Source organism: Pleurodeles waltl, chromosome 4_2 (assembly GCF_031143425.1).
Source record: "Pleurodeles waltl isolate 20211129_DDA chromosome 4_2, aPleWal1.hap1.20221129, whole genome shotgun sequence".
Classification (NCBI taxonomy): domain Eukaryota; kingdom Metazoa; phylum Chordata; class Amphibia; order Caudata; family Salamandridae; genus Pleurodeles; species Pleurodeles waltl.
Window position 1 is genome coordinate 656,704,490 of NC_090443.1, and position 72,089 is coordinate 656,776,578.

Genomic DNA, 72,089 nt, shown 5'->3' on the forward strand with positions numbered 1-72,089 from the left:
GAGTCCTTCCATCAGAGTCAGAGGCCAGCAGGGCAGCAGGGCAACAGCAAGGAAGGAGTCCTTCTCAGCAAATCAGTCCAGATGTGTCCTTTAGGCAGCCAGGCAGCTCCTCTGACAGGGTGCAGGTTTAGGTCCAGAAGAATATGATTTGGTGGGGCCAGAGACATAGTTTATATACCCAAAAATGCCTTGGAAATGGAGGAGACTTCAAAGAGTGATTTTGAAATGCACGTGTTCCCCTTTCAGTCCAGTCCTATCTGCCAGGATCCCTGTGGGGGGCTATCAGTCCTTTGTGTGAGGACAGGCTACTGGCCTTTGAAATGTAAGTGTCATGCGATCCACCCTTCCAGCCCAGAAAGACCTATTCAGTATGCAGATGAACGCATATGTGACTGAGTGTCCTGTGTTTGTGGTTGCCTGGGTGAAATGCACAAGGGAGCTGTCGACCAGCACAGCCCAGATGTTGATTAGAGAGAGGCTGTAAAGCACAGTTGGTTTTAAGTGCAGAGAAATGCTCACTTTCTAAAAGAGGCATTTCTCAAATAGTAATATTAAATCCAACCTCACCAATAAGCAGGATTTTCTATCACCATTCTGACTATACTATATATGACCTAGTTCTCCCTTTCAGATCTGAATCTGTCACTCAAAAAGTATATGAGGGCAGTCCTAATGCTAGTCTATTAAAGGAGCAGGCCTCACAGCAATGGAAAATGAATTTAGGGGTTTTTCACTACCAGGACATATAAAACACATATGTACATTTCTTGCCTTTTCCTAACATAGCACCTTGCCCAATGGGTTACCTAGGGCTTACCTTAGGGGTGACCGATATGTAGAAAAAGGGGAGTTTAAGGCGTGTCAAGTAGATTTAAATACCAAGTCGAAGTGGCAGTAAAACTACACACACGGGACTTGCAGTGGCAGGCCTGAGACATGGTTAATATGCTACTTATGGGGGTGGCACAATCAGTGCTGCAGGCCAACTAGTAGCATTTAATTTACAGGCCCTGGGCACGTGTAGTACACTTTATTAGGGACTTATAAGTAAATCAAATATGCCAATTGAGGGTAAACCAATGTTACCATGTTTAAGGGAGAGAGCATATGCACTTTAGCACTGGTTATCAGTGGAAAGTGCGCAGAGTCCTAAAACCAGCAGAAACAGTGTCAGAAAATGGAGGGAGGCCGGCAAAAAGTTGGGGGATGGCCATCCTAAGGCTGTCAGGTCTAACAATCAGCTTCAGGCTTCAGGCAAGATATGTCATCTGCAAAGTGTAATGTGCGCTGGCAGTATGTGAGATCATCTGTAGGAATCTCAGGTGATAATTTGGGTGAAGGACCTCTCTACCAAGTGAGGAATTGACAAGCCTTAGATCCTAAATCCTATCAGAGACTGGAATGTCTGACCTAGGTTATGAACATCAAAATATGCATTTCTAAGGTTGTCTTTATGGACATACAGGGGAGAAAGACCTCGATTCAGACTACACTGCTTTGATTAAACATCTATATTGGTTGTTATTTATCCTTGACATAATGGAGAATAAACATTTGGTCCACACAAATGTTGCCTTAGATGTTTTCTCTATGTCATTGATCAAAGAAGTGGACAATATCACATTTCTTAGAAAGATAAGGTCAGGTGCCACTGGTGTAAGCATACAGACATGACATGTTTCTGCAAAAACAGGGAATATGACATGTCCAGTGCCCAGGACGGAGAAGATGGCGACATCCATGAGCTAAGATGGAATTGGACCTAAGCTAAGATGGAAACAGACCTTACGGGCTTTACGTCAACTGTGTTTTATGACACTCCATTGTAACACACCACAGAGGACAACACTGTCCTCTACTGTGCTCTATAACATTCCACTCAACAACACTCCATTTGACGACACTACACTCTACGATTTGAAACACATTTTTATTAAAAAATACAAACCTCTGCAATTCAATTAAAAAAACAAAAGTTAAAAACTAAGTTATAATTAGGAAAACTTTATTTATTCCTTCTGTACAAAAGAAAAATAAAATCTACAAACATTAGAAATTCTAAAGATAGAGTTATACCTTAAATTTATAATTTATGCACCACCTTCAAATTACTAAAACTCGCTCACCTCCAAACAGTTTTGTCAACTTACTTATCACAATACATTAACTATAACGCACAACTCTACCATGCATAGTGTTCTCACAAATGATCTCAATTGATGTCATAAGTGTTGTCTTGAAAGCTATGATTTTACATAATACAAGTGATATAACATAAAGGAGTATAAGCATTGCATCATAAACACACAAGGAATAGTTTATGTAGTGTGGCTAATGAGTTGCCAATACTGTGTTAGGGGGTGTGCAAGTTAGAGTAATTTGAAGATGGTTCATAAATTATAAATTTAAGGTATAACTAAAATTTCCATATTTTTCTATAGTTGTTTGGTGTGTATGGAAAGGATAAATAAAGCTTTATTTACTATATCTAAGTTAACCATTGTTTTTTCCACTGAATATTACATGTATGTGTGGGTGTGTTTGTGTGTATATACATATATATATAGGCTAGTGGCGGTCACCACTCAGTAATTATAGTTAGGAGGACCATGTTTCCATAGAAAAAACATTTTTTGAGTTCTTACATCTTTAGCATCTTTTGACAAATTTTCATGAAATGTTTAAAAAAAAAGTGCCCCGGTGATTCTTTGTTTGCATGGAAAGTTTTGGGGTGATACATCAAGCTGGGGCCGAGGAAAAGGGGGGAGGGTCAAATAAAGTTGTGTTTCCAATGTTAATTTCAATAGGACCTTTAGACACGACTACAGCCTGAACCACTGGACCGAAGTACACCACATTTTTCAGAAAGCTAGCTTTCAGTACACAGGTTACACTTCTACTTATTTGGTATCAATCCGTCCGGTAGTTTAGGAGATATTAAAGGGAAAACTCAGTTGCGTATCGGTGATCGTGAAGGCAAAGTAAACAATAACGAGCTTGTGCAGGGTAATGCACAGCTCTAATTGGCTGCCAACACTTCAAACCAGAAACTATGGCAGACATCTTGGGACTCGGCTAGAGCCTAGTCCCAGACAAAATGTGGAAAAAAAGACAAGAGGTGAAGGTACAGTCACCCTGACCCCTTAGCTCTGGTGCTGGGGTCCCAGAGGGACTCCTCCAGGGAAATAAAGCTTTTTTTGTAAAAACAATTGAACATAACATTTTGGCAACATCTTGTTTTTTAGTGAGCCCCGGGTAGTCCAGAGGGACTCCGCCAGGGAAATAAAGCAGTTTTTGTAAAAACAATTTACCACAAAATTTTGGCAATATCTTGTTTTTTTGTGACCCCCCGGGTAGTCCAGGTCCTGGGGGCATTTTTTATTTTTTTTTAATGGGGGACATCCAACCCCCACCCCCACAGCCCTAGTGACCACCATCGACCCGGTACATTTGCTAAATTTAATGCCGGAGGGCCACACGCCGCCCCCCCCCACTTCTGACCCCACCATCTCTCTAGGGCAAAATGATTTTTTATGTAGGGGAGACCGATGCCCTCCCCCACAGCCCTGGAGACTACCACCTCCCCAGGTCATTTAACTAATAAGTTGTGGGGGCAGCATGGCCCCCACAGCCCCAGAGATCATCACCTCCCCGGGCATTTTCTAAATTGTGTGGGGGGCCGCGGGCCCCCGCACCTCAGGGACCACTACCTCCCTGGGGCAAAATGATTTTTTTATTTAGGGGAGGCCCAATGGCATCCCATACAGCCCCGGGGACCACCAGCTCCCCGGGGCATTAAAATAATAAGGTGCAGGGGGACCACCACATCCCTGGGGCAGATAGTAAAAAAATGTAAAGCGAGTCTGTTTTGGATCCCCAATCCCTGGGCACCACCACCTCCTATGGGACTATGAATGTTGGGGGGGACCATCACCCCCAGGAGTTGCTTCTGCTATGTCCTGGGGTGATCACCCCCTAGACATAGCGGTTTGCTGTGGCTTGGCTGCAGCTTTGACAGCTGCAGAGAAGTCACAGCAAACATAACTCCGCTTCCTCACAGTGGAACCTCGTACCCTAAGGTAACTATAACTCGCGCCCATACCATGCACTGCTAATTACCCCACAAATTATGGCACTCATAACATCTTTGATAACATCATTCACAATATCAATGTAATATTTGCAGTAACATTTTTGGCGAAAAAAATGTCTAGGCAAATTAAAGTTACCTTAGAGCAGGAGTTATAGTTATTTGAGATAACTCTAACTACAACAGATGAATTTCTATGGTTTTGTATGTTTAAAATGTGAGCCTAACTAAAAGGTCCCTGTTAGACTTGGCATAATTGGCATGGTCTCCCCTAACTTTTTGCTCTACTTCCCAGGTTGTTTCTGTGTGCTGGACTCTGTTTTTGCCCGTTTTGTCTGCTTTCTGGACACTTTTACCACTGCTGACCAGTGCTAAAGTGTAAGTGCTCCCTGTATAAATTGTATGTGTACATTGGCTATCCATGATTGGCATATTTAATTAACCAGTCATTCCCTAGTACAGTGCACTAGAGGTGCCCAGGGCCTGGAAATCAAATGTTGCAGTGGGCCTGCAGCACTGATTGTGCCCCCCACTTTAGTAGCTCTGTAAACATGGCTCAGAGCTGCCACTGCAGTGTCTGTGAATTCAGTTTTAAACTGCCAATTCGACTTGGCAAGTGTACTCACTGGCCAGGCCTAAACCGTCCCTTTTTATACATGTAAGACACCCCTAAGGTAGGCCCTAGGTAGCCCCATGGGCAGGGTGCAGTGTAAGTTAAAGGTGGGACATGTATTTATGTGTTTTAAATGTCCTGACAGTGGGTCACTGTTCGGCCTATCTCTCTGATAGGTTAACATGGGGCTGACTTTATATATTATTAGAACGCAGATTCCCTTTGGGAACAGATAGACATGTGGAGTTTGGGATCTCTGAAGTCACAATTTTGAAAAAATACATCTTTTAGTGAAGTTGGTTTTTAGATTGTGTGTTTTAAAATGCCACTTTTAAAAAGTAGGCATTTTCTTTCTTAAACCATTCTGTGACTCTCCTTGTTTTTGGATTCCCTCTCTGGGTCAGTTTGAAAGTTGGGCGGTTTGCACCTCTCCTTTAGACAGTGACCCAAAGCAGCTCGGGTGTAGCCTTCATATCCTGATGGGCCCTCTGGGCTGAGGGGAGGGAAAGAAAGGGAGATGCATCCTCCAACACCCTGGTGTGTGTCTGGGACTGGCCTGTGCATGGCAGGATCTTGAAAACAACAGAGACTTTCCTTTGAAGTAGGCCACTTCAAAGGCACAAAGGGGTATAGGAAGAGCACCCAAAACCCCTGAAAATCAGATTACTTATGGAACCAAGAGGAACCTCTGCCAAGGAGAAGAGCTAGAGAAGCTGGAGGAGGAGTACTGCCCCTTTGCCTGTGACTGTGCTTTGCTGGGTTAGCCTGCAGTAGCTACTTCTGCCTGAGAGAAGACAAAGACTGACTTTTGTGTAACTTCCCCCTGGTGAAGAATCTCCAAGGGCTTAAATTGAGCTTGCCTCCTGTTGTTGAAGTCTCAGAGACAACAAATACTTCTCTCTGCCAGCACTTGGGCTTTCTGCTGAGAGTCCTGCCTGCCAAGTGGTGTCCTAACCTGTCTCTGGGCCCTTGAAAGCAGCAGCTGGTGGAAAAGGACAGACATCCATGCAAATACTGCTGTGTGAGGAAACTTTCGATGCACCACTCGCTTTGCTGCTGAACAAACAACACGCCGCCGGCCTCGTGGCTGGGAGATCGATGCAATGTGGCTAGAGAAATGACATGCAACACCCACAGTGGCTGCTGTTAACGACGCAAGCCCCCACGCAGCACGGTTACTTGACACCACACAACTGGATTTTGATGCAACATTCTCACTGTTTTCTAGAGGATTTAGGATTCTTTTGCTTTTTAAATTCATAACTTGACTTGTGTATGTTGGATTTTTGTTGTGTTGGTCTTGTTTTGTTTAGATAAATATTATTTATGTTTCTAAACCTGTGTTGTGTCATTTTGTAGTGTTTTCACTGAGTTACTGTGTGTGTTGGTACAAATACTTTACACCTTGCTCCTGAAGTTAAGCCTGCCTGCTCATGCCAAGCTACCAAAGGGGTGAACCGGGGTTAACTGAGGGTGATTCTCCTTTACCCTGACTAGAGTGAGGGTCCTTGCTTGAACAGGGGGTAACCTGACTGGCAACCAAAGACCCAATTTCTAACAGTCCCTGTAAATTTTGTTTTTTCAGTGAATATATATATGCATATATATTCACTGAAAAAAACAAAGGTTACATGGACCTTATAGTTAGGTTAAGGTTTTACAAGCACAAAACCATAGAAATTCAGCATTTATAATTATACTTATCTCAAGAAACTATAACCCATGCCCTAACATTACTATAACTCACACCCCTGCCATGGACAGTTTTCTCATCAATAATTTTACTGCAAAATTTGCAGTGATATTATTAATTATTTCATAGGAAATGTCAACAGTGATATAATATGTGGTTTAATTACCAGTACATGGTGAGGGTTACCTTAGGGCAGGAGTTATAGTTTCCTGAGATTAGTATAACTGCTGAATTTCCATGATTCTGTGCATGTAAAATCAGAACCTATCTATAACGTCCTTCTAACCTTTGTTTTTTTTCAGTGAATTTCTAAGTTTTTTTTTTTATTCTAGTTCCTAACTGTAATGTCCCTGCAACCTTTGTTTTTTCAGTGAATTCCTAAATTTTCTTAACATTGATATTTAATTAATTAATATTAATCGAACCCCCTCTGGGTGTGCACAATGGGGGGTCAGGTGAAGCCCTGTGGCCAACCACCTGCAGGCAGCCAACCCTACGCCACACATGGCCTTTGTCCATGTTTGGTGGGGGGTTTGCCGGTAGGCCAGGACCTGTAGCCAGTCCCTCACATGCAGCCAACCTGGGTGGTGTAAGCAGACCCCCTCCCTATGCCCATTTCAGCCCTGAGGAATCCATTCCCCGAGATCCTCCATATTTTTGTGAAGGAAGGAGTATGTAGCCCCCCTCCATGGTCATAATTGGCCTCGGGGACCCCATCCCATGGGGCCCATTGCTTAATTAATGGGGGAGGGGTTATTTTGACACCATGGACCACAGCTCCTGGGGCCCAGCTCCTCCTTGGGCTAATTTCTGGCCCCAGTGTTGTAATTTAGTAGCGATTAGATTAAGCACTAGCAGAAGACATCTTGTATTTAGAAACTATTGTGACCATTTCACGGAATCCATTTGTATTCATGGAAGCCATTTTCTCTGCCACATGCTGCCATGTGCTCACCATGTGCTCTGTCCTACCTTCCTGTTAACTACTCTTGAAAATCTGCCTAGTGACAAGTTATATTTAGCATCTCCCACTTTGCACATGCCCAGTAAGGTCTGCAGCTGTTAGTAATTAGTGACCAACAGTAATTTGTCTACTAGTCCTTGAAAACTGTTAGCCCCTCCTACCTGTCGACTGTGCATTTCCATATGACCTTATATGTATATAAGTCTTGCTTCTATAATTGTACCATCTTCTTTTAGCCCCTGTGTGGGTATAAAAGGACCATGCTCTCTTAGTTCAGTGTGCTACTTCAAACATTACCGAAGGGTGCTGTTTGAACTGTAGTACCACCTCATGAGGTTTAATAAACTTTGTCTTTTATTTCAGTTTCTGTGCCAACTTCTTCCTATATGGTCTGAGGACTTTGTGCAGAGAAGGGCGAACCTCTTGCACTATTAGGCCTTGCTGAGGCTTACTTCGACAAATTGGTGCCCGAACAGGGACTCATCGGCGACTCGGACGCCCGATGGATTGGTCGCGACGAAGGATTGGGATCTCGCTGCAAGCGATCAATGCCTGAGGAGAACCGAGTATTGGCAACCACGGTATTTTTCCCTTCTTTCTGATTTGACCATCCAGGTGGCGCCGGTCCTCGACTGAGATCTTTTTTGTTCATTCGTCGTGCAGTGACCATTTAGTCGATTTTAGAACTTGGCAGTTGGAACCTGGACGCCCTGTGATTGGTAAGAGACGTTTTATAGCACTTGCTGTGGGTTTTGATGCCTTTGTTTCACCACTTACTGTGGCTCTCGTGTTTTGGGTGACTAGTCAATTTGTGTCCTTTGAATTGATATATAAATTGCAATTTATATAGGCAGGTAATGAGGAGAATTGATTTGAACGGCACATCGTACTAGAGGTACTTTAAGTGCTACTTTGATTATTATACTGCATATTCGACACTATTTTTGGCATGCCTGTTTTTAGCGCACTTTGTAGGATGTGTTTCTTTTGTAATGGTACCAATTTGAGACTGGAAGAATCGCAACCGGCACCCCCAGAGGGGACGCCCAATAGAGATATATATGTTAAACATGGTCTTTCTTCTATAATGTACAGCACATTTTGGAAAAAATAGACTCGAGTGGATCCTGAGTTACGTTGGCCTATGCATGGGTCATTTGATTTGCGAAAGATTGAGTATGTGGAACAATGTATGTGTAAGCGAAGGTCTAGGCAAGATATGTTTGACTGTGTACGATTGTGGGAGAAAGAAGTGTGTGGACGAGTGAAGCGTGAGCAACCCTTGCTTGAGAAAGAGCAGCGGAAGAATGTATATGTGAAAGCATTGGAAATGAGAAAGAAAGAAATAAACGATTTAAAGGAGAAAGAAGAGAAAGAACGTAAATTACAGGTAACTGGCCAATACACTGTTCGGCAACCTCTCTATCCTATCCTTAATAAATCGCACAATGAGTTTTTGTTACTAGATCGCCCTCCACCTCCTTATGTCGTTCCTTCTGCCCCTCATGAGTTAGCTGAGGTCTCCGGTTCGGAGCAACAGAAGATACGAGACAGTCGCTCTATGTAGCCTGCTGACCGTGCGTCTGAGCATAGATCTATTGCTCGTAAAGCAATTCGTAGTGTTGTCTCTGCTTCTGAACTTTTAGACAACATGAAAGGGTGGACGGAAAAGGAGCAGCTATATTTTACTGAGGCATTTGGCACAGAAGTTATTGAACTATTTCGGAAATATTCTGATGAGTTAGAGCCCGATGATGTAGCAGCTGATCATAAACAAATGCGTGATAGTCTTTTTTTTTCTCCCAAGTGGCTGATGCAATCAGGCGTTTGGTGAAATTATGTGTTGCGGCAGTCCATTTGCAAGAGGAGAAAAGGGCCGTGGACGTAGTTGCACGGACATCTCAGACCAGCGGGGTTCAAGCTTCCATCTTTGGAACAGATAAGACTATGATAGTTCACGCGAAACCAATGCGGGAGGCCGGGCCTTTGTATGTTCCTCCTAAAGGATCGGGTACAAGTGATGATAAAACTTCTGTTGATGCTAAGGGTTATTTTATTTATAATTGGGTGTATACTTCTTGGAATAGGGCAGAGCAAATGACACTTAAAACAGCATTACCTGACCCGTGGAAAAATCCAGCCGCCTTTTATGAGGAAGTTGAGGGAGCAATTAGTTCTTGTACTATGACTTTGGCTGACATTGATTTATTTTTCAGATTGATATTACCGCCAGATATGTGTAGAACTGTTCGTAAACTTGATGATCGTGTAGTTTTTGGGGTGTCATGGAAAGAATTAGAAAAGATGGACGGGGATAGGGAACCTGCGAAAAAGCTGTATCAGTTGATTCTAGATCTTCCCGCAGCCATATTAATTAAGTTAAAAAACGATTATTCCCCCTAAAAAGATAGATTGGACTGTTTTAGCGTCTTGTAAGCAAAAGGCAGATGAATCGCTCTCTGATTTCTTTACACGCTTTGAAGACGCATTACATGATTTTAGTGGCCAGTTATTGTAAGATGATATGGGCAGACATTTAGTCGTCGATAAATATGTTGCAAATCTGTTACCAAGAATAGCTGGTCGTCTAAAAGCTAGTGAAAGTTCATGGACTACCTCTACTCCGGTTTCTCTTTTGACTATGGCTCAGTATTATGAACGTCAGGAATTAGAAGCAAAAGGTAGCAAGGATAAAAAGATTAAAGAATTAAAGACGAAGGTTATGTTGGCTCAAGCTTATGGTCTGCATTTTAGAGGTAGTGATAGAGGTGGACGTGGATCTTATGGTTCTTCTTACAATCGTTCGAATTTGTCTGTTGATCAGTGTGCGTATTGTGAGAAATTTGGGCATTGGGCTGCCGATTGTCCAGCACTACGTGTTCAGCAGTGTTCAAGTGGTCGGGGACAAATAAGAAATAGCTCAGGATATTCAGGGCCTAGAAGAAGCACGAATGATCATGCTAGGGTTGATGCTAATGTACGAGGGCAGCATGGGTTTAACACTTTTGATAGATGGAACCAATACCAGATGTCTAACTATGTGCAGCCTGATTTCCAAGATTCTGCTTATGCATAGGATTGCCTAGGATGGGGTAAGGAATCAGTTGAAGTTCCAGTAGATCAGAGGGGTCCCTATGTTACAGCACATGTTTTGGGTTCTACTGATCAGTTTCTGGTTGATACAGGAGCTACTCGTAGCGCCTTGTCTAAACAATTGGTTCCAAGGGCTCCCCTGTCTGGCTTAACCATTACATCGATAGGTTTCGATGGAACACCTTCCCCTAGCCCTTTGTCACAACCACTTGCATTCCATTTTGATAAATTTACTGCTCCATGTCCGTTTTTGCTTTCTCCAAATACACCAGACAATATTGTGGGTCTTGATATGCTAAAGTATTTCAGGGCTACAATACGATGCTCTCCTGAAGGGGTGCGTGTTATTTTGAATGATAATCATCCTGTGATGGAAAGAGTTTGCCTTGTTAAAGAGGATATTGCATTAGCTTCACTCCCTAGTACTTTTTTGGGCTACTTCAGATACTGATGTGGCACAAATGATTATTCCACCGGTACATATTAGTGTCAAGGAGGGATTTGTATTGCCACGTTTGCCTCAATACAAAATTTCACAGGAAGGCGAAGAAGCACTCACACGAATTGTGCATGATCTTATTGCAGTTGGAGTTGTTGAGGAAGTTCCGTATAATGTTTGTAACAGTCTGATTCTTCCTATTCTGAAAAAGGATACTGATACTAGGTTTTACCGATTCATTATTGATTTACAAGAAGTGAATAAGATTGTGGTACCACAATATCCCGTAGTATCTGACATCACGACACTTTTTACTTTGGTTCCCCCGACAGCAACTACATTCTCAGTGATAGACTTGAAGAATGCTTTTTTTTCGATTCCTATTCATCCTGACAGCCGATATTTGTTTAGTTTTAATTTGAATAGATGATGATTTTGATTTTGCAGAGTTCCTCAAGGCTATACTGAGAGTCCTAGTATTTATAGTCAAGCGTTAAAATGACAACTTGATTCTTTTGTTTTGCCTGAAGGTGTGGCTGTCATATAATATGTCGATGATATTTTGTTAGCAGCTGATACCCCAGAGCAATGTGAAAAGTGCACTTTGTCCTTACTTTCTTTTCTTGCTTCACACCATCATAAAGTGTCATGAAAGAAATTGCAATATTGTAGACCAAAGGTAACCTATGTAGGTCACCTTTTGTCTAAGGAGGGCCGTGCACTTACATCAGATCGTATTCAAGCAATTTTAGACAAACCAGTACCCTCTACGCAGAAAGATAATCGTGCATTCCTTGGTCTTACTTCTTTTTGTAGGCAATGGATATTAGGGTTTTCACACATTGTCAAACCTTTGCTAGCACTTTTGACTAAAGATACTCCAATGCCCCTCCCATGGACAGATGAATGTAAGACTGCCTTCCGGCAGCTACAACAAGCCGTTTGTTCAGCACCAGTATTAGGTACTCCAGATTACACGATGCCTTTTGCACTTTACGGACATGAGAAAGATGGATGTGCATTGTCAGTTTTAGTACAGACACATGGCGATAAGCAGCGTCCCTGTGCATATTTTTCAGCAGTACTTGATCCTGTCACTCGAGCGTTGCCTGGGTGTTTTCGTTCAGTTGCGGCAACAGCTGTGTCAATACGTCAGAGTGAAGGGATAGTTTTGTCACATAAGCTGTTGGTGTTAGTACCCCATGCGGTTGATGCTCTTTTAAATCAAACAAAGATGCAACATTTAACTAGCGCTCGCCTGACAGGATATGAATTGACACTGCTGGCTCCTCACATTACACTGAAGAGATGTGCAACACTAAATCCAGCCACTTTGTTGCCATATCCTGTGACTCAGCCTCAGTCACAAGAAACACATGATTGTATATTCCTTACCGAAGAACAGACAAAGGGTCGTATTGATTTGCAAGATACGCCCCTTCCAGATGTAGACGGGGAATTGTGGGTTGATGGGCCTTGTTTGAAGTTGCCAGACGGTACGACCTCAGCTGCATATGCAATCACCACAATACACACCGTAGTGGAGACAGCTCTATACCACAGAAGTCAGCTCAAGCAGCTGAACTAATAGCTTTGACACGAGCATGTGAGCTTAATACTGACTTATGTGTGAACATTTATACAGACAGCCGCTATGCTTTTAGAGTGGCTCATGATTTTGGTTTGCTTTGGAAGCAGAGAGGCTTTCTCACATCCCACGGGATGCAGATAATGCACGGAGAATTAGTGCATAACCTCTTGACTGCATTGACATATCCAAAGAAAATAGCTATTGTGAAATGCAGTGCACACAAGAGAGTGACCGATAAGATAGGGCAAGTTAATGCCCTGGTGGACCGCGTACCACGTGAGACTGCGATGCAGCGAAGTACTACTTCTATGTATGTAGTGAAGTCACAAGCTGAACGTTGGCATAATGCTAGACAAGAAGTATTAGATATACAGAAATCTGCTTCTGTGAAAGAACATGAGCAATGGTCTGAAGAAGGAGAATTGGATGATGAGGGCTGTTGGTGGAATGAGCAGATGGATAAATGAAAATTGCCTATAGCTTTCTTACAACCTATGGTTCAGATGGCACATGTGCTGGCACATGTTGGAGCTTCAACAATAACGAAGTTGCTTACGCAAGTTTGGGAGCATCCAGAAATTTCCAGTACAGCTAAGAGAGTAGTACAGTCTTGTTTGATCTGTTTACAATACAATCCTGGAAAAGGTACACGAACTCCTGCGGGAGGGTTGGCTACACCAACTGCACCTTCCAAAGTTCTACAAATGGATTATATTCAGCTTGAACGCTGCAACAATTTAAAGTATGTCTTGGTGGTGGTATGTGCCTTTAGTAAATGGATAGAGGCGTACCCCACAAAGGATAATACTGCTATTACCACAGCAAAGGTGCTTTTGAAATAATTTTTCCCTAGGTTTGGTGTTTGCAGACTTTTATGGAATGATAAGGGACCTCATTTTGTTGGGGAAGTTATTAAGTATGTCCTGAAAGGATTAGGGATCAAACAGAAGTTCCATGCGGTTTTCCACCCACAATCAGCAAGGTTGGTGGAAAGGTATAGTGCTACTTTGAAGCTGAAGTTAGCGAAGATACAGGCTTCCACATCTTTAACTTGCCCGGATGCATTACCGTTGACATTATTGTCTATTAGGTCAGTGCCACACTCTCGAACAGGCCTTACCCCCTATGAAATATTATTTGTAAGGCCAATGAACATTTGGGGAGTTCCTAAGCCAAATTCTGTATATGATGTACCTTGTGTCCTGATGAATGATCATTTTGCACAGTTAACCGACAATTTGGTTTCTATTAATCAACAGGATCGAGAAGCACTTCCCGACAGATCTACAGGTGAAGGCCATGAACTCCGACCTGGTGACCAGGTGATGATTAAGTCCTTTGAAAGATCAAGCAGCTTGGAACCAAGGTGGCAAGGCCCATTGCAGGTGCTCCTTGCGACAAGGACAGCATTTCGAGTGATGAACCAAAAGAATTCCACACCTCTCTAAAACAGTACCCACCCCACCCAACGTGGACATAGCACTAAACTGATGGTGCCCCCGCCCCAAGCCTCAAAACCATCCCCTCACCCTAAAACCTAAACCCCCTCCCTAAAACAGTATCCACCCCATCCCACCTCCCGTGGACATTGCACTAATTTGATGGTGCCCCCTGCTCTAAGCCCGAAAACCGTCCACCAGCCCTAAAACCTAAACCCCGCCCCCTCCCTGAAACAGCACCCAACCCACTCCCCACAGACACAGCACTACACTGATGGTGCCCCTGGCCCTCAGCCAGAAAACCGCACCCGCCCTAAGCTTAACCCCCCTCCCTAAAACAGTATCCACCCCACCCCACGTGGATATAGCTCTAAACTGATAGTGCCCCCAATCTAAGCACAAAAATTGTCCCCCACCCTAAAACCTAACGCCCACCATTAAACCCCCTCCCAAAAACAGTACCTACCTCACCCCCTGCAGACATAGCACTAAACTGATGGTGCCTCTACCCTAAGCCCAAAAACGGTCCGCCCGCCCTAAAACCTAACCTTCCAAACCACTCCCCCTAATACAGTACCCATCCCACTCCACCCCCTGCTGATATAGCACTAAACTGATGGTGCCCCTGCCCTAAGCCAGAAAACCATCCCCTGCCCTAAAACCTAATCCCCCACCCCCTCACTAAAACAGTACCCACTCCATCCCACTCCCTGCGGACAGAGCACTAAACTGATGGCGCCCCCCACCCCAAGCCCGAAAACCGTCCCCTCACCCTAAAACCCAAACCCCACCCCTCCCTGAAACTGTGCCTCTTCACCCCTGTTAGCGCATCAGACCTTCATAAGTAAACTTACAAGGGGACGAGTATAGGTCGATGAACCTTTTGACTCATATTAAGAAGTTCTTACCATAGCTCGATTACATAATCAATATTCAATACACGCTAATCAACAATCATTAGTAATCAATAAAATCAATAATCAATGGAGTCAGTAAATGTCACCCACCATGAGCTCTCAGCCACCTTTAGTAAAAGTTTATTAAGTTAATTTCCCTTATACTAACAATACTAAAGTCATGTAGATTAATCTCAAAATCAAATGAAATACATATATGGACAATACTGGTTGTCCAAAGCATCGAAAGAAATGCAATCTAATTAAAGCTTGAACCATCACACATTCTAGAGCGACAGTGCAAATCAATAATAGAGTAATTTGCGACAAAGTTATAACATAAATGGAATTCAGCAAGGTAACTCATCAATCATTAGTCCCTGTAATTGTCAGTCAATTGTGAGTGCCCTTAACTAACGTCAGATTAGCATCTGCATGTTGGGCTTCATGCAAAACAATTTAGAACACAAATTTGCGACAAACATCTAACTATAGAGCTGTCAAAACAGCACAGTTGGTACCTAGAAAGAAAAGGCATAAAAAGCATAACAGTCATGTATCATCATATCTACCTATCCTCGGTATGGGTCAGCAAAGCAGAATCAGTCTTCGTCCTCAGGTCATCAGTTGATCAGCAAAGCATCAGGCTCTCAGTCAGAGAGTATGAGCCCAATGACAGAATGAATCTCAAATCTATTCTGAATAATTCTCCTCTATTGCGTTGTTATATCAAAGTCACCTAAACTATCCCTTAATTCTCTATTGGTCAGTTAATCGTACGTTTATACTTTACCCAATAATATTTCAAAACTAAATCTATGAATTCTAATATTTCACGCTTCACATGAAGTTCATTGGTTCACTTTACGATGTCCTCATCATCTGGCTCGTCAGGTATCTTCAGCTCCAGTCAGGGTCTTCATTGTTCTCGACCTGGGAAAGTACATCTCACACACAATACACATAAGTTGCTACACTAGCAGGAACATCATCTCATTCCATTCGGTTCTCACGAAAAGCATCTGTTAAGCAGTCTTAACAAGACAATGGACATTTCACAGTTTTAATTCACTCTGTCGGCATTTTTATTAACCTCTGAGAAATACAGCTTCTGCATAAGGCCTGGCAAGACTAGGCCAAAACATTTGCTAGGTTAAAGCCTACAGTTAATAAAGCTAGAGTACACTTCATAACCCTTAATATGACATATTACTACATTAGTCTAATATGTTTTCAATATTTCATAAGTATTAACCATCAATTAGTAAATTTCGTGAACCCTGGTGGCCATTCTTCGAGGTCACATTTTCAAACGTCTGCATTATTTTTCAACGTTATTTATTTTCTACATAAACTCATTATTCAAAATACATAACACTCAATAAAAAATTTCTAATTAAAGCACCTGCGCTAGTACCCCCAGGCCCAGTCCACTTTACCTCACTCCAAAGCAACAGCGCAGCTCGTTCTGAGGAAACGGAAGGATCCTCTCACAAAGCTGATAGTCTTCACCAGCATTACCACACAGAGGGGGTCATTATGACCCCGGCGGTCGGCGTTAATATGGAGGAAAGTACTGCCAAGAGGCTGGCGGTACTTTTCTCCAAATTATGACATCGACCGCCACAGCAATAACGACCACCTGGCTGGAGACTTCACTCTCCAGCCCGGCGGCTGTCACTTGCCCGCCTGTGGGATTATGACCCCGCCTACCGCCATGGTTTTCATGGAAAACTTACTGCCACAAAAACCATGGTGGTAGGCACTATCAGTGACAGGGAATCCCTTGTCACTGTCACTGATAGGGGTCTCCCCCGCCCCTTCCCCAGGTTTCCCCCACCCCGTTCCTCTCCAGAACCCCCCATACAAGCCCCTCCCTTCACACACGCATACACACCCATTCCAACATTCATACATGCATGCATACATCCATTCACACACACACTTACATATATACATGCACACACGCATTCACACCACTCAACATACACGCACTCACACATCAATACATGCACACACACACAACACACAACACACACCCGCATACACGCACACACAGACATACACACACACACAACATCCCGCAACCCCCTTACCTGTTGGAGCACCCACTTACCTGTGTTAAGGGGGTCCTCCGGCAGGAGACAGGATGGGACGCTGCTGCCAGCAGCAGCATCCACCAGCAGAACACCGCCAGGCCATATTATTCTTATGATACGGCCGGCGGCGGTCTACTGGTGTGGCGCTGCTGCTGCCAGCAGTGCCACCTTACTGCCATCCGCCGGAATGGCAACAGTCGGATTTCCGCCATCCTTCTGGCGGAAATCTGGCTGTGGTCATAATCTGACGACTGGCTGGTAGCCGTGGCGACGGTCTTTTGGCGGCCATCGCCACGGCGGTAGGCATTTTTTACCACCAGGGTCTTATTGACCCCCATAGCCCTTACCATGCAAACCATTACAAGATAATTTGTTGTAATGGTATGCATGGTAAAGGCTATTTGTGGTAATGATGCCTGTGTTGTAATGTATGTATAGTAACGGCTCGTCAGGGAAACAGCTGCGTTGTAAGGGCTGTTTCCCTATCCAGAAACTGTACTAGGAAAATGTATCTGTAGAGTACACAAACACAAAAAAGGAAACAAGAAAGGATTCTCTTTTGCGTTGGTGACACCTGAGGCTATTGAAGAATCAAACAATCCTCATTGCAAGAAGCAAAGGATAATGAAAGTTATTTAAAGCTAAAGCATTCACAGCCCCGTTATTTCCTTTGATGGACTCTGGATAATTGCTAGTAGCTTTCTGGCAGTTGTCGAAATGATAGCAGGAAAGTTGTATATTGAACTGAAATCTTCTCACATGACATGCAATCCCCACTTAGCGCTGCAGTGATGTAGATGGAATGCCCTTCACCTGAAGGTCACTGGAAAATGCTTGTTAGGTTTGTTTTCACTTAAAGGAAAACGAGAGGAAAACATTCTGTGGATAAGAAACGAATGCGCATTCTCACATCAATCCTTAGTTGGCAGTTGTTTACAGGCAAATAAAGCAGTGAGTGTATTCGAGTGTGAAAAGATGCTGGAAAAAACTAAAGATCAGATGATCATTAAAACTAAACAACATGTAGCTGCATGTAGAGGCTCTTCCTCGAAGCACCACGGTTGACCAATTTGATTTGCTTTGAACGGAATGTGGAAATTCTGTTGAGCGTGTTATATGTAAGCTTGCTATTTTGTATTATAATTGAGGGCCTCCTGCTTTCCGTAGTAATAACTAGTGCCTAGATTCCAGATTATAGAAGGACAAGGAACACTCTCCTTACGTTTTCGATTTCATTGCTGCGAACGTGTGAGTCTTGCGAGATTGGGAATGGAAATTATGTTCAGCGAACTATGATGGTGATTTGGTTAACTTTACTCCTAGACATAAATAATTCGTTCTCCATCGCCAGAGTGTTAAACTGTATCTGTGTCCGTGGCTAGTACGCATTCTGTGGACTGCTTCAGAGCTGACCTTGAACATGGGAGAGTTTGTAGTTTTAGCATCCCTATTATGGTGCTTCCTATTATGGTGCTCAGAGTTTTGGGGAACTGCCGCGGGAACTGGACGATTCCTGCACACTCTGAAAATACAGACTAGATTATAGTTTTTTCATATGACATAGGGCAAATTATCATCTGTATGGACACGATTATAAAATGTCCAGGGCGGGAATCCACAGAGGGATACATCTCCTTGTTAACTACGAGTGTTCCAGTGCTTCTGCACATGAAATTACAGACACCTGGAACACCGGATGTGGATCTACTGCGTGTAAATCCACACACCCTGTGAAACACAGGTGGAGCAGGACTTCAAGCAGAGGCATAGCTCTGTTCCTGCCTGTCCCAACTACACCATGTCAGGGAGTAAACAATACTTCAATAGAAGAAACCAGAGCCTTCTCACTCGGAGAGGTCCCTGCTTTACGTTGTTCAACAAGGCCTGATGCAGCAAAAACGTACGATTACTTAGACCTCCCTATAATAGGAAAGAATCCGTGTTAAGGGGCCATGGCCCACATTTATACTTTTTTAGCGCTGCACTTGCGTTATTTTTTTTACGCAAAAGTGTTGCAAACTTCTAAAATACAATTATATTTTGTAAGTTTGCACAGCTTTTGTGTAAAAAAATAACAAAAATGCGGCGCAATTTTTTTTATAAATAAGGGCCAATTATACTTTGCAAGTCTGCGCAGCTTTTGCGTCAAAAAATGACGAAAATGCTGCTTAAAAAAGTATAAATTTAGGCCCAAGTATTTCCGGGTTTAACAGGTTGTTTCTAATTCCAATGAGTGTAATGCATGTCTCCCATTAGCCCATCAAGAAATGATTAATTCTGGCCCCACTATTCCCCGAGTTATCGGAGAACTCAGAAACTGTGCTTTTGTATCTACATGTTCACTCATAACTGGGATATGAATTTTGGGGATTTTAGAAAATAATTATGCTTCACAATCCCCAGGTAACCAACAGAGTCCTAGAAAAAAAAAGACGAGGATTCATAACATCCATGGCCTATTTATAGAGTGTACATTCACCCCAGGGATCTTTTGACATTATTGATGGATAAATGTTACTAAAAACCGCCTGATTCATTTTATTAAGATGAAATATAATAACATGTGCACAAAGGATCAAATCAGCAGAGGCTTTTTCTAAAATGTAATTTATTAGAAGGTCACTTGGCACGCATTTTTCATAATACTAGCCTACAGAATATTGAACTAAAAGTCCCGTTTTGTACCATGTTAAAAAAGATGAAGTATCTCTTTTGACTCTAAAGCCCTTATTACAATTGCCCTGGAATTATGTAGCAGTAATATTACACATCGTGATCACAAGTTGATCCTGGATAGGTCCATATGGAGTGGGGAATAACGTGGCAAAATTAGTATTACCGCATCGTTTCTGCAAGTGCGCCCACAATTAAGGCCAAGTTTCAATCACTTACATTCCACCTTACCATTTAAATATGTGTCTGGATTTTCATGCACTATTATTGCATCCCAGAAAACCTAATGTTGTAAAACGCACAGTTTATAATCCATGTTTGGACTCTCTCAGGCAAATCGAGTACCGAGGAGGAAAGGCATTTCACACACCCTTTTCAACATCGTTTATTTTGAAAAATTTAAGCAATTAAAGAGTTCGTTTCGATTGCATAGTACAATAGGTTATCAGTGGTTGCTGAGATTCCTGTTTCATGAGTAACTATTGACAAGTATCATTCATTCCTAAGGCCTCTTGCGCCCTACTTCACAAAGTCCCTTAAATATTAGTCTATTTCTCAACATATTATTTCTGTTGTGTGTGTGATGTCAATAGATAAGTTTGTTAAGTACTTTGGTCCATGAAAATTGATAAAAAACATATTTTAATAACCTTACTGGAGGAGGGTGTAAAAATGAATATTTGTGGAAATCATATTGGAGTGATTAATTTAAAATGAAAGAGCAAACTAACGCTATGAAAATCTAGATGGAATTAGGATATAATCGTTTGTAGGAAGGCCAGGAGTTTGATGGTCTGTCAGAAAGAAACTGATGCTAGAATAAGTTATACAGGTTGTCACCCAGAAAAAAACTTGAAAAGATTCAACTCCACCCTACATTTAGGCTCAACATACATTCAGGTCTGTGTTTTCTCCTGTAAGAACTATAGCCGACCAGTAACATTTGTCAAAACATAAGAGGATATGAAGGCAAATTTAAATTGTTGGGTGGTATTGTGCTCTTTTCTTTTCGTGTGTGCGTATGAGAGAGAGAGGGAGAGAGAGAGAGAGAGCTTACGTGCATTTTATTTTCTATAAATTACGAAATTATTTTTATCACCGTGCACCTAGACAAAGTGATTACTAAATTAAAGTGTTGTGCCATTCTGTGGGCCATTAACCCTACATCCTACATCCATTTCACCCGTGCGCCACAATAAGATATTACTTTCCCTGCATGACCTTTCTGTGACTCTTTCTGGGTAGTGTTTTCTTTTAAATTTCGCCTCCCCTTTTTGTTTGTCCTCTGATGGGCTTGGGATAAGAAAAAGGAGGTAAAAAGATAAAAGGGGTTATTATGGATTAATTATTTCAATATTCTTTTGTGCGAGACAGAATCAGTCCAATATATGGGGTCAGGTATTCCCTGCTGTACATTATAAGGATATTACAAGACACAGAGGAGGTCCATGACCATATAGAAGAACTATGCCAAAGTCTCAGTTCCTTTATAACTTTATGGCACTCCAAGGTGACTTGCAATATCCTTTTCATGTACGGCAGGGGTTATTTTATCCCTTGTAATACATCATACTATCACCTTTCCCACAAGCCACTGAAAATGTTGGCACATAGCTCTCTCACATAAAAGAGATAGCATGTTTGCAAACATAAAAAATACAAGTATAATCCTTCATGCAAAATTTAACATATAAAAGAAATGTGAGATATGTGTTGCTCAAAAATATTAGAAACTGTTTAATGCACGCCATTTAAAAAAAAAATAAGAATAGTTCATAATGTAAAGGTTCTTGCCTGGTGGCCCACAACTAAAGGCCAGAAGCAGTTGCACTTGTGAGGAATGCAAGAACTATCGTGCATAAGAAATAGTGCTGGCCAGAAACCCAGTGATTTTCCAGGCTATATGTCACAAGTAAATGTTTGGATTGCCCTTCTCTGGGAACGTGTGCTTGACCCAAACATTGGCAATTTAATTCCCTCAGTTTTAAACCAAGCATGTTAAGTTGCTTGCTTTATGGGGCCTGTTAGAAATGGGGTTTTTGGTTGGCAGTCAGGTTACCCTCTGTCCAAGCAAGAACCCTCACTCTAGTCAGGGTAAGTCACACACAATCCAAAATTATCCTGTGCCCACCCTCTGGTAGCTTGGCACGAGCAGTCAGGCTTAACTGAGAAGGCAATGTGTAAAGCATTTGTGCAATAAATCATACAATAACATAATATAAAAAATACACCACACAGTGTTTAGAAAAATATATAATATTTATCTGGGTATTTGCAGGTCAAAATGATCAAAGATGCAATATGAATTTGTAAAGATATCACTAAAAAGTGATATAAAGTGTCTTCAGTCTTTAAAAAGCAAACAAATTCTCTTTCAAGCACAAATTACCTGGTTTAAGGTGGAAAATCTCTGCAAAGGGCCGCAGAAGAAGAGATACGTGGAAAAATGGTGTGTGCGTTGATTTCTCCTCTGCACACACGGACTTGCGTCGTTATTTTTCACGCGGGGGAGTCGGGCGTCGTTTTCCTGCGCGCGGACAGTCTCTTTCTGTGGGTCGCGGGATTAACAGATGTCCTGGGGTCTGTACGTGGATTCTTCTGCTTGTTTTCCAGCTGCTCGTTGTTCCGCGAGGCTGTGCGTCGAAGTTTCGTTCTCACGGCAGGCGTCGCGTCGATTTCCCCTCTGGAAGTCGGGCGGCGTTGTCCTTGCGAGGCCATGCGTCGAAGTTCCGGTCGCCCCGAAGGCATTGCGTCGATCAGCGTCGGTGTGCGGCGATTTTCGACGCACGAAGCGTCCAAATGAAAAAGAGAAGTCTTTTTGGTCCTGAGACTTCAGGGAACAGGAGGCAAGCTCTATCCAAGCCCTTGGAGAGCACTTTTACAGCCAGACAAGAGTTCAGCAAGGCAGCAGGCCAACAGCAAGGCAGCAGTCCTTTGTAGAAAGCAGACAGGTGAGTCCTTTGAGCAGCCAGGCAGTTCTTCTTGGCAGGATGTAGTTTCTGGTTCAGGTTTCTTCTCCAGCAAGTGTCTGATGAGGTAGGGCAGAGGCCCTGTTTTATACTAAATTGTGCCTTTGAAGCGGGGGTGACTTCAAAGAGTGTCTAAGAAATGCACCAGGTCCCCCTTTCAGTTCAATCCTGTCTGCCAGGGTCCCGGTAGGGGGTGTGGCAGTCCTTTGTGTGAGGGCAGGCCCTCCACCTTCCCAGCCCAGGAAGACCCATTCAAAATGCAGAAGTATGCAAGTGAGGCTGAGTACCCTGTGTTTGGGGTGTGTCTGAGTGAATGCACAAGGAGCTGTCAACTAAACCTAGCCAGACGTGGATTGTAAGGCACAGAAAGATTTAAGTGCAAAGAAATGCTCACTTTCTAAAAGTGGCATTTCTAGAATAGTAATATTGAATCCGACCTCACCAGTCAGCAGGATTTTGTATTACCATTCTGACCATACTAAATATGACCTTCCTGCTCCTTTCAGATCAGCAGATGCCACTTCAACAATGTATGAGGGCAACCCCAATGTTAGCCTATGAAGGGAGCAGGCCTCACAGTAGTGTAAAATAAATGTAGGAGTTTTACACTACCAGGACATATAAACTACACAGGTACATGTCCTGCCTTTTACCCACACAGCATCCTGCTCTAGTGGTTACCTAGGGCACACATTAGGGGTGACTTATATGTAGAAAAAGGGGAGTTCTAGGCTTGGCAAGTACTTTTAAATGCCAAGTCGAAGTGACAGTGAAACTGCACACAGGCCTTGCAATGGCAGGCCTGAGACAAGGTTAAGGGGCTACTGAAGTGGGTGGCACAACCAGTGCTGCAGGCCCACTAGTAGCATTTAATATGCAGGCCCTAGGCACATATAGTGCACTCTACTAGGGACTTACAAGTAAATTAAATAGCCAATCATGGATAAATCAATCAATAGTACAATTTACACAGAGAGCAAATGCACTTTAGCACTGGTTAGCAGTGGTAAAGTGCCCAGAGTTCAAAAACCAACAACAACAGGTCAGAAAAAATAGGAGGAAGGAGGCAAAAAAGTTTGGGGATGACCCTGTAAAAAAGCCAGGTCCAACAGGGCCCAATAGATCGTCCTCCCAAGGCTCAAAACATACTAGAAATCTCCAGTGCATACTCAAAATGCATGGCAGGCAGAGATCATGAAAGGATCCAAGCAACCACCATCGCTTACTTGTCACCAGTGTTTAGTCTGTAAATAAAAACGTTCTGGTGGCCAAAGCGCTCCTCTTAAACAGGAGGCTTCTTTAATTAAATGTGCAACCACGGAATACTGAGGTAGCGTAATCCTGAAGTAATCTTGGGCCTCTTTAATCCATTTACAGCTGCACCCTGTCCCTTCAGCTCACTCTTGTAGCTTTCTGCTTTCTCCCTTTGTGATGTTTGTTAGAAATTAGATCTTTGGTTGGCAGTCAGGTTACCCCCTGTCCAAGCAAGGACCCTCACTCTAGTCAGGGTAAGTCACACACAATCCAAATGATCCTTTGCCGACCCTCTGGTAGTTTGGCACTGAGCAGTCAGACTTAACTTAGAAGGCAATGTGTAAAGTATTTGTGCAATAAAACATGCAATAAAACCGTATAGCACCACAAAAATACACCACACAGTGTTTAAAAAAATATATAATATATATCTGGTAAGATGCAGGTCAAAACGATTAAGATGCAATAAGTATATTTTGAAATATCACTGTAAAAATGAAATAAAGTGTCTTTAGTCTCTTTTAAAACAACATGTGTCTCTTGCCAGCACAAAGTCCATGGTTTGCATACAAAATCCCACAAGTAACTGCAAAGGAGGAGATGTGTGGAAAACAGGGAGGTGTGTGTCGATTTCTCGGGCCGCACATGGTGATGCGTCATTTATTTTCCACACAGGGAAGGCTTTGTGTCAATTTACGGTGCTTGGATTTTGATCCTCTTCGGGTTGCCGGGTTTTCAGACGCCCCAGGGACTATGCGTCGAAATCTGGTGCTCTTAGGACGATGTCACAGGGGCTGCTGTAATCTGATGGGCGTTGCGTGGAAATTTCTACTGCACCACAGGCGCTGTGTCGCTTCCTCTCAGGAAGTAAGGCTGCTTCATTCCGGCTCAGATTTGCGTTGATCGAGTGGGCCGCTCGTTGAATTTCCGGTTGCTACACTTGCGCTGCTTCAATCTTCTCGATGCGAATTAGGGCTGGTCATTCCAGTTCAGCGTGCAGTGACTTTCTCACTGTGATACAGGCTGTGCATCATTTCCTGCACGCTGTGCATCGATTTTCACTGCACAGGGAGTTCTTCTTGCCAGAATGAAGCCTTTTTGGTCCTGAGACTTCAGGGAACAGGAAGCAAGCTCTATCCAAGCCCTTGGAGGGCACTTCTTCAGCACAGCCAGAGATCAGCAAGGCAGCAGGGCAACAGCAAGGCAGCAGTCCTTCTCAGAAAGCAGTCAGTTGAGTCCTTTGGGCATCCAGGAAGTTCTTCTTGGCAGGTTGAAGGTTCTGGTTCAGGTTCTTCTCCAGGAAGTGTTTGATTTGGTAGGGGCAGAGTCCCTGTTTAAATATCCAAATGTGCCTTTGAACTGGGGGAGACTTCAAAGAGTGACTTAGAAGTGCACAAGGTCCCCTTTCAGTTCCATCCTGTATGCCAGGGTCCCAGTAGGGGGTGTGGTAGTCCTTTGAGTCAGGGCAGACTACTGTCCTTTGACTTGTAAGTGTCAGGCCCTCCACCCTCCCAGCCCAGGAAGACCCATTCAAAATGCACATGTATGCAAGTGTGGCTGAGCATCCTGTGTTTGAGGTTGTCTAAGTGAATGCACAAGGCAGCTGTCAACTGAACCTAGCCAGATGTGGATTGTAAAGCACAGAAGGATTTAAGTGCAGAGAAAAGCTCACTTTCTAAAAATGTCATTTCTAAAATAGTAATATTAAATCTAGCTTCACCAGTCAGCAGGATTTTGTATTACCATTCTGGCCATACTAAATATGATGTTGTTACTCCTCTCAGATCAGGAGCTACCACTCGAACAGTATATGAGGATAGGCCTAATGCCTATGAAAGGAGCAGGCCTCACAGCAGTGTAAAACAAATTTAGGAGTTTTATTCTACCAGGACATGTAAACTACACAGGTACATGTCCTGCCTTTTGTCTACACCGCACCCTGCCATATGGTTTACCTAGGGCCTACCTTAGGGGTGACATATGTAGAAAAAGGGGAGTTTTAGGCTTGGCAAGTATTATTAAGTGCCAAGTCGAATTGGCAGTGAAACTGCACACACAGGCCTTGCAATGGCAGGCCTGAGACCTGGTTAAGGGGCTACTTAAGTCGGTGGCACAATCAGTGCTGCAGGCCCACTAGTAGCATTTAATCTACAGGCCCTGGGCACATATAGTGCACTTTATAAGAGTCTTATAAGTAAATCAAATAAGCCAAATGGATATGATCCAATGTCATAATGTTTTAAGGAAGAGAGCATATACACGTTAGCAATGGTTAGCAGTGGTAAAGTGTGCAGAGTCCTAAAACCAGCAAAAACAGTGTCCAAAAATTGAAGGGAGGCAGGCAAAAAGTTAGGTGTGACCACCCTAAGGCTGTCAGGTCTAACAATGTTTTTTCAATTTTCTCTTCCTCCCTCTTTCCCATGTTTTTTTTCCTCCAGCAAATGCTTGAGACAGAAAAATAAGTGCTGTGCCAGCTCTAAAAAATGTGTTGGTGCCCGCACTGGAAACCACAGACTCAAATTAAGCACTGCTGGTCTCCTACCACCTAATCAGACGAGCAGTTTTGTATGTGGTCCTGCCTTGAAATGGGTTCGGAGTCCATCATAACGATTGGCAGAATATCCTATCCTTTTTTAACTCTTAAAGGCAGTGGGGACCACTGCATATGTCAAGGAGGGGGGTGGGGGCGGGGGGCGACGAACAATGGGGGAAACAGTTTTAAAAAAAAGAAAGAAATCACTTACCTTGCGCTGCCTGTCTCCCATCGCCATCTCCTGCCACCTTGCGCTCTTCTTGTGGTGTCCCAGCATTCGCTGGGACATGAGCATGGGCTCCCCAACAATCCTAGCACTGCTTACATGCTAAACCTAGCATGTAAGCAGCATCAGGATTGGTCTGAGCGGCAGTGACTGGTGCTCAGACACAAGCCTGAAGTCTGTGCTGTTTCTCCAGCCTGGCTGTGTCAACAGCTGGGTTGGAGAAACCTAAGTGCTCATGTGTGTTTTTCTTGCCTGAAACAGCCGGCCAAACACACTTGTGCACTTAGTGCACTCTCCCACCTCTCCCCTCCAACCTCCCCATGGCCCAGTCCAGCCCATTCCTGCAAATGAAAAATAAAATGATCGCAAGCTATTGTTTTATTTTTCATCTGCTGGCTCATCGGGGGGGCGATGCCCCTTCACCACTGCGGAGGAGCCACCCCGGCTTAAAGAGGAATCCCAATGTAAATGAGACATTTGTGGCAAAGGGATCAGAAGAAAAACTTTGCCTTTGATTAGGCCCGAGGGGAATGGGGTTTATTTTTCCACTGGTCCTGTTACTTTTCATACTTATTTACAGATTTTTTTAAAAAAACGTTGCTGTTTATATTAATACCAATGCAGCTGACATGGCTACTTCCACTAGATGGCATTTGATTCTAATCTGTGTCGTTTTTATGGTTCCCTACGGAGCATATTTAAAAAAAAAAAATTGTAATCTGATTCTACTCCTGTGAAGGGCCCTGCTTCAGAATAAATGGCCCCAGGCCTCACAAACATATATGACATGCCCGGCTTCCATGTGTGTTAAAGATTATCAAAAGAGTATAGGCGGCTCATCAAAAAGTAAATGTCATTGCAACATAGTATATGCATCCAAATCTAATTATTGGATATAAAAGAAATGACTCATCTGACTTTTCTTAACACTGCATACCTTAAATTGGGCGACATTTTTTTATATCGTTATTCCTAACCACCTACTTCCCCAGAAACTACAATGTCATTGGCAAAAGGATGAGCAGTACTTGTGGCCTACGACTTGAACTTTGGACCGCAGAACTAGGGTAGAAAACTAGCGTCTGGCGCACTTGCAACATAATCTGTTTTTTGGCAAATCACTTAATTCCCCCTGTAACTTAAAAAAATAAAAAATATAACCTTCTGTAACGAAATCTGGTGCACATGTAAAGCACCCGAATGCTCTTGTACCAAGTTCGCGCTGTATCAAACTGCAAAAATAATTTTAAAAAGCTGACCCGGGCAGAAGGCACTCTTTCAACGATCAGGACGTTCTGACCTGCCCTCGCTTTAGCTTTTCATAGCAGCCAGCAACTGCTGTTTGCCATCTTTCGCTGTATTGAAAGCGACAGCTGAGAAGAACGTGTTTGTCTTTTTCAACAACCTATCTCTTATGGCTGTTTAAAAACCTGTTGAAGGTGAACAGGGACAGCACATAGTCTGCTAGCTGAATAAAATGACAGTTGAAATGAATATGTGCGGAAACATATGGATATTTAACTGCTTTAGAGCCTCAGGACACAGCTATTCATTGTGGAAGCCCACACAAGCGGCTATTTCTGTGCCTTCTGTATCACTGGCACCTTGTTGCTATGCATGTAGATTAGAAAATATAATTGGCCTGCCTTCAAAAGCTTGACTGTCGTTTGAAAGCTTGTTTCTTCTCAAGGAAAAGAGCTCAGAAAACCCATCACAGCCCTCTTCTTCCATTATAAAAAGGCATGACTCAATGTGGATTTTTCCCACAGGCAAATAGCATCAAACCCTTACTGAATATATTCCAAAGTATATTCTTGCGGGGAATCGATAGACATTAATGTATGATAGCACAAATCCATGTGTACTTTTAATCTGAGATGTGGAACATAGACATCCATCTAAAACATAACACAGAGGAATATTGATGAATGCATTCGTGTATATCCCGAGCATTTGGGAACTATGACTTTTTACAATCAACAAACCGTAATTAGCATATGATTATTTCTCAATTTAACCCTCCAATTTAATTTAGTCATCCTCAGGTCTCAGTGGAAGAAACTTGTATTGAAAAAGCAAAGTTGTGTACATTGGTTTCTGCTGCTCTTGCAATGAGTGAGAGAGAGAATAGATGGATGAAAATAGAGAGATTGCACAAGGATAAAAAGGGAGCAGGGCAGATCTGAACATTTTGGCCAGGGCTCTGCTCTTAGTTTCTCCTAGTCCAGCCCTGTCTACTCTTATATGCAGCTGCAGAAAGATATGATCAGCATATTGTAGAGAAATGTGTGTGCATTACGTCAGTAGGTTTAGCTGCACTTTGGTTGATGTACTCATTTGTTCCATTGATTTTTATGACAATAACTTCCATTATCAATTTATTATGTCTTGGATGTCTTAGTACTACTGTAGGTAAGGTTGTAGGGCAATATTCCTAATTCACAATAATAAGCAGAAATATGTGATTCAGAAATTACACCAGTTCGCTGCCTTAACCCCTTCGCTGCCAGGGCATTTCCCCTCCTGTGCCAAGCCTTTTTTTGCCTATTTGGGGCAGTTCGCGCTTAGTTCCTCATAACTTTTTCTCCACATAAGCTACCCATGCCAAAATTGCGTCCTTTTTACCAACATCCTAGGGATTCTAGAGGTACCCCGACTTTGTGGGTTCCCCTGAAGGAGACCAAACAATTAGCCAAAATACAGCAAACATTTCATTTTTTTCAAAAAAATTGAAAAAAAAGAGCTGCAGAAGAAGGCTCATGTTTTTTTCCCTGAAAATGGCATCAACAAAGGGTTTGCGGTGGTAAAATCACCATCTTCTCAGCTTTCAGGAAAAGGCAGACTTGAATTAGAAAACCCAGTTTTTCAACACAATTTTGATATTTTACTAGGATATACCCCATTTGTACTATTTTTTATGCTTTCAGTCTCCTTCCGGTTAGTGACAGAAATGGGTGAGAAACTAATATTGGATCCCAGAGAGCTAAACATTTCTGAAAAATAGACACAATTCTGAATTCAGCAAGGGGTCATTTGTGTAGATCTTACAAGTGCTTCCTACAGAAAATAACAGCTGAACTAAAAGGATATTGAAATTGAGGTGAAAAAAACAGCCATATTTCTCCACGTTTTACTTGGTAACTTTTTCCTGCGATGTCAGATTTTTTAAAGCAATATACTGTTATGTCAGCTGGACTCCTGGTTGATCAAGAACCTTAGGTACCCAGAGCCAATAAATGAGCTGCACCTTGCAATGGGTTTTTATTCTATACCTGGTATACAGCAATTCATTTGCTGAATTATAATAAGTGACAAATAGGTATCAAGAAAACCTTTGTATTTCCAAAATGGCCACAAGATAAGGTGTTTAGTTGCAGTGGTTATTTGAACATCTCTGAATTCCGTGGGGCCCATACTGGCATGTGAATTACAGGGCATTTCTCAAATAGATGTCTTTTTTACACACTGTGTTACATTTGGAAGGAAAAGTGTAGAGAATGACAAGGGAAATAACACTTGTTTTGCTATTCTGTGTTCCCCCAAGTCTCCTGATAAAAATAGTACCTCACTTGCGTGGGTAGGCCTAGCGCCCGCAACAGGAACTGCCCCAAAACACAACATGGGCACCTCACATTTTCACAAAGAAAATAGCTGTTTTTTGCAAAGTGCCTAGCTGTGGATTTTGGCCGCTAGCTAAGCCGGCACCTAGGGGCATTTTTGAAAACTAGACACCTAGGGAAATCCAATGTGGGGTGACTTGTGGGGCTCTGACCAGGTTCTGTTACCCAGAATCCTTTGCAAACCTCAAAATTGGGCCAAAAAACACTTTTTCCTCTCATTTCGGAGACAGAAAGTTCTGGAATCAGAGAGGAGCCACAAATTTCCTTCCACTCACCATTTCCCCAAGTCTCCCAATAAAAATGGTACCTCACTTGTGGGGGTAGGCCTAGCAGCCGTGACAGGAAATGCCCCAAAACACAACGTGGACACGTCACATTTTCACAAAGAAAACAGAGCTGTTTTTTGCAAAGTGCCTAGATGTAGATTTTGGCCTCTACTTCAGCCGGCAACTAGGGAAAAATAGCAAACTTGCACAGTTATGAAAACTAGACACCTAGGGGATTCCAAGATGGGGTGACTTGTAGGGCTCTGACCAGGTTCTGTTACCCAGAATCCTTTGCAAACCTCAAAATGTGGCCAACAAAACACTTTTGTCCTCTCATTTCGGTGACAGAAAGTTCTGAAATCAGAGAGGAGCCACAAATTTCCTTCCACCCACCATTTCCCCAAGTCTCCCAATAAAAATGGTACCTCACTTGTGTGGGTAGGCCTAGTGCCCGTGACAGGAAATGCCCCAAAACACAACGTGAACACATCACATTTTCACAAAGAAACCAGAGCTGTTTTTTGCAAAGTGTCTAGCTGTGGATTTTGGCCTCTAGCTCAGCTGCCACCTAGGAAAACCTAGCAAACCTGTGCATTTTTTTAAACTAGACACCTAGGGAAATCCAATATGGCGTGACTTGTGGGGCTCGGACCAGGTTCTGTTACCCAGAATCCTTTGCAAACCTCAAAATTTAGCCAAAAAAAACACTTTTTCCTCACATTTTGGTGACAGAAAGTTTTGGAATCAGAGAGGAGCCACAAATCTCCTTCCACCCAGCATTCCCCCAAGTCTCCTGATAAAAATGGTACCTCACTGTTGTGGGTTGGCCTACTGCCCGTGAAAGGAAATGCCCCAAAACCCTATCTGGACACATCAAAAATATCAAATACAAAACTACCTGTTTTTGCGTGGGCACCTACGTTTTTGGTCCTGGCCTTAGCAGCCATCTAGGGAAACCTACCAAACCCAGACATTTCTGAAAACTAGACACCCAAGGGAGTCCAGGGAGGTGTGACTTGCGTGGATCCCCCAATGTTTCCTTACCCAGAATCCTCAGCAAACCACAAATTTAGCTAAAAAAATCTAATTTTTCCCACATTTCTGTGTGGGATCATCGCATCGGGACATATTTCATACCACCCAACATCCCCCTCAGTCTCCCGGTAAAAATTATACCTCATTTGTGTAGGTGAGCCAGGTGCTTGTGACAGGTAAGAGCCAAAAACATGTCAAAATTGATGGGGAACCAAAGCAGGTCCAAAAGGGAAGTTTGAAAAAAAACATTTTTAGGCTGACAAGTGCAGCAGAATTTTCATCAGTATAGATGAGATAATGCTGGGTGGTAGGACTTTTGTGGATTCCTGCAGATTCCAGATGGTTCCATCATAAAAACGTGGGAAAAATGTGTGATTTCCAGCAAAGTTGGAGGTTTGCAGGGCATTGTGGGTAAGAAAATGGTGCGGGGTGCATGTGAAATCACCCAGATGTTTAGTTTTCAGATGTGTCTAGGTCTTGTGGAGTCTATAAAGTGCAGCCCTCACCATTCCAAGTGGGACGAATTTGAGAGTTAGCCATGCTCTCATGGCCCAAATGTAAAACCAAAATAATCAAATGTCTTCTTGCTTGCTGTGGGATAAGATGTTTTAGAGTGTGGGGGAGAGCTGAAAGACTGTTACCCCCTTCAGTCGAGGTGGGGGCATGACCAGGCCCATACTGGTTGGTAGCCACCACCCCACTATTTTTTTTTAAATTCCCTGGCATCTAGTAGACTTTCTGCCCCCCTGGGGTGTGGATCAAGGGTAATTGCCCCATCTGCCCACTGGTGGGCAGAACAACATTGGCCCCATTTATTTGGGGTGGGGGCATGACCATACCCCCACCCTCTTATTTAGGAGAAAAAAACTTCCCTGCTCTCTGGTGGGCTTTCTGCTCCCCCTTGGGGGCAGATGGGCCTTCCAAAAATAGGCCAATCTGCCCCCAAGGGGGGCGGATATGGTCAACAGTAATGTGCCCCCATGGGGAGCGAACCTTACCCAAGGGGCTGCCCCCTAAAGAAAACACACACATACACACCAATCCCTGGTGCCTAAGTGGTTTCTGCCCCCCCCCCCCAGGGCAGATCGGCCTAATAGAAACACACCGATCTCCCCCAAGGGGGGCAGAAACGGTCTAAATACAATTTGCCCTCCCCCCTGGGAATGAACCTTGTCTAAGGGGTCACTCCCCTTGTATGAAATTGGCGCAAGAAAAAATCCCTGGTGCCTGGTGGTTTCTGCCCCCCTAGGGAGAAGATTGGCCTAACAAAAATCAGCCGATCTGCCCCTAAGGGGGGCAGAAATGGTCTAAATACAATTAGCCCCCCCCAGGGGAGCGGCCCTTGCCTAAGGGGTCGCTCCCCACCTCTAAAAAAACAAAACAAAACAAAAAAAAGAATCCCTGGCACCTAGCGGTTTCTGCCCCCGGAGGGGCAGAAATGGCCTAAAATAAATTTGCCCCCTCCCCTGGGGAGCGACCCTTGCCTAAGGGGTCGCTCCCCTTCTGTGAATTTGCCACAAAAAAACAAACTCCCTGGTGTAGTGGTTTCTGACCCCAGTTCTGCCTTGGGGGCAGACTGGCCTAATAAAAATAGGTCCCCTTGTGTGAAATTGGCACAAACAAAACAAATCCCCAGTGCCTAGTGGTTTCTGGCCTAACAAAAATTGCCCGATCTGCCCCCAAGGGGGGCAGAAATCACCTAAATATAATTTGCCTCCTAGGGGAGCGACCCGTGCCTAAGGGGTCGCTCCCCAACACTAAAAAACTAAAAAAATTATCCCTGGCGCCTAGTGGTTTTTGCCCTCTCCGGGTACAGATTGGCCTAACTATAATAGGCCCATCTGCCCCCAGGGGGGGCAGAAAAGGCCTTGAAAATTATTGCCCCCCTGGGGAGCGACCCTTGCCCAAGGGGTCGCTTCCCTCATGCCAATTTCCGTTTAAAAAATAAATCCCTGGTGTCTAGTGGGCACTTCAGAAGCCAGATTGCTTTACCATCTGGCTTCTGAAATGCTCTGAGAGACTTCAAAGTGAAGGAAATTCCTTTCCTTCCCTTTGAAGCCTCTCAGGCCCCCATCACATGATCTGAAGAGAAATGCAGAGCTGTTAAAGTGATGTCTGTGAGGGAGGTTGTCTGGTCTGAGGAGGCAGGTAGTGAGTGAGCCTAGCAAAAGAGAGAGAGAGAGTGACCTTGAGAGAAGGGAGGTGAGCAAAACAAAGTGAGTTGCTGCACGGAGGGGCAGTGGCATGAAGGCCCCAGTCACACCTAGCTTGCCCCTTCTCTCTACAATAATCCCAGAAACCGTGCCTGTTCTCCAGCTCGTTGTTATACTTTGACACAGCTCTCACTTTCCTGTTCTAGCGTCAGACAAGGGCTGACCTCGGAAAGGCACAAGAACAGGCCAATAAATTGAAAGCTGCAGCCTATGTTAGAAACATGCTTTCTTTTCTTCCTCTTCAGTTATGAGGGAGGGAAGAGTGCCTTCTCTTTTGCCACCTTCTACTTGCTGGCCCAGTCTGTTTATCTCTTACCAGCCTCATCAGCACAGTGTTCCAAGTCGGTTTTAACATTAGAAGTGAGAGAGATGGGTGAATGGCAACAGGGGCCAGACTTGTGTGCAGTTCACAAGTTTCTGTGTAAGGTGCTATATCTGTGTAGAGGGACCAGACCCTGTGTTTAGTGTTACCAGACCATTGCTATAGGTGGACTAGACCTGGTGTGTAGAGCTACCAGGCTGGCATATATGATATGGTGACCAGGCCCTTCATATAGAGAGATCCCAGGCCATGACATGTAGAGAGACCAAGGGCCTCATTCTAACATTGGAGGACGGTGTTAAACCGTCCCAAAAGTGGCGGATATACCACCTACCGTATTACGAGTCCATTATATCCTATGGAACTCGTAATACGGTAGGTGGTATATCCGCCACTTTTGGGACGGTTTAACACCGTCCTCCAAAGTTAGAATCAGGCCCCAAGTTCTTTCACATAGGAGACCTGGGCACTCAATGCATAGCTCTCACATCCCCTGTCATAAGGGTGATTTTCAGACAGTACATACGTTTTACTAACACCACTGATCATGCTGGCACCTTAACTCTAACCTTTGGACGTATGAGCCTGCAAGTCCTGGCATGCTTAGTTTTATTGTGTGAAACATGAGGACTTGCTCAGTATCACACGCATGACATAGGGTCAGTTGGAATTGTTATGCCATTAATTGTGTTTAACCAATGACTTTGTGTTTCACCACTGCGCATATTAGTTGTTCAATGTTCATCAGTAGCACATTACATCCTGTATTCAGTTCAGCTGCCTATTGGCTTTAACGTGGCATTAGACATAACATTTGGTATTTAGGTTAGCTGCCTATTGGCTTTAACATGGCATTAGACATTACATTTTGTATTCATTTTAGCTGCCTATTGGCTTTATCATGGAGTTCGACATTGCAGTTGAGACATTGCAGATGAGCTGTAGTTTTCCACATGATAGACCAAGCTGTGTTTTTTGTATTGTGTTTACACCGAACCCTAGCGTGATAAGACAGTGCATATTTTGTGTTTTCCTCTTTATCCAGCCTGGGAACGAGCAAGGTTTGGAGACATGGCCACTCTCAAACTCTTGTTCTGTTCCCAGTATGTACAGTAGCCAGCATGTTTTGGCTAAGGGGCCTGTTAGCAGGCTTTTTGCATTATAAGACGATGTCCCTGGGCAGCAGCAAGGGGGAATTTTCCAGGACTTCAGTCAGGACCGGACGTCAGCTGCCTGACCTCCCGTTTGGGTGGAAAATCTCTTTCTTGTAGTTGAACAGGAGTCATCAACTTGCAGGCATGAGAAAGATGGCGAGCAGTGAAAGGCCCTACGGTGATTAATTTGGACTTTTATTCTTTGCTTTGAAGTTATGCTATAATATAATCACATGTATTTCCTGTGTACATTGCAATTGAGAAGTACTTTGATATATTTTGCTTTCTTTGCTGTGACTACTTTTAAACGTGTGCTTCCAACCTACTAATCTCGTCTTTCAGGAACCTTGTGGTGAAGTAATAATAATAAATGTCTTCTTTGAACTAAGAAGTGCATTCCAGAGAAGTTTTGTCAGCTCGGTCATAAGATAAGGAAAGCAAAACAGGTTGCTGTGTGGATTATGAGCAGTAAACAGTGGCCGACTGCCAGTTAGGTGCTTGAGTTAAGAGGCAAGACACTGGGCAGTAGATACTGACTGTTGTAAAGCAGAACACTGAAGGGTGAGAGGTGGAGATGGGTGCAGCATGGTGGGACCTGGGCTCTGAATGAACAGAGGTGGTTACTTGATTACTGGAAGAAATATATGGATGTCAAAATAAGGGCATTTAGGGGAAGAGACCCTTCATTCTCGTGGATCGGCCCGGGATGCTGCAGGTGAAGCATTGTCTGGTGAGAGGTTCTGTTTTTGGAATTCCTATTGTGAGAGGTGAATGAATAGTATAATAACGTAATTGATTACTGCATATGACTGAAGGATGCTATTCAATGCAGTGAAAAGGGAGCACCCCCTCCCAAACTTTCAACAGTGTATCTTGGAAACTTCATTAAGGACAATCACACTTTTCAGGATTGTGCATTATAGACCTGACAGCCTTAGGTGGTCACCCTGTGGTTCTAAAAATTCTGGACCCATGTAATTTACTTTGCCACAGCAGTACTATTTTAGTATCAAAAGACCGATAATGACTAGTACACTAAGCATGAGCATTTTCGCTCAATTCCAGCAGCGTTTTCACCTCGAAATCGTCATTTTCGTCCTGCACTCGTGGCTCCCATTTTATACACGGCAGCCATTTTTAAAAGTTGCCCTCACAGAGGCTTATAATACAGTCAGATTTGATTCCAAGGACACGTACACCTTGATTGACTTTTCTCTGACCTGGGCAAGCTGGAACCATTGCCTCAGGCCAAACCTGTTTGGTCAGTCCCTCTCCCAGTGGCCGAATCAGATAGCATCAAGGCACACCATGCCATAAAACCCTTATTATCGCTCACACACCCTGCCTAATCTTGCTCACACCTGCACCTGCTCTTTTCTTCTTCTTACTTTACGAGGGGGAGGTGCCCGTTTTTATTGGGGGTCCACACTTATCTGATGTAAAATGCAAGGCCTTGCCGGGTAATTTATTATGGGTTGGATGACATGAAATATGAGGTTTCATCATGACACTGTTTTTTCCTTTGTATTGAAAACATGTGAATGACCAACCAAAATGTCAAGAATGTTTGCCTGAAGCTTAAAAAACTGTATATAAGGAAACCTGACTTTGCATTGACACACAGTCTCCTGAGAACATACAAACCGTGCTGTTGTACTTCTAGGACACTTGTTACTTGGTTGCAGCCAATAAATTCGATCTTTGACTTCACCTAGAAGACTCTGAGTTTCTGTCGTCTGAATCAGGAAAGTACCCGAGGTCTTTGGGTGTACCCTGGCACCACTGGGTTACCGGATCAGTACCGGTTCTGAAACACCCAGTACCTCAACCCCTAACTTTTTGCCTGCCTCCCTTCACTTTTCAGATACTGTATTTACTGGTTTTAAGAATCTGCACACTTTACCACTGCTAACCAGTGCTAAAGTGCATATGCTCTCTCCCTTTAAACATGGTAACATTGGATCATACCCAATTGGATTATTTAATTTACTTATAAATCCCTAGTAAAGTGCACTATATGTGTCCAGGGCCTGTAGATTAAAAGCTACTAGTGGACCTGCAGCACTGATTGTGCCACCCACTTAAGTAGCCCCTTATCCTTGTCTCAGGCCTTCCATTCCAAGGCCTGTGTGTGCAGTTTCACTGCCAAATTCGACTTGGCATCTACAAGTTCTTGCCAAGCCTAAATACCACCTTTTCCTACATATAAGTCACCCCTAAAGTATGCCCTAGGTAACCGGTAGGGCAGGGTTCTGAGTAGGCAAAAGGCAGGACATGTAGTTTACATGTCCTGGTAGTGTAAACAACACACAGCCTGCACCTCAGTGAAACTTTCACTGCACACCGATCTGGAACGACGAAGCCCGACTAAGCAACAAGAAGATTGACGCAGTGCCAGAGTAGCAACCGGAAATTCGACGTACGCCCCACTGGAGCGATGCACAGCCGGGCCAGAATGATGCAGCCCGACTTCCAGAGAGGAATCGACACAGCACCTGCCATTCGCCAGAAATTTCTACGCAACACCCACTGGATCGACGCAGCCCCTGTGACTTCATCCCGTCAGCGTCAGAAATCCATGCATTGTCCCCAGGTGTACGAAAACCCCGCAACCCAAAGAGGATCCATGCCTGTGTGTTGGAAATGGACGCACAGCCATCCTTGTGTGAAAACGAAACAACGCATCACTGTGTGCGGCCCAAGAAATTGATGCACACCCCATTGTTTTCCACACATCTCCTCCTCTGTGGTTCTTTGTGGAGATTTTGCACGCGAACCGGGTACTTTGTGCTTGAAAGAGACATTTATTGCTTTCAAAAGACTTAAGACACTTTGGGGGTCATTACGACCCTGGCGGTTGACAGAGAAGTGGCGTTTTTACCGCCAACAGGCTTGCAGTAAAAAAATTGGAATTATGACCATGGCGGTTACCGCCATGGTCATCCGCCACTTCTCCGATCAGACCGCCATGGCGGAGACGACCGCTGGGTTGGAGACTTGTGTCTCCAGCCTGGCGGCCGTCACAAGACTGCCGGCGGTATCATGACCCGGCTTACTGCCATGGATTTCATGAGGTTTGGAACCGCCATGAAATCCATGGCGGTAAGCACTATCAGTGCCAATTCCCTGGCACTGATAGGGGTCTCCGCCACCCCCCACCCCCTCCCCCGAGTCCGTCCCCGACACCCCCACCCGCTCCCCCGAGTCCATCCCGACACCCCCATCCCCCTGCCACCCCCCAAAGGTGGCAGGACCCCCCTACCCCCGACATCACAACACAGACACACACCCGACACGCATGCAGGCACCACCAACACACATTCCCACACACACACGAACAAACATGCCAACAGACACACACACATAAACGCACACCCTCATTCAGGCATACACGCACACATCTATACAGACATATATACAGACAGACACGCACACATTTCCTTTCACACTACACGCCTGCATGCATACACGCACTCACACACCCCCTCTACATACTCACACGCACACCCCCATGCACCCACACATCATACAACACCCCCCAACCCCCCTCCCCTAACGGACGATCAACTTACCTTGTCCGTTGATCTCCTGGGAGGGTACGGGATCCATGGGGGCTGCTCCGCCACCACCACACCGTCAACAGAACACTGCCACGCCGAATCACAGAACGTGATTCGGTGGGCGGTGTTCTGGTGACGTGGCAGTGGAGGTGGAGCAACCTACACTTCCCCGCCGCCCGCCAGTATGGCTGCTGGCGGCTCTCCTTCCGGAAAAGGACAGAGGGCTGCCAGCAGTCATAATACACCGAGCAGAAAACCGCCACCACTGGCGGTCTTCAGCACGGTGGTCCCTCGGAGTCTTCTCAAAAGATCGCCGAGGTCGAAATGACCCCCTTTATATATCTTTCACAGTGATTTCGCAACATATACTTATTGTATTTTAATTCATTTGACCTGCATTTATGCAGATAAATATTATTTATTTTTCTACACACTGTGTGGTGTATTTTTGTGGTGCTATACTGTGTTATTTCATGATTTATAGCACAAATACTTTACACATTGCCTTCTAAGATAAGCCTGACTGCTCAGTGCCAAGCTACCAGAGGATGGGCACAGGATAATTTGGATTGTGTGTGACTTACCCTGACTAGAATGAGGGTCCGTGCTTGGACAGGGGGTAACCTGACTGCTAAGCAAAGACCACATTTCAGTGTACAATACAAAATGTACCCGTGGTGGAAGTACTCACAGCAACGCTGTAGAAACCTGATGAAGAAAGAAACTAAGGCCCATATTTATACTTTTTCACACAAAACTGTGCTAACGCAGTACGGCATGAGAAAGTATACCGCCGGCTAGCACCATCCAAAGACGCCGGCCGGGGGTCATATTTATGGTATGACGGTAGCCAGCGGTAAGGACCAGCTAGCGTCATCGAAAGGCACACTAGCTGGGTGGGGGATGCATTGGGGGAGCAGGAGTTTTGTGTCAATGGATCACGCTAGTACAGGCAGAGGCATAAAAAATGCCTCTAACCAGACTAGCATTATTTTCTGATGTCAAAACCGCATGGACATGACTCAGAGTCATGCCCACCATCCCAATGGCCATGGCCAGGGGACATATGTCCCCTGGGCATGGCCACTGGGCCCAGTGCCATGTCGGGGGGCCCAAGTTAGGCCCCCTCCAAGGCACTTCAAAAAATAAAAACAAATACTTATCTCTACTTACCTATACTTACCTATGATAGGGTCCCCTTCCTCCGCTGTCCCTCTGGTGTGGGTGGGGGGGTCCCCTGGGGCTAGGGAAGGGCACCGATGGGCTCTTTCCATGGTCTCTGACCATGGAAAAAGTCCCTCAGGTCCCCTAACGTCTGCCCTGACCCAGGCATTAAATAATGGTGCTAAGCTTAAGGCCCCCACCCTGTGTGCTTGATTTTAGCATGGGGGTATAAATATGGTGCTAAGGCCATATCATCTGTTTTTGCCCAGGAACTATTGCATTGATGCAAGGTAGTTTTCCGCAGGCAAAAAAAATGACTTCAACTCCAAAACTTTGGCGCTAGCCCGGTCTAGCACCAAAGTATAAATATGGACTTAGGTTTGCACCAAATTAGTATAAAAAAATGAAGCTAATTCATGGCAAACAGAGTATAAATATGCCCTACAATGCCTAAGCAGAAGTACTGTAATAAAATGTCCATCTGGTTTCCCTGTGGCATGAAGGAGACTTCCAGTTTAGACCAGATGATTCCTTCAGTTGCACAGATGTTGAGGGTGCTGCGTCCCTTCCTAGACCTTTCCTGAGAGATAGCAACTTTAGTGATGGAACAGCCTACAAAATGATTATGGTACACTCGTTATTTTTTGTCACTGCACACCTGGTGGGCAGCCTAGCTTCCACATGGATTGGGATTACTCTTTCCAATCCACATTCATCATGGATTCAGAAGTCTCTCCTGGTACTAAGGGGTCTCTCCATGCTCAGAGTATGCTTCCTTTCTCTGCATTTACCACTTCTTATATAGGCCTCAACAAGGCTTTTTCTTGAGGCAATCCACTGTCCGTGGGCCCCATGATTTTAGTTGTCAAATGTCGCCCACCTAAATGGTCTGTTGCACCACGAGGCATGTGAGCTAAAATTAGTTTGGTGTATTTATAAGGATCGGTAGCATCAGGAAGTGACACATCCCTAGAAGCCCTAACAATAGATAAAATGTGTGATTCTTAATGGTTTACAGTTGGAGAGGTGGGAATAAGACTAATGTTCTTATTAGTCGGATGATGGTCTTGCGATAATTCTTGTGAGTGGCATGATGTGCCACAGTAGGTTAGTTGGCTGAATGCTTCCCAACAGGACTGCATTTTGATTCCAGTGGATTTTTGTGGGAGTTTGTATTAATATGGGCATATGACTTTGTACTTTGGGACATGAAAGTTGTTCTTCATCAAAGAAGATGATCACTTATTATCAACAGGCTTGACAACACCTCCATTAATTGTATCTTTGGCCTGTGAGTAATTGTAACAGTGCGAGTGATTCATATGGTGGTGGCATGTGACTCAGTGGTTCTTAGTGCAGAGTTCCAGTCTCTACCACACTGGCTGTGGGTGAAGAGGTGGATGAAGCTGAACTTCACATATGAGTCTGCTTCAGAGATCTATTAGTAATGAACGCTTGAGATGGTTCCTCTAAGAATTCCTTCTGACGAATTATTAAGGCCATTGGGACTGATCTTTGCATTTAACTAAGTCAGCCATGCTGGAGGTGCCTTTCTTGTAAGGTGTGATGTTCCAAGTGTCCCTTCACCATCAGACCCTTAGGAATTCACTAGGGCTTTTCTAAACACCCGAATGTCTGGAAAATATGTAAACTTTATAAAGAGCTAGGTTTCTCTGTGCCCTGCTAACCTTTAGAGCTGTAGGAAGCAGGGTGTTCATGTGTTTTGTCCTTATGTTGAGAGACTGGATGCTTTGACACCAAAACCACACAACCATTCAATCCGATTGGTGACTGAGAGTGGAATTCCATATCCTTTTTGACAGGCATGATGCCAGGAAGCAGACACCCAACACCTACCTACAGTTCTCCAAACCTGAAGTCTTCCATAATTATTCTTTGCTGAAAACTCTCCAGTTTCTAGAAGTGGTACATTTTTCTAAATGTTTATTCCAACTCCATGGTATAGTGGTAAAAATGAATTCTGGGACGTTTTCCATGTGATTTTTATCCTCGAAATTAAAGACATTGCTGCAAGTCTTTTTGCACAATGCTGATTATTGCTCCCTTCTGAAATGTTTCAAACTCATACGCACTATTTGGTCCATGGAACTTTATTACAGATATTTTGAAAACAAGATTGTGTTTTCTATAACTTTAAAAGGAGCTTAGGCAAGTCATGATTTCCCTATAGAACTGCTGTGCACCCAAGAGGTAATGCACAATTCTGCTGCTAGTGTGTGTAAAATTGCACTCACATTTTTTACATGAAACAAGGATACATTTTTCAATCCATATGTGTCATAGTTACATGCCTTTTTTCCAGATTTAATAACAGCAAGGATAGCTAGCGAACTACCTACCAGAGAAAGGCCTAAGTGAAAGTGTTCCGTCAGCGAGGAGATGCAAAGGTCTTTCCCATTTTTGAGAAAGTTCGGGAACAGTGATGCCAACGTGTTCTGCAAGATGTGCAAATCTACATTTTCCATCAGTCATGAAATACATTGCCTGTATATCTATGTGTATTGATGCTTCCAATAAGAAAGAAATTAGATTAGTACCAGTTGTCATTAGGCATTTCAAATACTTTGAGGGTGTTAAAGTGAACATTTTAGAGTATACCTCCATTCCTTGTGAAACATTTGCAATACTCTGTGAACAAGCCCTTGAGAAGTGTAATCTCCTTGCAAACGTAGTTGGGTGTTTTGCAGATAGGTTTAGGGGAAAACAATGTGTTCTGCAAGCTTCAGGAAGCTATTCCTAATAATAAAGTACTTGGAATAGGGTGTGCAGCACACATTCTCCATAATGCTGTGCAAACCGCTGCTGATGGGCTGCTATGGACCTCAAATCTTTTGTGTTAAAATTTTACAAATATTTTCACATCTACACTGTCCGAACTGAACAACTGAAAATTATTTGTGAGTTTATTGAAATAGATTATCAACAACTAAATATTATCAACACTTGCTGCCTTTCCCTATTTCCTGCAGTTGACAGGGTGCTAAAACTCTTCCCAGCCCCTTGTTCCTATTGTTTGCCCCAAGCAAATCCCCCAACAGCAATCATGTTTTTTGAAAACCCACTTGCTGAAGTCTGGCTCTGGTTTTTGCACAACCAATTGTCTCTTTTAAGTGACACAATAAAGGAGATGGAAAAGCAGAATGCAAATCCTATAGCTATTGCAAGACAAATGACACAACTGATAGAAAAACTGAAGGAAAGGAGAGATGCCTGCTTCACGGGCAGTAAGGTAAAGGAGCTTCTTAAATCCCTGAAAGAACAAGGACTCTCACCACAAACAACAATCTTTAACTCTGTGCGTGCTTTCTCCAACAGCAGGATTGATTACTAAGCAGTGTAGGGGGCATATATTTCTGACTTAAACCCTTTTTAACGCAGAGAAACTGAAAACTAGGAAATCATATGGGAACTTTAATAGTTCCCAGAAGATATAGACAACTGGGTGTTATATAACACATTGAAGCCCAGTTCCTAAAAAATGAAGATCCTTATCTGTGTAGACTGGTAAAACTATGATCATGTGATCATTTGTCCTAGAGAAATTTGACCTGTACCAAACACCTCAATGGAAATAAAAAAACAGGTCTTGGTCAAGAGATCAAAACTTTCACTGCAAACTCAAATTAGCCAAATGACCAAAGAGGCTCTTTTAAGTAGCAAGCACACTAAGGTTCCATCGTCTTCACTTGGGATTCCCTATCACTTGGGATTCCCCACAGGCTGCAGGCTTCACGAGTTCAACATGCTGTGAATACTGCTCCTGAGACTAATTCTGAAAACTACAATAAAGGCAGAATGCCAGCTTACACAAGTTCTTAGCCTGTGCTGACACAACTAGATTTTACCTGCATTGAAGGCCCAGCGTTGGCTAACTGTCTAAGAAGGATCGCTGGCAAAGCTTTCTACATCACCTACTTGGTGAACCATAAAACATGAACTATTCTCTAACGATCCAAGCTCTACTTTCAATGGAGGAACCTTATGTTTAGAATGTCTCTACACTAAAATCCATTCTAAGGACCCCCTTCTCTGTGATGACATGCAAATTCTGGAAAACCCATCAAAACTAAATTAGGATTAGCATTGACAAAGAATTTAGGAAAGGAATGATGGCCAAAACTGTTTAATAAAATATAACTTTTACATAAAGCACCTCTGCTTTATATGTGTGAATCCATTAGTCCTCACCTCAGGCAATAAACTCGCGCAGTTTTATTGGATTACACATTCTAACCTCACATCACGCATAAACCAAACCTCGATCAACACTGTTCCAGCTATGAAGAAACAATTAGGAGATGCTTACTTCTCTGGCATGATAGAGGTTTGGAGTTCATGAAGTGTATGAAAGTGACTGTTTAATGCGTGAGGAACAATTCATTTGAAAGATTGCATGAGACCTGTACTTCACAGTCTTTTTTGGAGCTTTTTGTAACCTAAACCTAGCATAAGGGCATTCAAGTACTTTACATATGCACCAGATTACACCAGACAAGGTTAGATTATTTTTCATATTTTTTGATACAGGACAATTAAGTGTGTTGCCCAAGATTGCAAGATATTGAGTCGACACCAGGACTTGAACTTTCTTTTCCAGTTCCAAAGTAAACAGCTCTATCTGTTGGGCCAATCTCCTTCCCACCTGAAGTAACGTATGATGCCTAGCTTATCCTTTTTTATAGGTCCTTTTATATCAGGGAGTTGTTTGTTCAGTGCAGGCTGGCATTAAGGGGGTCATTCTGACCTCGGCGGTAAAAGGCGCTTACCGCCGGTCAGAAGACCGCCATAACACCGCCGCGGTCGCGGTAAACCGCCACGGTCATTCTGACCCGCAACTGGCAAACCGCCAAAAACCCGACACCAACAAAAGTCCGCCACACCAAAGGTCAGCGGGAAACTGGCGATGACCAACCTCCACCGTCACGCCAACAGAAATACGCCCATACCATTCCGACCCACAAATCCCCGCAGCGGTCTTTCAACGGCGGTATTCCATTGGCGGTACACACCGCCGAGCTCAAAATACACACACCTTTACAAAACACTACCACATTGGACAAATCAAAATATACACACCTGAGACACATACACACACCACTCCCACACACCCAATTAAATATAAAACACACACCCACATCACCCACAAACCCTTACGACCACAATTGCGACTGAAGGACAGAGAGAGACAGCACAGCATAGAGTAGACCATCACACAGAGGCAAATCACAACATCACCCACACAATTTCCACGCACAAAACACCATACACCACCACACTCACCACACTCTACAACACATACACCACCCCTCACCTCATCCACACCACCCCATGGCACCCCAAAGACACCCCAGGTTCTCTGACGCAGAACTCAGGGTCATGGTGGAGGAAATAGTTTGTGTAGAGCCCCAGCTCTTCGGGGCACAGGTGCAGCACACCACCATTGCCAGGAAGATGGAGCTATGGCAAAGAATAGTGGACAGGGTCAACGCTGTGGGACAGCATCCACGCAATCGGGACGACATCAGGAAGCGGTGGAACGACCTACTGGGGAAGGTGCGTTCCATGGTATCAAGGCACAACATCGCGGTACAGCGGACTGGCGGCGGACCCCCACCTACTCCCCCAGAATTCACAGCATGGGAGGAGGAAGTCTTGCACATCCTGCATCCTGAGGGCCTCGCAGGAGTAGGCGGAGGAATGGACTCTGGTAAGGCAAATCTCCACTACTTCATTCCCCCCACCCAACCTGCATGCCCAATCATACCCCCACCCTCACCCCCACCCCCATCACACCAACTCCTTGCAAATGGCTCACCATCACATCCCACCCATCCCAAAACCTAGCCCTGCATGCGTCCCCAAAGCATGGACACCCATCCCCAAAGCATGCCCACTGCACACACCCATCACCCCCACAAGCCACTGTCACAAAAGCCCCCACAAGGGAATGCCAGCACTGGGGTACACGGCCACCCACCCATTACACGAAATGCCACACACAGAAGCAATAACCATACTCTTATACCCATGCAGGACCCGAATGCCACCACATCGCTACGGAGGGTCCAGAGATGTCCATCCACCCCCAGAAGAGGCCCCCAGTGACGACAGCAGCTCTGTCTCCCTGGACCCCGATGACCAGCCCGGCCCATCGGGGACCTCAGGACAGTCGGTTCCCCACAGACAGCCACAGGCTACACCTGACCTAACCCCTCTGGGAACACCAGCACAGCTCCCACCCAGCGGGCCCATGCCTCTGTCTCCAGGACACGTCAATCAGCAGTGTGTCCACCACTACAGGGCACCCAGGTTGACCCACCACCCCAACAACAACAGGGACCTGGGGGCAGTGGTAGTGGGCACACCGTCCAGGGGACAGAGGCCCAGGGAAACAGGGGACTGGGAGGGCTGCTGTGCGACAGGGGGGGGACAGGCCCAGGGAACCGACTCTCCAAGAGGCCCTCTCCTCCATCATGGGAGCATACCACCACTCCCAGGAGACGATGGCTACGGTACTGGCCAGGTTCCAGGAGATCCAGGTACTGCAGGAGGAACAGTACATGGTGTTCAGAGAGGAACTGAGGAACATTAGTTCCGCAATGGGGACCATCGTCGTGGTCCTTAACCAGATAGTCACCACATTGCGGGACCATGTGGCACCACAAAGGGCTCCTGTCACTAGCGTGGACCAGGAACAGCCTACCACCTCCGCCGGCGCTAGTGGACAGGAGGCCCCCACACGATGACAGGCCACCAGAACCCCACCTCCTGCAGAAGAAGAACCACCCCGCAAGCGGAACCTGAGATCTCACAAGAAGACAGAGTAGGATGCCAAGACCCCCGCCAGCAAACGATACCCCCTGATGTCATCCCACTGTCCCACATTGTCACCCTGTCCAACCTTGAACTGCCCCTGCTCCATCCTTCCACAGACATATGGACAATGCACCTGTGAAACTAAGAACTGGACTCTGCCATGGACATTACTCCACCATCACCCATCACCGTTTTACAATCATGTTCCTAAATGTAGCACTTTAATTAAATCACTTATTGCACTTAAAAAATCTGGAGTCTGCTTGTATTTTGAACAAATGTATTAGACATAACGGTGCAAAAATGTTCAGTTACATTGTGATGACAACATACCACTGTCACACAGCTGTAGTCCATGGGCAAACAAAGCAGAGGTCACGCAGTGGGGCCCACAGCTCTAAAAACGGAAGGGAAAGTTACAACTCAGTTAACAGGAACTGGGGGGGAACTCAGACAGTAGAGAGGCAGGAGACTTTAAGTAAATGTAAAATGGCGTGGTTGATTCGTACCTGTGTGCTACTGAAAATACTGTTGTATCACTGTGTCCCTGTTGTCTGTGTCGTCCCCGTCGTCTTCCTCCTCTTCACTCTCCACAGGCTCCACAGCTGCTACAACACCACCATCTGGACCATCCTCCTGCAGGAAAGGCACCTGGCGTCGCAAAGCCAGGTTGTGAAGCATACAGCAGGCCACAATGATATGGCACACCTTCTTTGGTGAGTACATTAGGGATGCACCTGTCATATGCAGGCACCTAAACCTGGCCTTCAGGAGGCCGAAGGTTCTTTCTATAATCCTCCTAGTTCGCCCACGGGCCTCATTGTAGCGTTCCTCTGCCCTTGTCCTGGGATTCCTCACTGGGGTAAGTAGCCACGACAGGTTGGGGTAACCAGAGTCACCTATTAGCCACACACGGTGTCTCTGTAGCTGTTCCATCACATAAGGGATGCTGCTATTTCGCATGATGTACGTGTCATGCACTGACCCAGGGAACTGGGCATTTACATGGGAGATGTACTGGTCAGCCAAACAGACCACCTGGACATTCATCGAATGATAACTTTTTCTGTTCCTGTACACCTGCTCACTTCCACTGGGGGGAACAAAAGCCACATGGGTACCATCAATGGCACCAATGATGTTGGGGATATATCCAAGGGCATAGAAATCACCCTTCACTGTAGCCAAATTGCCCACCTCAGGGAAAACAATGTAGCTCCGCGTGTATTTCATCAGGGCAGACAACACTCTGGACAAAACCTTAGAAAACATAGGCTGAGACATCCCAGATGATATGGCCACTGTTGTTTGGAATGATCCACTTGCCAAAAAATGGAGTACTGACAGAACCTGCACCAGAGGGGGAATCCCTGTGGGTTGGCGAATGGGGGACATCAGGTCTGGCTCCAGCTGGGCACACAGTTCCTGTATAGTGGCTCGGTCAAGTCTGTATGTCAGTATGACATGTCTTTCTTCCATTGTCGACAGGTCCACCAGCGGTCTGTACACGGGAGGATTCCTCCATCTCCTCGCAAGTCCCAGCGGACGGTGCCTAGGAAGGACAACATGGAGCACAGAGTCAAGCAACCCACAGGTACGTAACCACAGCTTGCACAGTACACGATTCGCTATGCATTGAATGGCTTGTATGAGTGGCAATGCAAGGCCTAGGCCTGTGTGACGCAGTAGAAATTAAGCCATGTGGGCCCTTGAAATGGCGGCTGCCTGACCTGTAAAGTGTGACAATGGGATGTGAGGTCAATGCGCTGGTGTGGCACACCGTGGCGGAAGGCGGTCGAAGACCGCGGCGCAAAGCAGCATTGGTTAACATTGAACCCATGGGTCTCAGGAGCCAATGACGATGTGCGCCAGCGGTCAAGGTACGCACCGCCGAGGTACGCACCGCCGCGGGCGTGACCGCCATTTTCTAACTGCTTAATCACTCGAGACCTGATCATCCACAGGAGAGGACCTATACTGCAAGTGCTGCTGTGACCTCGGTCTGGAAGATACAATGGCTGCTGCGACTGGGGAAAGGGCCCCTGTGTTCACATCTGAGGAATTGGAGAAACTTGTTGATGGGGTCATCCCCCAGTATGCGCTACTCTACGGTCCTCCAGACCAACAGGTAAGTACACAGGGAGCACGTAGTATGGGCTATGCCTGTGTTGAGTGGGGTGGATGTAAGATGGTGGGGAGGGGAGCGAATGAGGAGTGCAACGCACGACAGATGAGAGCATGTGCCACATGGCAAGGTTGGGGAGGGGGGGCCACTCACATCGACCATGCAGAAAAGTGACGATATTTCTTTTTCCACCCTGTACATGTCACATAGGTCAGCGCCCATCAGAAGATCGACATTTGGCGTGCCATCGCCAAGGACGTCCGGGCCCTGGGGGTCCACAACAGATGGGGCACCCACTGCCGCAAGAGGTGGGAGGACATCCGCCGCTGGAGCAGAAAGACCGCCGAGGCTCTGCTGGGGATGGCCTCCCAACCTAGGAGGGGTGCCACACGGCAATTGACCCCCCTGATGTCCCGGATCCTGGCGGTGGCCTACCCCGATTTGGATGGGCGCGTGAGGACATCACAGCAGACACAAGGGGGTGAGTATCAGCACATTCTGCTATATTAGCGCACAGTGGAGGTGTCTGGGTGGGGGAGGAGGGCTGTGGCTATCTCTAGGCCAGGGCAGTTTCTGTAGCCTAGGCCCCTCCGTTTGGCATGGCCCTGTGCCCCCGCCCCCCACCTCTGTAGGGTGCTAAGTACAGCTATCCATGGTCCGGGCTCACCTATGTGTGCATTTGTCGTCCATAGACTTGTAGGCCAAGTCACAATAATTGAGTAGTGTACCCCGAGTGCGCGGCGTAGTGCAGGGGGCTTCTGTGTCTGTCCTCTCCGCCAACGGTGCCGCCAATGCATGCACTCAACATGTCTTTCTTTCTTCTCCCCCCCCTTTTTTTGGTTTTCCTGTTCATGTGTGCATTAGCATCATCAGGCGGAGGAGAAGTGGCATCGGCGCACGAGGGAGCTGCATCTCACATGGCCCCGGAGGGCCATGCAACAGACTCCGAGTACACCAGTGAGACGGAGGGCGAGTGGAGCTCCACAACGGGGACCCGTGGAGACGTCAGCGACACCGACATGTCCTCGGAAGGGAGCTCCCTTGTGGTGGCGGCAACATCCGTGCCCAACGCAACAACAGGTACAGCTGCCACCCAGCACACCAGCTCCGCCCTCCCAGCAGCCCCTCAGCTTTCGCCCCGTGCCCGCTCAACCAGGAAGCCGGGCATCTCCTTCGCCCCTGGCACCTCAGGTCCTGCCCCAGTTACCCCTGCTGCCCTCAGTGCGGAGATCATTGACCTCCTCCAGACGCTCATTGATGGGCAGTCTACCCTTTTGAATGCCATCCAGGGGGTAGAAAGGGAGGTGCATCGGAGCAATGCATACCTGGAGGGCATTCATTCGGGTCAGGCTGCCCATCAGCGATCGTTCAACGCTCTGGCCTCAGCACTGACGGCAGCAATTGTCCCTGTTTCTAGCCTCCCCCCTCCAACTTCCTCAACCCAGTTCCACTCCCGTTCCTCTTCCTATCCCAGACACACCTACAGACCAGCCTGCACACACCTCAACACCCAAGGGCAGCTCATCCAGACATAAGCACCACAGATCACACAAGCATTCACCCAAGCAACATCCACATGCAGACATGCCAACAGCCACTGCCTCCTCTGTGTCCCCCTCCTCCTCGTCTCCCTCCTCCCTTCCTGTGACGTCTCCACTCACACCTGCATGCACACCACCATCAGCCAGTACGTCCATCAACACCACACCCACCAGAACAGTCCGCACACGTGCAGTCACCACCCCCACTGCCATTTACACGTCCCCTATGTCCTCTCCCAGTGTGTCTGTCACCCCCTCTTCCAAACCACACAAACGCAGGCAGCCACCCACCCAACAGCCATCCACCTCACGACAGCCTCCAGCACAAGCACCTGCACCCAAAGACACCAGACTTCACTCTCCTACAACCACATCCTCTTCCTCCACTCCCATACCCACTACAACTACCCATCCCTGTCTTTCTAAATTGATTTTCCTTTCCAACCTTGACCTCTTTCCAACAACTGACCCACCCCCTCCATCTCATAAGACTCCAATCAGCACCTCAGCCACCACAAGTCCTGCACCTACTAGGACCATCGTTCAGGGCTATTGGAGTCCACCAGTTCCTAGAGCAGGAACATCGGCCAGCAGCAAGGGGACAGCCAGCCCACCCCCTGGGAAAAGAACCAAAAAAGGGAAGGGCTGGCGCGACAGGCCTGAGACGGCTGCCCCCAAGGACACCACCCTTGCACCGTCACCTGGCCCATCCACAAAGGGAGGCAAGGGCCCCAGAGTTTCTGCCAAGGAGGGCAAGGGCAGCAGGGCGGACAAGTCCGGCAGCAGGCGAGCGGCCCAGTAGGACCCCACCAGCCCCATTTGGGGTGTGACAGAGGACACCCACGGGCCCAGGACTCCAGCACAGGAGGGCCCTGCAAGCGAAAGGTCGGATGGCGACTGAGAGGGAATTATTGGCCAGATCTGGTTCCCTAGGAACACAAGACAAGCACCGCTGAACTGGGCCCCGCCGTGAGAAGCACCGCTGAACAGGGCCCCGCCGTGACAAGCACCGCTGAACTGGGCCCTGCCGTGAGAAGCACCGCTGAACTGGGCCCCGCCGTGAGAAGCACCGCTGAACAGGGCCCCGCCGTGAGAAGCACCGCTCCGCTGGGCCCTGCTGTGACAAGCACCGCTGAACTGGGCCCCGCCGTGAGAAGCACCGCTGAACTGGGCCCCGCCGTGAGAAGCACCGCTGAACAGGGCCCCGCCGTGAGAAGCACCGCTCTGCTGGGACCCGCCGTGACAAGCACCGCTGAACTGGGCCCCGCCAAGACAAGCACCGCTGAACAGGGCCCCGCCAAGACAAGCACCGCTGAACGGGGCCCGCCATGAGAAGCACTGCTGAACAGGGCCCCGCCGTGACAAGCACTGCTGAACTGGGCCCCGCCGTGAAAAGCACCGCTGAACTGGGCCCCGCCGTGAGAAGCACCGCTGAACAGGGCCCCGCCGTGAGAAGCACCGCTCCGCTGGGCCCTGCCGTGACAAGCACAGCTGAACTGGGCCCGCCGTGAGAAGCACCGCTGAACTGGGCCCCGCCGTGAGAAGCACCGCTGAACAGGGCCCGCCGTGAGAAGCACCGCTGAACAGGGCCCGCCGTGACAAGCACCGCTGAACTCGGCCCCGCTGTGAGAAGCACCGCTGAACTGGGCCCCGCCGTGAGAAGCACCGCTGAACAGGGCCCCGCCGTGAGAAGCACCGCTCCGCTGGGCCCCGCCGTGACAAGCACCGCTGAACTGGAACCCGCCGTGAGAAGCACCGCTGAACTGGGCCCCGCCGTGAGAAGCACCGCTGAACAGGGCCCCGCCGTGAGAAGCACCGCTCCGCTGGGCCCCGCCGTGACAAGCACCGCTGAACTGGGCCCGCCGTGAGAAGCACCGCTGAACTGGGCCCCGCCGTGAGAAGCACCGCTGAACAGGGCCCCGCCGTGACAAGCACCGCTGAACAGGGCCCGCCGTGAGAAGCACCGCTGAACAGGGCCCCGCCAAGACAAGCACCGCTGAACTGGGCCCCGCCGTGAGAAGCACCGCTGAACAGGGCCCTGCCGTGAGAAGCACCGCTGAACAGGGCCACGCCGTGACAAGCACAGCTGAACTGGGCCCCGCCGTGAGAAGCACCGCTGAACTGGGCCCCGTCGTGAGAAGCACCGCTGAACAGGGCCCCGCCGTGAGAAGCACCGCTCTGCTGGGCCCTTCCTGTCAAGCACCGCTCCGCTGGGCACCGCCGTCTCTGAACTGCTCCGCTGGGCCCTTCCTGTCAAGCACCGCTCCGCTGGGCACCGCCGTCTCTGAACTGCTCCTCTGGGCCCTTCCTGTCAAACACCGCTCCGCTGGGCACCGCCGTCTCTGAACTGCTCCGCTGGGCCCTTCATCTCAAGCACCGCTCCGCTGGGCACCGCCGTCTCTGAACTGCTCCGCTGGGCCCTTCATCTCAAGCACCGCTCCGCTGGACACCGCCGCCTCTGAACTGCTCCGCTGGGCCCTTCCTGTCAAGCACCGCTCCGCTGGGCACCGCCGTCTCTGAACTGCTCCGCTGGGCCCTTCATCTCAAGCACCGCTCCGCTGGGCACCGCCGTCTCTGAACTGCTCTGCTGGGCCCTTCCTGTCAAGCACCGCTCCGCTGGGCACCGCCGTCTCTGAACTGCTCCGCTGGGCCCTTCATCTCAAGCACCGCTCCGCTGGGCACCGCCGTCTCTGAACTGCTCCGCTGGGCCCTTCCTGTCAAGCACCGCTCCGCTGGGCACCGCCGTCTCTGAACTGCTCCGCTGGGCCCTTCATCTCAAGCACCGCTCCGCTGGGCACCGCCGTCTCTGAACTGCTCCGCTGGGCCCTTCCTGTCAAGCACCGCTCCGCTGGGCACCGCCGTCTCTGAACTGCTCCGCTGGGCCCTTCATCTCAAGCACCGCTCCGCTGGGCACCGCCGACTCTGAACTGCTCCGCTGGGCCCTTCATCTCAAGCACCACTCCGCTGGGCACCGCCGTCTCTGAACTGCTCCGCTGGGCCCTTCCTGTCAAGCACCGCTCCACTGGGCACCGCCGTCTCTGAACTGCTCCGCTGGGCCCTTCATCTCAAGCACCGCTCCGCTGGGCACCGCCGTCTCTGAACTGCTCCGCTGGGCCCTTCCTGTCGAACACCGCTCCGCTGGGTACCGCCGTCTCTGAACTGCTCCGCTGGGCCCTTCATCTCAAGCACCGCTCCGCTGGGCACCGCCGTCTCTGAACTGCTCCGCTGGGCCCTTCCTGTCAAGCACCGCTCCGCTGGGCACCGCCGTCTCTGAACTGCTGCGCTGGGCCCTTCCTGTCAAGCACCGCTCCGCTGGGCACCGCCGTCTCTGAACTGCTCCGCTGGGCCCTTAATCTCAAGCACCACTGGCCCATTGGCAGGGCCGGATCTGTGTCGGGCAGGGCTTCACGAAGCACTCTGGCCAACATGCCTCCTCCATAACCAGTGGAGTCTGTAATCCACCTGATGGACTGTGGCTTTGCACTCCCCCGGATGGTACAGTGGGCAATCCACCCACTGTAGAGACTTGGAAAACTGTGGCTTTGCGCTCCCCAGGATGGTACAATGGGCAACCAACCCACTGTAGAGACTTGAGAGACTGTGGCTTTGCACTCCCCAGGATGGTACAGTGGGCATGGAGGCCCCTCGTGGATCTGGCGTCGTGGACTCATGTGGCTGAGGTGCCCACCCTTCCCTTCCCCCTGAGGTGCCTGTGGTTTTATTATCTGATGCCCCAGCAGTGTTCTCTCCAATGGAATCGGGTCTCGTGTGTGGGCTTTGCCCATGTGTTTATGCACATTGGCCCACGAACAATGGAATGTAGCCAATATGTGCCGGACTTTTGGACTATGTATATATTGTTCATGTTGTAATATATTTATTTGATAAATTTCATATTTCACTTAAGTTCAAATATGCTTTAATATACTTCAATTTTAATGAACATTTTATTTTGTCTTTGCATTATTCCAGGGGGTTTGGGGGGTGTCACTCTGACTTGTTGCTCTGCATTGGTGTGTAGGGATTTGGGGGGGAGGGATTGGTGTGTCGCGTATGTGTGTGCCCGTAACCTTTTCTCCTCCCCCCTCCCCTGTGTCGTAGGTGCAGTACTCACTGTTGTCTTCTGCGCCGGCGTTCGTGCTCCTGGTAGAGGAGCAGGAAGACAATGGCTGGTAGGATGTTTAATTTGGGTTCCATGCTGTCCAGATTCCTCGTGGAGTGTGTATAGGTGAGCGTTTTCCCGTTCGTAGTCTGTTTCCGCCGTGTTTTTATCGGTGGGGCGCCCGCCCCGGAAAATGTGGCGGATTGGTGGGTTGTGATAGTGTGGGCGGTACATTGTCTGCCACCTGTCTGTTGGCGGTGACCGCCGCGCTGTTTGTTTGTCCCGCCGTGGCGGTCGGAGTGTTAAAGTGGCGGCATGTGATGGCTGTTCCCGCCAGGGTCAGAATTCCATTTTTATTACCGCCTGCCTGTTGGCGGGTTGGCCGCCACTTTAACACCGACCGCCAGGGTTGGAATGACCCCCTAAGTGTGTGATTACAAAACTGAGACTTTCTTTTGCGTTTCCACACTAGACAAATATTAGTTTTGCCACACTGTCTGTCACTAAAATGAAATTTGCAGAAACAAATGTGAATTCATTGGTCATTATGTATGGACAAACTTTGCAAAAATAAGCTTACATAGAAGAAGCCTGCATACATTTTTCATTTTGGCAAGGTTTGCGCACAATGAACATAATGCCACAGTGTCAAAAGTATTTCATAATGCAAAAAGGAACCTTGCACAGGCAAAGGCCAACTTAAACTAGGAAATATCACAGCCTTCACAATATTGAAAATCAAAAAGTTAAAATGACATTGGGGGTGTAAACAAAGTGCACACACTCAATTTTGAGAGTCGTCTAAGTCTGAGAATGCCCACTGCCAAGATTTAGTGATTTGGCAATCCTGTAAACTGTTTAAGTTAATACCCTAGATAGACAAACCTAACAGGTCAGGAACCAGAGGTGCAGCAGCAGCGACCTCTGTCACACACTGAACTTGTGTGTCCAGTAGCAATATAGATTTCACACATATAATAAAATGAATAAACCCAAAAGGGTACATTTGCACAGTGTTAGCCCTGACATCATTGAAAAGGTAATCCCAACGACATTTTGCCTTCACTCCCCTGGTTTGCTGAAACCATTTTATGTTGGCATTAGGATTCTGTGCATTTTACCTCTGCAAATCAGTGGTAAAGTGCTTGTGCTCGGCCCATAAAAACATGGTAAAATTGGAAAATGTAAGTTACTGGTACGTCCCTAGTAAATGTTGCTGCATGTATTGAGGGCCTGTAAATTAAATGTTACTGTTGGGCTGCAGCACTCATTGTGCCACCTGCTAAGATAGCCTTGTAGAAAGTGTCTCAAGCCTGCCACTGCAGTGTGCAGCGCAGTGTTAAACTTCCATTTGGTATGGAAAAGTAAACATTTTCTCAAGCCAAAACCCTCCTTCTTTATACTTATAAGTCACCCCTAAGGTAGGCCCCAAAGGCTCATACCAGAGGGTTCATGGTGTTTAAAAGTACAACATGTGCATTTAAGTTTGACATACCCTGGTAGTGAAAAATATTCCAAAGTCATTTTTCACTGTTGTAAGGCGATCTCTCCCATTGACTATCACTGGGTTACTTTAGTACATTTAATGAGTGATAACTTCAGTTTAGGACCAGGTATAAAAATACTGTTTTCACTCAAATTGATTGCATTTTAAAATCCTTTTTAATAGCTAGGTCAGATTTTACATTACTATCCTGAAAAATGCAATTTCTAGAAAGTTGGCAATTTTCTGCTTAAAACAACGGTGCCCTTCCACAAATTCCCGGGGTCACGTGACTGTAAATTTATTTTCTGTTGTAGGTTGTATATTTCTAGACATGGGAACAAGAAGGCCTAGGTGTCAGGGGAGTAAGCCTGCTTGACAGGAAGGCTGGAGAAGAGCTGTCCCCCACCCTGATTGAACTTCATGGGGTTCTGCCTACAGCACATACAAAGGAACCTGATGCCAAACCTGCCCTTACCTTTGTAATCCTATACAGTTAGGAACCAGGAACTGGGGAAGGAGAACAACTGATCAGGGCCAGTATTAGGGGTAGCTAAGGGAATTCCCCACACACAAAGTCTGACCCCAGGAATAAAAGTGAAACCTTCAGTATCTCTCATCAGAAAGCTCCTGGACCTGTGGTAGATTCAGAAGAAGGCCTACCCTGTTCTGAAGAAAGAAGATTGCACCTGCTTGCCTTGACCCAGGCGTCCCAGAAGTGACTCCAATGATCAGTTGACTGACCTCCTCTTTGAGCTACAGGAATACAGCAAGCTTTCAGAGGCCTCCCTGCAACAGCCCAGCTGACTACCATTAACTGGACCTACCCGAGCGTCTGTGGAGTAAGTCCTGATCCCCAGGAGATTCTCTCCTTGGCTGGCATCAGAGTGTACTCCTACAGAAACAAAAAGTGAAGATACAGACGACTTGGCTCCTTGCGACTGTGAAGTGATCTTCTTGTGCTGAGAAACATCCATCACCGACGACCACCAGAGTGAAGCTGCTGCAAGACCTGCTCTACCCGCTGACAACAACAACCCACATTGACCTCCAATGCAAAGATTCAGCTTCTAATGCCAAAACAGTGACCATCCATGACCTGGAACTGCTCCTCACACCAACAAAATCCTCCTTGCAGCCTCTGCCAATTCAAAGGGTAGGACTTGAGAAGGTAATTCTTCAGCAGGATGAACCTGATTTGTGCATCTGACCCAACTCCATCAAGGCCGGCATAAAATTGTGATTTATGCCATGGTCCAGTGCATTTTTGTCATTTTGGTTTCATTTTATTGATTAAAGCTTACTTTATTTTTATATATAAATTGTCCTGGGATTTTTCTTATAGATACTAACTTTAAACTCACATGGCTCCTATCATATGCACATTTAACGATCCAATGACACCAGGCATGTGCTCTGCATGCATACGATCTCTGGTTTTCACCCTGTACTTCAGCTCTCTGCTATCCTTCACATCGAGTAGGGACATCGGCCATCTCAGTAGACAGCATGACCACCTAAGAGATCTTCTTTCCTCACTCAACACTTGGTAATATACAGCCAGATTTCCCTGTTACCGTTTGTAAGGTTCTATTGTATCCTTTTCTTTGCATATTTGATCTTTGCAGCCTTGAGAAAGTCTAGGTGATGTAACACGTGTCGGCTGCATTTTGGAATGTACTGTTTCTTGAGAAGAATAAACCTCAACCAACCACAAAAAAAATATTGGTCTTTGATGTATACTGTATCACCTATATGAACACTGTGGACTATACCGGTGTGCCTGGTATTTTTTGATAATTATTCCAGTCCTGATTGGCCTTCCAGTCAGCACAATTTACATCCTTGGTGGTTGGGTGTATAACCAGTTTGGCAACCACCTTACAACTTCATTTCTATATGACAAAGAATTTCCCCAGAGAATTATACACATATGTTGGATGTGCAAACTTTATAGCATAAACCACTAGTTTTGTAACATTAAATGATTGTTTATATGCAGGAAGGTGTTCCTTCCTGCACATAAACAATCAATCCCCTCAACGCATTCATCCTTGCACTGTGGTGCAAGGATGCCTGTATTGGTGCTGGCAGCTAAATTTAGCATTGGCGCAGGGGGAGATGCAGGGGTGCGCCATATTCTTGTAAATACAGCTCATCCCTGCATTTCAAAATGGTGCTATGGTGCTGATTTTGGCACAGCACCGCACTGCACCAGTTTGTTGTAAATCTGACCCATAAAGTGCAGAGACCAATAGAGGGTCTTCCCACCACAGGGCGCACCTAAGTATGTGCCTGAAGAGCATCATCTACGCAGTTTCAGTGATCCCTAGGGGTGAAGTGCAGGGCTGTCACAATGGAGGACAGCATGGGTTCTTTGCCTCTGGTCCCACACTTTGGGGGTCCGCATTCCTGATACAGTTTGTAAGAACATAAAAGCATAGGCTTTAAATGTTCTTTTGCGAGGCAGCAAAATCAGCTACTTCACTAGCTGGTTGCTAATACCATTTTTTCTCCCCCCTTGTTGCATGTTTTCCTAACTAATAGGTCTAGCAATTAATTTCTCCCCTTGCCCGACAGAAGATTCTGACGGGCTTGGCTGGGAGCACAAACACTGCAAAAAAGCCTAATCACAGATTTACTTTGGGATAAAAGCAAGCAATGGCAGGAACTGCGTAACTGCTTAGATGGTACTGGACTTTCCTCCTTAAAATTACAAACAAAACATACTTTCCTGGCATATGTATGCCTCAAACTGATCATTACGTAATTCTCTACAGCTAAATTTTTTTACATCCCCCCCCCCCAAGGTCTTGTGTCCGGAGATTACAGTAGGAATGATCCTTTAATGATTTCTCACGGTCATGGCAAGTGTTCTGTAATCCTAAACATAGCTGAAATAAAAAAAAGTGAATAAATTAGCAACAGTTAGTTAACTAAACACCTATATGTACCACTAACTGAGAAGCTGGCTTGCAACAACTCTTCTGTTGACTGGGATTTTTAATAGTTTATGGGCACAGGGTAAAATGTAATTTTCATAAAGCAGGAACGTCTCCTACAGATCTCAGTTAGTCTTTGTTTTTGTAATCCTGTGGTGTTTCTGGGTTGCTCTTTATGTTATTATTTGGAAAGTTTAGAATTACTACTGAATGGCTTTCAAACATTCAATCCTCAATCTTGGAAAAGTGCCCAGATTTAATGAGAGGATGAGAAAAATTCTTGGCAGATTCCTACTTTCAATAGGATCAGCAGCTGGAAATTGGCTGGAGTGGTAATTAAATGTAATAACACTACAATTACCAATGTTGATGTCTCCTTCTAAAAGAAGATGCATTAAGTGTTCAAAATAATTGTTTACGTTGATTTAATGTAATTTAAATGAATAAAAGAGTATAGGATAATGCTTTTCAGAAATTATTATGTATGAAAAATGAAAGACATCTACTGCAATCCAGGGAAGGAGCTTTTACTAGACTGGGTGACATTTATAATGGACAGATTTGCAGAAACTTACTGAGCTCTCTGCCATTGCTGATCTATGTTTTTCAAGCATTTCACTTACATGCTATCATTCTTGATATATTAGCATTAGCTCGCAAGAGTTCATGGGGCATATTTATGGGGATTTGGCTCGAGGCAGTTCAGCAAGTCATTTTGCTGTGCTGCGTCAAAATGAAAGGGCAGGAGTGCACCATGCCTATAGCATATGGTGCATTCCTGTCCTTTCTCCATGGATTGCCTAGTGCCAACACAGGCACACCATTGCATCATGGTGCACGGGTGCCTGCATTGCATGCTAAATTGTTGTTGTGCAGGAAGGCAAACTTCCTGCACAAAAACAATCTTAGGAAGCATTGTCCTTTTCTCTATGTGTACTGCAGGATGCGGCACACATGGATAGAGGAAAAAACAAGAGGAAATAAATATATTTCTCCTAGTTGCACCTCCCCTGAGGAGGTGTAAGGTTTTGGTGCATCCCCAAGTTTACAAGTTCTGGTAAATGTGGGGATACATCAAAATCCATGGGTGTTGCATGGGAACACCCATTGCAATGCCCATGGAATGCTTCCCTAATGCAGAGTAAGGCAATGCAGCAATTTGCACTGCCTTTCTTTACTCCATGTATTTGAGGCCATCCAAAACCACACAAATTGACTTTTCATGGCCTCAGGGATATATTTCGGAGGTTTACGCTTCTGTTGCATCACAAACAGTGGCGCAATGACAGCGCAAGGGGCTCATAAATATGCCCCATGTATATATGAAACAGAGAATCCACAGGTACTGTAATTCTTGTAGTTAGCGGTGGTGCAGCTGAGAATTGGCTGTTACCGCATGTGCCATAATGGTGGCCTATATGTGACAAGTTTTCATTATAATGTGTGAAGTTCTAACAAGGTAACAGTAAAGTCGTTCACTTCACTTAAAACCCAGGTTAAGGTGCAGTCACTTTAGGCTAGAGATCTAATGTGATGCATTAGAGATTTTTTAATATAAGTATTATCATTTGCTTTGATTCCATGTGTTTCCTAAAAATGTTAAGAAATAGTTTTCAATGACATGAAAATTAATTTCTCTATAGAAGTGTTTTAAATGCTGTTTGCCCAATGTTGAAATTTCTAGTTCCCCACTATACTTACTGAAATGTATGAACAGGTTTTTTTACTTTACAATCCACTGTAACATGAATATTGACAAAGTTGATTAATAGTGAATTTACAACTATAATGTTTATATGTGTACTTTACTTTGTAAGAGTAAAGTGTGCCATTTGAATTCTATGCAACCTTAGTTAGCCATATTGATTTGCTAGGCCTCAGACTTTCAAAACGTTGAGAAACCTGTTTTTTTTTGCTAACGTTTTATTCCTTCACAGATATCGTTCCCATAAAAGGTTAGTTTGGAAATAGTTGTCCGATTGTTTTATGCATGGAGAGCTTCAGAAAGTAACCTTGAAATAGGAACACTATAAGACTGAGAGCATGAATATTTCAAATTGTTGCAAAATAGCAAATATGGCCACCTTCCCATGATGGTAATGGGGATCTTTCCTGATGCTGCAAATGTCTGTTGCATGATGTGCTATGATTGGACAATTAAACCTTCTAATCCGTGTAGTGCGATTTATGGAAAAATCATCTTTCATTTTAGACTTTAATATACTATTCCCAATTTGGATATAAAACAGATCCCATTTGGACTTCAACAGGTACAGACCTCGTTGCCCTTACCCCTCACCTTCCTAAAGCCTGCTGATAGAAGACTTCAAATTTTTCCTGACCCACAGGAAGACTCTTGACCGAGATTCTGAAATGCTGACACTTCCCTTTTACTTATTTTTTGCCAACTTCAGATAGTTTCATCCTGCCCCATATGTCGTTTCTCCAAATACTTTTTGTCCTTTATTACCTTTTCACTTTTTTTATCTATGCTTTGTAGCCCAGCACACACCACAAAAGTAACATGTCACTTTTATGGAGTTCTTTGCTTAATCAAGTAACTTGGATTATTTTAAATTGTCTTCATGCTTTGAAGAACTGGTCAGCATTTATTTTCAGAGCATCAGGTTTTGGTGCTCATGTTCTGCATTGTGTTGATAGAATGCTTAGGCCCTTATTTATATTTTTTGGTGCAAAACTGCACTAAAGCAGTTTTGCACCAAAAAGTTTAGCACCGGCTTGCACCATTTCTGGGCACCTGCCGGACACCATATTTATGGAATGCTGCAAGCCGGTGCAAAGGGTAGGCTAGAGTAAAAAAAAATACTTTAGTCGGGTGGGTCTGGCGGTATAGAAGAAGGGGGTTAGAGTGAAAAAAATGACTCAAACCAGATTAGCATCATTTTATGGTGCTTAACCTACCATGCCACATGACTCCTGCCTTAGAAAAGGCAGGAGTTATGCCCACCACCCCAATGGCCAGCACAGGTGGCAAGGGCACCCTGGGGATGGCCATTGCACCCTGTGCCATGTATGGGGGCCCATTACAGGCCCCCCTATGGCTCTTTAAAAAATCAAATGCAATACTTACCTGCACTTATCTGTACTTACCTTGGATGGGGTATCCCATCCGCCACAGTTCCTCTGGTGTGGGTGGGGGTGCCCCTGGGGCCTGGGGAGGACACCTGCAGGCTTATTCCATGGTGTTCCACCATAGAAATAGGCCCCCAGGTCCCCTAATGCCTGCCCTGACCCAGGAGTTAAAAAACAGGGCAAAGCAAGCTTTGCACCATTTTTTGACCGCTCCTCCCTCCTGTGCACCATTTTTGCACGGGAGTATAAATATGGCGTTAAGGCCACAGAGTCATTTTTTGCACTGGAACACCCATCTTGCATCTCATTAAGGCAAGGTAGGGTTCCACTTCCAAATAATGACTTTATCTCCATAAATTTGGTGCTAGACGGGTCTAGCACCAAAGTATAAATATGGAGTTAGTTTTGCACCGAATTAACGTAAAAAAAAATGATGCTAATTTGGTGCAAACAGAGTATAAATATGCCCCTTAGTTTGTTGGATGTTAATTAAGCTTTGGTTATTCCAATGCCTTGGACACCCAATAGTAATTCTGTATCTTTACAGTCTTGTAATGAAAACTGTCTATTTTAGCCTGAGTATGAGCTTCTAACAAAACATTTTAGGTTTATTCCGACTTGGGTTTTCATTTTGTGGCCCTATTGGTCATACTGTAAATTGAAAAGTTTGTTGGATTATGGTGTTGCTTTTCTCGTGCTCCTTAGCTAGGGTGAAAAGAACCATTGACCTTGCTTAAAAGCAACTAAGGCAGGTTGCATCAAAAAGTTAAACGCCGGGTACCACCATTCCTATACGCCAGCCAGGCGTCATATTTAAGGAATGGCGCTAGCCGGCACTAAGACCTGGTTAGCGTCAAAAGAAATGATGCTAACCGGGCAGGGGAGGCGGAGGGAAGACTGGGGTTTGTGTGGCAAAAAATGAAGCTAGTCAGGTTATCATCAAAAATATTGACTCTAACCTGACTACCGTCAATTTTTGAAGCACAACCCCATGGACATGACTCGTTTTTATTTTAATTATTTAAAAAATCAAAGCAATCATCTATTGTGCTTTTCTGGAATTTTACACACTACTTCCTTTCAAGCATGAACTTTATCATTTCAATGCATAACTGTATAAGTTAGGATTTCCTTTGATACACCTTTTTTGTCTAGTCATCTTAACTTTGTGAATGGTAGACATTTTTTATTCTTAGTGTTTTCTCATCTTTTGTATTATCATGTTTCTTGATCCTGAGCAGATGCGTTGTTTTTCATCTCATTTACTCTGATTATTTGATGCTAAAAACATTTTTCAATGATCAACCCTTTCACTGTAGATGTATCCACTGTTTACCCTGGGCCCTTTATTGGCCTCATGAACACATTCAATAGAATAACTAAGAGCAAAAGTGTTGCAAAAATTCAAGGACCTGCCCATCCAACTAGATACTCTAAAAAAAATAAAACAATTGTCAGATAAACTCCTTCACAATTGAGAAGTGCTCAGTGTGATATTTCCCATGTTACAGGCAATTCTTTGTGAGAAACATAAGCTATGGGCATTAAGAATACACATTTTTACACTTATTACAAATGTTCATGAACATTATAAGTATCAGAATTCAGAAACTTGGTGGACCCAAATTTTACACTGTTACAAAGGCAGTGTGCTCTGAGTCAGGCTCCTGGAGAGCCAACTGTTCCATATGCTGCACATAATATTCCAGGTTCAGAAAGCAAAAATATCACCACTGTTTGTGACAATTGAATAAAACATAACAATCAAGTCAACATGAGTCGGCCCACGTGTTGCACCCACCACTTATACACAACAAAAATTGTCCAATGATAAATTCAACAAGGTTGGAGTGGTCTAAGCCCATGCTATGGAACACCCAACTGACTACCCTACCATGTACATAGAGAGGGAGCAGGCTATGTTGGGTGAAAAAAATAAAGCCATTCTTTTCTCTAAAATATCAACACAAGTGTTCAGGCTAAGCCCCATGGCTTTTTAAAAAAAAAAAACACATATTTTATTGTTTACAGGATCATAATTGACTAGGATAGGAGCTTAAAAAATCTTCTAACAAGGAAAACTTTAAGAAGCAGCTTCGCATTGCAGCCAAGTCATTTCAGATAAATCTTTGATCCTTACAGCATCCTGTGCAAATGTGATTTGGTTTCCAGGACTGTGCTTCTCATGAGTAAAGCAGTCCTGTTCTATATCAGAGAATTTATCTGGTTAATTCTCATGATTGCAAATAGGTTAACTCATAAAACGAATTTATTTAATTCAGAGGAGCAACATCTCTCACTTTTGAGTCCAGGGAATTGCTGGGGACTGCCTAGCCAAGCAGGTTTTTAATCTATGGGCTGCAAATGCCCTTTGGGCTCTTATGTTAGTACTACATTACTACCCAACCTTTGCTGAATACTGACCTAAAGGTGCCTTACGTAGACCAATGCTTAAGAACCTGTTGTGCAGATGGGATGTGGAGAAGTATTAGAAGTTGAAAAAGACTCATCATACCCCTACCTTTCATTTTGGAGTACTGGCAATTTTATTGCCAACTTTGTAGGAATAATATCCACAACATACGAAATGCCATCATACAAAGAAGTTGCGTTCTTGTTTTCAAGTTGGAGGCAACCAGCTTGACTAACAAAATATGCCTGTTTGTATTTCAGTTGAGTAGGAACCCAGCCTCTCTATTCCAATCTGGCTTTGAAAAATATTTTGTGTACAAATTGTGAACTGTGGCGGTGCTGTGGTCATCACTTTGAAATTCTGCCGCACCTTTGTCAGCAAGAGTGTAATAATATTAAGAGGTATTAATACAGATATAGCACACCTGAGGCCAATTCACAAACTGCTTTTTGTAGTATGTGTAATAATACTACAATGGCAGTGCTAATGTACTACAAAATTATATTTGTGTACCTAAATGTTAGCTCTACATCTCTGCCTCTCATATCTTTCATAAGCTGAGATTTTCACCTGACCACGGATTTCTCCACAAATGTAAATATACATTTTAATAGTGCATGTGGGAGGAAAGTGTCTGGAAAATGGAAAATATTTATGGCTCAAAGGGAGAGGTTATTGAAGGAGCATGGAGGGATTTCACGAGGGCTAGAAATTAGTATATGAAGGGACAGACATCTACCCACAAAAGAGTAAGGCCACTGCTGTTCACAAACTGCACTTTCATAATTACTACAGAGAAAAAAAGACCCAGAATAGTCGTCAATGTACTCCAGTTCAGTGCTGAAGTATGTTCCGCAACACACTTGGCCACACACTGAAACTAAACACCCTCCTGAAGAAAATAATAGCGGTAGGGTCTTAAAATGAAACTTCATAAATTAAATTACTTAAACTATTTAACAATATAAATACATTTAACTTGAGGATAACAACATTTATAAACAAAATATAGTTATTACTTATTATAAAATATGTTACCAACGTTTTAAAATACAAAATGAATGTAACATTAATTGCTAATAACAATAACTATGTTTAATTAATTGCACTCCTCACTTTAATAATTGTTATTATAAAATATAATGGTTCTACAATAGGAGGAATATTTTTAGTTAAAGTTCAGAAAAATTCTTTCATTTTAATTTAACATGTTCTAAATAATTATTAAATTTACAATGTAGTTATTAATACTGTAACAGATGTTTATACATTCAAAATAACATAAAGAGTACTTGTTAATATTATTTAACATAAAATTAAGTTTTCAATATTTTCTAAAAAGTTTAACGAACCTCTATTATTGGCCTTATGTTTTGCTATGGGAAAGTCTCCACTGATTGCGAAGAACATCAGATATGGTTTTGAAGTCATTGCTTGTCACTGCTGGAAGTAACTTTGCAGTCATATTTGGTGTTTCTAGTTACTCCACCTTCTATTTGAGTCTACATTTTTGAGTAACTTTACATACATAAATGGTGAATAACCAAAACTAGTAAAGTTACTCCGAATAGCAAGAGAAGATTTACTTGTAGTAAATCTAAATGTGTGGATTTATCTGTGTGAATAGGCCAGAATATCTCTAAAGACCAGAAATTCTTTTGATGTAATACTTTAAACATTCTCACCAATGTCATAGGTTTCACACTTTTTATACCATATTAGGCAACCTACTTTATCAGGAACCATTTCTATAATGGTTACATTAGGATACACAGAAATGTACAACACAACAACATAGTGTTCTGCCACCATATACTGAGTATGTGATAATGGAGATACAAACCTCATACCCATAACACCAAACTCGCTAGTTCTGTCCTAAATGTTAGATACATTCAAAATGATCAGTACCTCATCATTGACCCACTTGCAAACAATTGTGTAGTCCCCCTAAAATAACACCTCAACAATCCCACCAATCATCTAAACAAACAGGCCTATTATCAGATTATTCCACTATGTACCAGTTTCTTACCATAGAAACAATTGCAAAATGATCTTATAAATTCAGTGTCACTTCAGCCATACAAACTTCACTGACTTCACTGACCTTGCCAGCGTGTGTTGCTCCCCTGCCGCACAACTCTACCTGGTAGCTGTGTGCCCACCTATGTTCTAGTTGCAGTGTTTGAAGCCCTACTACACCTGCAGACTCCTGCCTGCACCTCAACCCCTGGTGGTCCAGTGGTGAGTATTGCCTGTGACTGTCTCCGTTTCTCCTGTCTTTCTGTTTTTTCCTGTGTTTACCTTTTTTCTGTATTTCTCTTCTGTGCTATTTTCCATTGGATTTCTCCTATCTGTATTTTTCCGTGCCCCTTCATGTCCTGTTGAACTTCCTGCCCTCACCACCTGGCCCTTCTACCCCGCCCCTCTCAGTGCTGCTCAACGCCTCCCAGCCGCCCAGACCCTCTGAACCCCTACTTAATTGCAGCCTCTGTGTGGCCTCTCTGCTTGCATGCCAAAAGCAAGCCCATTTGTGCCTGTCAATGCCTGGACCACACCCAGAACCTGGGAACCCATTCCCCACATCCCTCACTGCTACAAAACCAGCTTCCTCCATACCCTCAATGCTAGACCTAACACTGTCTGCTGCCACAAATCACCAAGTGACACCCAAGGACCCTTTGCCTGCCGCAACTCCTGCACTACCGATAATACAGCCCCCAAAAACCAGACACAACCACTTCCTCTGCATCCTGCTCAACACATGCTCCCTCAAGAAACCCGCTGTACAGATGTGGGACTGGCTCAATTCCACCACCTCCCATGTCGCATTCCTCATGGAGACCTGGCTAAATCCAACCTCTGCATCAGACTTCGCCACTGCCATCCCCAATTGCTACAAGATCATCCACAAGGGCCGCATCAACCAATCAAGAGGTTCTGGACCTCAGACGACCCTCACCAACTGGACCACCCTCATCACTGACAACACCCTATGGATCATGCAGACCATCCAATCAGGAGGCTCCTCAGACCCCTGCCCCCACCACATCTTTCACCGAACCAGCAACACCATACCTCAAGCTCTGCTGCACCCTCAACTGCTCCATCGAGACCACTACCTTCCCTGAAGACTGGAAACACACAGAGATCAACCCCCTGCTGAAGAAACTCTCTACAGACCTGATGGACCTCAAAAAGTACAGACCATCTCTCTGCTTCCTTTCCTGGCCAAAGTCATAGAGAAAGCCATCAACACCCAGCTCTCTGAATTCATTGAGAAGAACCTCATCCTGTACACCTCCCAATCCGGCTTCAGAAGCAACCAAAAGCACTGAGAGTGCTCTCCTTGCTGCAACAGACGACATCCACAATCTCCTGGACCATGGTGAAACCACAGCCCTCATACTCATGGACGTCTCGGCCACCTTCGACACCCTCTCACACCCTACACTCTGTGCAAGACTCAAGGACGCCACCATCCACGGCAAAGCCCTGAAATGGAGCCTCTCCTTCCTCACCGACCGAACCCAGAGAGTCAGGCTCCCACCATTCACATCCGAACCTACAACGATCAGATGCGGCATTCCCGAATGCTCCTCCCTGAGCCTCACCCTCTTAAACATCTGCATGGCCCCACTAGCGGACACTGTCAGAAACCATGGACTCAACATCGTCTCCTATGCTGATGACACTCAATTGATCCTCACTGACAAACCTACAGTCATGAAGACCAACTTCGAAAACAGGATGTTGGTAGTCACTGCCTGGATGAAAGACAGCTGCCTCAAGCTCAACTTCGACAAAACAGAAGTCTTCATTTTTGACACCACCTCCTCCACCTGGGATGACTCATGGGGGCCTGCAGGGCTCAGAGCCCCCCCACACGACCCTCCATGCACATAACCTCAGCATCATCCTTAAGAACTCGTTCTCTCTGACCGCCAAGTCAACGCCATCACATCCTCCTGCTTCCACAAGGTCCACCTGTTCTGAAAGATCTTCAAGTGGATCCCCATCGAATCCAGAAGAACAGTCACCCAGTTGCTCGTCAGCAGCAAGCTTAACTACAGCAATGCACTCTCCGCAGGCACCACCCAGAAGCTCCAAAAGAAGATGCAAAGAATCTAGAACGCAGCTTGACTTATCCTGGACATCCCTCACCGCAGCCACATCTCCACACACCTGAGAGACCTACACGGCCTCCCAACAAACAAAAGAATCATCTTCAAGCTCCTCACACATCTACAAGGCCCTCCACAACATCAAACCTTCATACCTCAACCACCTCTACGCCTTCCACAAATCCACCAAGGAACTCCTTTCCACTGACCTGGCCCTGGCCACCAACCCACAGATCGGCAAGACCACAACCAGAGGAAGATCCTTCTCCTAACTCATCACTAAGACCTGGAGCTCTCTTCCTCTTCATCTCAGGCAATCTCCCTCCATGCCTCAATTCAGGAAGGACCTCAAGACCTGGCTCTTCGACTGAACTGGCCAGCTAGCGCTTCGAATGAGCTGCAGACCCCACCCTCAAGCACCTTTAGACCCAAATGGGTGATTAGTGGTGCTCTATAAGAACCCTGATTTATTGATTGATTGATTGACTCACCATACTCAGTCTTTCAATCACTTTAGTTTTCACCTTTCGCAAGTTAGAAAGGGTGTTATACCTGGCATCCTTGGTGTAGTTTATCCTTTAACTTTTTGGTTTCATATCTACTGTTTGCTGACCTGGTTTTGATAGCCTTTGGACTCTGCTCACTTTACAACTGCTAACCAGTACTAAAATGCTTGTACTCTCACCTTTAAACATGGTAGAATTGGTTTATACTCAATTTGCATATTTCATTTACTTGTAAATCCCTAATAAAGTGACACTACCTGAGCCCACTGGCCGATAAATTAAATGCTTCTAGAAGGCTTCAGCACTGGTTGTGCAATCCACTTATGTAGCATTTTAAACATGTCTCAGGCCTCCCATTGCTGCCTGTGTATGCAGTTTCAAACTGCCATTTCAACCCTGCAAGAGTTTTTGCTAGGCCCAAACTATCCTTATTAATAATACATATATGTCATCCCTAGGTTAGGCCGTGGACAGGTCAGAGGGCAGTGCGCAATGTATTTAAAAAACAGGACTCGTCTCTGGGTCACATGACTGGATGTAGTTAGCAGTTGGGCTTTGTGTATTCCTCCTATTCAGCCACAAACAATGGAGAGCTTAGTTGTGCCTAGATAGGGAATCAAAGGCAAGATAAGGGGGCAGAGCTAGGCTCAGCCTTACTTATATTTGAATAGGTTATGTACAGCTTTTATATGGTTGCTACAAAAAAAAGCAGGATTGTGTTTTAGACCAAAACGAACTTCATAAAGTAGAGATTAAGGCCCTCATTACGACCCTGGCGGTTTGTAACTGCCAGGGCCGCGGGACGCGGTGGCACCGCCGACAGGCCGGCGGTGCCCCGCGGGGCATTCTGACCGCAGCGGCTTAGCCGCGGTCAGAGAAGGGAAACCGGCGGTCTCCCGCCGGTTTCCCGCTGGTTTCCCGCTGCCCCCAAGGAATCCTCCAAGCCGGCGCAGCTTGCTGCGCCGGCTTGGGGATTCCGACTCCCCCTCCCGCCATCCAGTTCCTGGCGGTTCTCCTGCCGGGAACCGGATGGCGGGAGGGGGAGTTGCGGGGCCCCTGGGGGCCCCTGCAGTGCCCATGCCAATGGCATGGGCACTGCAGGGGCCCCCGTAAGAGGGCCCGCTTGTATTTCACTGTCTGCATAGCAGACAGTGAAATACGCGACGGGTGCAGTAGCACCCGTCGCACCTTCCCACTCCGCCGGCTCGATTACGAGCCGGCTTCATGGTGGGAAGGTCGTTTTCCCCTGGGCTGGCGGGCGGCCTTTCGGCGGCCGCCCGCCAGCCCAGGGGAAAACTTGGAATGCCGGCCGCGGTCTTCAGACCGCGGTGCGGTATTCCTGCGGCGCAACTTTGGCGGGCGGCCTCCGCCGCCCGTCAAAGTTGTAATGAGGGCCTAAGTCTACATAAATCATCAGTAAGTGCAGGCATGTTTCGGATAGCTCACAGTATCACATCCAACCCCTAAACTGACCTTGGAAAAAGATGTTGTTAGCAGCCTCGAACATGACACTATAGTTCACGAGGAATATGTGGAAACAGATCTAACTCTTTCATTGGTCACTCTTGCATGCCAAATGTAAACACGAGAAAGATATGAAAAATAATTTTCAAAACATTTATTGAAATTATTGTATTCTTGTATAAAAAGCATAACTTGTGATTATTAGAGAGATGAAACATTTTACTGAAATCAGCATTATTAGAATAGTAAACACTATGAACAATTCATCCATGTGCTAATATTTGCATGCTCTTATCTATGACTATACTAAAGAGAGCACAACATGAGTTCTCTCTGTCAGATCATTTGGGATAGTCTAACCCCATTACCTTGATGTTAAGTGTCTGGAAGCCACTACAGGCTATCATCCTTTGTAGGATGGAGGTCAGAGTCAGCAAGGCTGCATCCCAGTCACAGCTCACAGAGGTTCCTTGATGACCCCAGCATAGAAGTGCTCCTCCTGCTAATCCCTAGCACCAAAAGCTGTTTATATAATAAAGTGACATTATTATCACACTGTGGCAGAGGCGCAGATCAGCTCATTCATTTCAACTAGCTAAAATGAAGTGTTGCCTAGTTAGCACAACAAGAAAGCAAAACAATTGCATTGTGTTCTTAAATGTACAACCCTGGAGCTAACTGTTGAGACTACAGGACATCAATGCCTATCAGAAATGCATATACTGCATCATTCATGCAATAGCAATAAAGTGTGGAAAACGCTATGACAAAAAAGAGATGTTTACATAAAGAGATGAGTCTAAAATAGAGACATCTTGTAAGCCATACAACACGTCTCCTTGGTCGGAAGGCGACTCAGTCAAACAGCTAGCCACCCAAAAGCATTTAAAAGGCATAGCATTATTTACTATAAAACTGTAATAAAATATACACAAGTGACAGGCATTTGAAAAATGCTCATTAGAAAACTCCACAACTACTAAAAAAATCAATGAAACCAATTTTAGAAGCAAAAGACCGAAGTGAAAGGTCTATGAGGTGTTCATATTATAGGACTATAGCCCTGGGATTTCCACCAAGTCCCGAAAGTCACTTGGGTCCTGGAGGGAACCTTTATCCCCAGAGGACAGATCCATAGTAGCCTGTAGAGCAATTTTCAAAGAACAAACTTGGCCAGTACCAGCCTCATCAGCTGAAGCTGAAATGTAGCTTCAATTGAGGAGCCAGATGCACAGATCCTTAATTGGAAACATCTATCAAATCTGGTGCATGCAACTCATAGTAAGCATCCTGCAGCAAAGGTAATGACATAGAACAGCACTGGAAGTGCATCCCCAGTGGATACACTAGCAGATCCATAACTGTAGTCTGAGCCAATTGCGTAGCAAGGAATATGTCTAGTGCACTCTCAAAAGAACACCAGAGACAGTTGAACACAGGGTGTACACTGAAACCACACGGGCTGAAAAGACAAAGCCCAGTTATTGTTCAATTCCAATAGCAAAGACAATCTAGAGTACTGCACCATATGTTTATGGCACAGAAGGACA